At 43.9% G+C, this 72,089-nt stretch overlaps 1 protein-coding gene across 1 annotated transcript; it reads left to right on the top strand.

Moving 5' to 3' along the window:
- Positions 1-36,174: 36,174 nt before the first annotated feature.
- Positions 36,175-37,419, top strand: LOC130273554 (piggyBac transposable element-derived protein 4-like). The gene has a single exon (XM_056520603.1). It carries the CDS (start codon positions 36,175-36,177, stop codon positions 37,417-37,419), a length of 1,245 nt encoding a protein of 414 aa, XP_056376578.1.
- The last annotated feature ends 34,670 nt before the right edge of the window (positions 37,420-72,089 follow it).

Here is a 72,089-nt window from a genome sequence, read left to right as displayed (position 1 = left end):
TTCTTTCATCCTTCAAGACGTCCAATCTGGCCGTTGATTTTTTGTGCGATGCTTCCACCCAGCATCTTAAATTGGCCTCCAAGTCTATGGCCCTGGCTTCCGCTGGACGACGTCCTCTATGGTTAAAACCTTGGAAGGTTGACAACTCTTCCAAGAACACCTTATGTGCTATGCCTTACGAACCCGGCATTCTTTTCGGAGCTGAGCTGGACCGCATTATGGAGGGACTTTCTGACAAGAAAGGCAAGTCCCTTCCTTATTCCTCCTTTCGTGGTCGAGGCCGGCGTTTGGGGGCGGATCAGCCCCCCAGCCTAAGCCTCAGAGAGAATGGGGTAATCAACGCCGGGGCGGAAAACGCTCCCGTGGCTCCAAAGACAACAGAAAGCTCTGACTGTGGGCTTCTACGAAGCTCTGGGTTCCTTGCCGAGGTGACCTTTCCAGTTTCCCATCCTGCCCCCCAGATTCCAGTTGGTGGTCGTCTTCACCACTTTTCAAGCGCCTGGTCCCTCCACATTCAGGATCCTTGGGTCCTGAGATTAATCTCGGATGGTTATTCGATAGACCTCCAATCAATTCCCCCATCCAATTATGTGGAGACGAGTTTTTTCACCAATCAAACAGGGGGCGCTAGAAACCTACATTCTGGAATACATCCAGAAGAATGCCTTAGAGGAAGTTCCTCTTTCAGAGCGGGGGTCAGGAATTTATTCTCCAGTCTTCCTAGTTCCCAAGGTAACAGGAGACTGGCGGATGATTATAGATCTGAGATATCTCAATCAGTATGTGAAGCACAAACGCTTTCGTATGGAAACTATTCAATCTGTGGTCAACCTCATCTCGCCAGGGGATTACCTGGCTACTCTGGATCTAAAGGATGCTTACCTTCATATTCCTATTCATCCGGTATCCAGAAAGTATCTAAGGATCGCAGTTCAGGTAGGGGAAGTTCTAAAACACCTCCAGTTTGTAGCCCTCCCGTTTGGAATTTCTTCGGCCCCACACACATTTACCAAAGTGGTGGTAGCGGTAGTCGCTGCTCTAAGGCTCCAGGGGCTCAGCATCGTTCCCTACCTAGACGATTGGCTCCTCAGAGCTCCTTCTTCTGCGATCCTGTCCCAACATCTGCAACTAGCAGTATCCTTCCTTCACCAGTTAGGGTGGATAGTCAATTGGGCCAAATCCAATTTCCTCCCAACTACCTCAGTGAGGTTTCTCGGCTTCATAGTCGACTCAATCTCCATAACACTCTACCTCTCTCCCGAGAGGAAATCTCGGGTGCAGGAATCGGCCCTTTTTCTCTCTGTACAACGGAGAGTTTCCATTCGCACTCTCATGCGGATGTTGGGACTTATGTCCGCTACCGTGGATGCGGTTCCTTGGGCTCTCTGGCATCTACGCCCTCTTCAATCAGAGGTGCTCGCCACTTGGAATCTCAGGCCCTCGGGCCTAAACAAGTGCCACTCCCTGTCTTATCGAGTCAGGTCCTCTCTCAGATGGTGGTCTCACCTCGAGGACGGCAAGTCAATGATCCAACCCCCTTGGATCATACTTACTACCGACGCGTCCCTTGTAGGTTGGGGAGCGCATCTCTTGGATCTGTTAGTGCGGGGATCTTGGTCTCCTCAGGAGAGAGGGTTAACCTCCAATCTCCTCGAGATTCGAGCCATCAGATTAGCACTCCTCCACTTTGCTTCTCTTCTTCAAGGGAAAGCAGTAAAGATCCAATCCGACAGCATGACGGCTGTATTGTACATCAACAAGCAGGGAGGCACTCGATCACAAAGCCTCCTCAGAGAGGTGGGTCTGATCTTGGATTGGGCAGAGAGGAACCTAACCCACCTGTCGGCAGTTCACATTCGGGGATCTCTCAATGTGATCGCCGACCGCCTGAGCAGAGGACTTTCAACTGGAGAATGGTCTCTCCATCCAGAGATGTTCAAACAAATAATACTCAGGTGGGGCATGCCAGAAATAGATCTTATGGCAACAAGGTTCAACACCAAAGTGGTGAGATTTTGTTCCCTGTACAGGGAAGACAACCCAGTAGCAATCGATGCTCTCTCAATCCCATGGAGGTTCAGGCTGGCCTACATCTTCCCTCCAATTTCCTTGATCCCAAGGGTATTGATGAAAATCAGGCAGGACCAAGCCTCTGTCATAGCCATAATTCCATTTTGGCCCAAGAGAGCTTGGTTTACCCAACTCTTGCAAATGAGTCGGGGACAATTCTGGAGGCTTCCCCCAGAGCAAGCACTAGTGTCGGGGGACACTCACAGCTGCTCAAATCTTCAAATGTTCAACCTGACAGCCTGGAGGTTGACCAGTCCCTTCCACATCTAGAAGGGCTTTCTAGTGCGGTCTTGAATACCCTCTCGCATTCCAGAGCGGAGTCCACTAACAGAGCCTATAAAAGAATTTGGACAACTTTTCAGTCTTGGTGCTCCAAGAAACAACTACTTGGACAGAATCCAGCTGTTGCCACAATCCTCAACTTTCTCCAGGAGGGATTAGACAAGAATCTATCTCCTTCCACACTCAGAGTGCAGGTATCAGCCATCTCTGCCTTTCTCAATAAACCATTGTCTCAAGACCCACTAGTCAAAATATTCTTGAGGGGATCCTCAAGGTTAAAACCTACAATTATACAACCTGTCCCAGCATGGGACTTATCGATGGTGCTCAAGGGGTTAGCATCTCCCCCCTTTGAGCCCTTGGAGGAGGTGGACATGAAGTTTGTTACCATTAAAATAACTTTTTTACTGGCAATCACTTCAGCCAAAAGGATTGGGGAACTTCAAGCGCTCTCGGCACTTGAACCATATACTAAATTTTTGCCGGATCGAGTGTTACTCAGATTCATGCCATCCTTTATACCTAAGGTTCCATCATTCCAAAATATAAATCAAGTTATATCCCTGCCAGTATTTTCTCCTCCTCCATCCTCCAATGAAGAGAGTTCTCTTCATTGCCTAGATATCTCGAGATGTCTCCAGATCTATATAAGAAGATCTTTGGAGTTTCGGAAGGATGAAAATCTGCTAATTCTCTTTTCAGGACCCAAAAGAGGTCTTAAAGCTTCAAAGCCCTCCATCAGTAGACGGGTAAAAGATGCCATTCGTATTGCCATGGTATCCCAAGGTAAGGAGCCTCCTGAGTTTGTAAAAGCTCATTCCACAAGGTCTGTATCTACCTCCTTTGCGGAAAGGAGTCTTGTTCCCTTGGAACATATATGCAAAGCTGCTTCCTGGAGTTCACTCTCCACATTTATCACCCACTACAGACTTGACAGTAGATTGGCCGATTTTTCCTCATTTGGACGGACAGTATTATCTGCCGTCAGGCATGAGAGGCCTCCCTCATAGGGTTTCTGCTTGCCATTTCCCCATCTGTGCTACTGGTTAGGACGTAAGGGAATCGTTAATTTCTAACGATAATTTGTTTTCCCTTAGTCCTAACAGTAGCACAACTTTCCCTCCCTAGTTAAGTTATTTTCTTCTATTATTTACCTTTAGTTCTTCTTGTTACTACACAATGAGGCAGAGGATGACCCTCTTACTTATACAGGGGGTTGTGGGTGTGTCTTACTGATTGTTTAATTAGGTTCAATAAAACTTCCATCTGTCCTACCAGTTCGCGGGGGGTGGAATACCCCATCTGTGCTACTGTTAGGACTAAGGGAAAACAAATTATCGTTAGAAATTAACGATTTCATACAGCCCCCATGCAGAAAAATAAGAAAGTTATTTGGGGTCAGAATTTCCCCACACAAATAATATTTTTTTTTGTTGCGCCATACATTTTATAGTAAAATGAAAGGTGTTATTACAAAGTATAATTGGCCCCGCAAAAAACAATTCCTCGTATGGGTCTGTAGGGGGTAAAAAAAAGTAATGCCTCTTAGAATGTGACGATGAAAAAACTAAAATGTTAAAATTAACCTGTTAAGGACGTAGGGCATACCTGTACACCCTACGCCCATTCCCGGTGTTTAAAACGGGGTCACACCATGACCCCGCATCACACCGTGTCGGTCCCGGCTGCTATTCATAGCCGGGAGCCTGGGCTAACAGCGCGCGGCACTGATCGTTGTGCCGCGGGCTATTAACCCTTCAGAAGCGGCGATCAAAGTTGACCGCTGCGTCTGAAAGTGAAAGTAAACGCTTCCCAGCAACTAAGTCGTGCTGATCGGGACATCACGATAAAATCGGGATGTTCCGATCAGCTAGGAAGTGAGCGGAGACCCCCTTACCTTGCTCCATCGTGTCCGATCTGGGTTTGACTGCTCTAAGCCTGAGCTACAGCACTGCAAAAAAAAAGTTAAAAAAAAAGTTAACAAAGGCCATTTAACCCCTTCCCTAATAAAAGTTTGAATCACCCCCCTTTTTCCATAAAAAAAAAAAAAACTGTGTAAATAAAAATAAACATATGTGGTATCGCCGTGTGTGGAAATGTCCGAACTCTAAAAATATATTGTTATTTAAATTGCACGGTCAATGGCGTATGCGCAAAGAAATTCCGAAGTCCAAAATAGCGTAATTTTGGTCACTTTTTATATCATGAAAATGAATAAAAAGCGATCAAAAAGTCAGATCAATACAAAAATTGTACCGATAAAAATGAGTCCTCATACCGGCCCGTACAACTCTATTAGGCCAAATAGCACATGTAGAGGTATTAAACCACAAAAAACAAAATAACCCTAGGGGGTTAAAGAAATAACCTCTAAATCATATGTGCTTCAAATACGCTAAAACTTAACTTTTAATGTTCTCATATAAATTAAACAGAAAAGGTGAGATACACACGTTTAAAATGACAGTCCACTAATGTCATTTAGATGTCTAGGAATCAGTGCTTTGGGCCATACCGGCCTGTACGCGGAAAAATAAAAAAGTTATAGGGGTTAGAAGATGAGAATTTTTAACATATACATTTTCCTGTATGTAGTTATGATTTTTTCCGAAGTACAAGAATAGCAAACCTATATAAGTAGGGTATCATTTTAACCGTATGGACCTACAGAATAAAGATAATGTGTTATTTTTACCGAAAAATGCACTGCGTAGAAACGGAAGCCCCCAAAATTTACAAAATGAAATTTTTTCTTCAATTTTGTCACACAATTAATTTTTTTTTCTGTTTCGCCGTGGATTTTTGGGTAAAATGACTAATGTCACTGCAAAGAAGAATGGGTGGCGCAAAAAATAAGCCATCATATGGAATTTTATGTGCAAAATTGAAAGCGTTATGATTTTTAGAAGGTAATAAGGAAAAAATGAAAATGCAAAAACGGAAAAACCCTTCGTCCTTAAGGGGTTAAATTATCTTTGTCCTTAAGTAGTTAAATGCAAGTTTATTTTTCAATATTTCATTATTGTATGTGGGTGGGGCATCTATATGGGTGTGGCTTACATATGGGTGGGCGCACATGGGCCCCATGATCATCTTTTGCCTGGGGGCACCATGAGTTGTCAGTCCACCCCTGACTCACCCCTAAATTTACCACTACTCCAATGTCTCTGTGCTATGTCAAAGAATACTAAAGTTATGATGGCTTTTAGGTGGAATGTGGAAATAGAAAAAATTAAATAACAATCATGGTTTTTAAGAGGTTACTGCTTTATACTTGCAAAAACACTTTAAAAATACTTTGTTTTTGTGTCACCCTATTCTGAGAGCTATAGATTTTTATTTTCCTATCAAAAGAGTTGTGTGGGTTTTGTGGACTAGGCTGTAGTGTTTAGTGGTATTTTTATGGGGTATACATTACTTTTTAATCACCTTGTATTTAGTTTTAATATGGGAGAACGATGAACAAAATATTTTTTATTTCATTTTACGGCACTAGGGTTAAATAAGGTTCATGGTAGGGTTCCTATGGTTGCAATAATACTATTTTACTATAATACAGTGACCCCCTGACCTACGATGGCCCCGACATACGACCATTTCAAGATAGGATGGCCTCTCAGAGGCCATCGCATGTTGAAGGCAGCATCAACATGCGATGCTTTTGTATGTCGGGGCCATCACATAACCTGCTATCCGGCAGCGCAGACTGTTTCAGCTGCCACCGGATAGCCGTTTACGGTGCCCTGTGTGGTCCGCTGACTATCACTCACCTGTCCTCGGAGCTCCGGCGTGTCCTCTCCAGGATCCCTGCATCATCGTCGGCGCTCTCCTCCAACGTCATCACATCGCTGCGCATGCCGTTCCGTCATCCAATAGGAGTGGCATGCGTAATGACGTGATGGTGGCGACGGAGAGCGAGGATGCCGGGGAAGCAGAGGCCTTGCTGGAGCGTCGGGGACACCCCGGGGATGCGCGACAGTGATGGACGGCGACATCCAGGGTAGTGGTGACGAGCGGGGACGGTCCGGAGCGGCGGGGACAGGTGAGTACAACCTTTAATACCAGTGGTCTTCAACCTGCGGACCTACAGATGTTGCAAAACTACAAGTCCCAGCATGCCCAGACAGCCGTTGGCTGTCCGGGCATGCTTGGTGTTGTAGTTTTGCAACATCTGGAGGTCCGCAGGTTGTAGACCACTGTCCTATACTTTGCATGGATCCCTCAACATACGATGGTTTCAACAAACGCTGGTCCATTTGGAACGGATTACCATCGTATGTTGAGGGACCACTGTACTATTTTCAGATGTGTACATTTGCACAGTTTTTTTTATTTTTGTTATGAATTCAAGTTTCTTATGGTACAAATTCAACACATTATCGCAACATTCAAGCATAACCCTGACAGGCTGCAAATCCCAACACAACCACTGGGTGGCTACATATAGGCACAACTCCCAACAAGGAATCATCAAATCGTGATATATCTATTTATGACCTGGTCATCTCATGCCACTCATTTTGGGTGAGCCAAGGGCAAAGGGCAGTTATAGCATTCTGTAATTCTCTTTTCTTTTTCATTTTATAATATTTATATGTATACTTGGCACGGATTTGTTGCGTTTCTAAAAAGTACTGGGTGTCACTCTACAGCACCTGTTCTGCTAGAAGGTAAATGGGGCAGGCAGGAATAACCCTTTTAGCTCAAGGAAGCTTAGTAACTGCCACTAGAATATGGCATCAGAAGTTCAAAGCTGTGAGGATAAATAGGGCAAACCCCCTTTTTTAGGGGGATTTTTATAGTCCTTCACTTTCTGCATATTTCTTTTTATTTAGTTTTTTTTTTATTAGACTATATTTCTTAGTATTGTACATATACCCTTTGGATTTAACTTCCATTGTGAACTTTTATTACCATTAATAATATTTACTTTGTGGACTTGCATTGTTATTTATTAACATCATGAATTATTTTGGCATGAATCACTAACCCCTATTTATAGGATTTATATGTGGATCTGATTGCTAACAGATACAGAGAATCCTCTGAACCTATACCGAATGATTGAATAATAACAATACTTTATTTATATAGCACCAATAACTTCTGCAGCACTTTACAATTCCAAGGATACAAATAAAGACAAACATAAGACATATTATAATATTACACAATACATATTTAAACAAGAGGAATGAAGGCCCTGCTCACAAGAGCTTACAGTCTATGAATGCTGTAATGAACTGGAAAGATTATAAAATTTAAAGTGTACCTGTCGTCAACAAAAACTTTTTATATAATTGTAGATACCATTATATGTATATTTGTAATATATTTAAAATTTTTATTAACTTTCAGGTATTAAAGTACCCGTGAAAAAACACAAAACAACAATTATAATTAAATCATTTCTATAGCACTATATCTTGGTCACCCCAGAGAGAGAAGAGAAACTACTGTTCATTCTTCTGCTAATGAGTTCTCTCGAAAAATTGAGATGACCACTATACATTTAATCCTAACCCCCCATCCCCCAGCATGTAGAAAAAAGAAAGTAAAGAAGAAAAGGGAAGGCTAAGAAAAAAAGAAAAAAAAAACACAAGTCTCTCTCTCTATCTCTCCAGTAGCCTATATTCCAAATGTTCACTGTAAAAGTAGCCTAGAAAACTCTGGTGCTTCCGTGAAAGCTCGCTACCTACTCCAAATTTGGTCTGTGCTACTGCTATACCTTCCTGGGCTCTCATGATCTGAGCAAGTTCAGAAAACCATTCAATAAGAGAAGGAGCCTCTTCTCTTCTCCAATGCCTTGGTACTACTTGTGTGGCAGCTGCCAGACAAAATCTCAGAATTCCTCCCTTGAATGTTCCTATTGGGTTTTTAATCCACGTCAAAAAGGTGACTTGATGTGTATTTTGTACATTATCCCCTGCATACCTTGAGTAGATTCCAAATACTTTGTCCCAGAAAACAGGTATCTTTGAGCAGCTCCACCAAATATGGAGGAGGGTTCCCTCTTCCGGTTTTCAACTCCAGCATCGATCTGTCAACTCTGGGAAGGCTTTATGCAGTAATGCAAGACATTTATACCATCTAGAGATAATCTTATAATTATTTTCCTTCACCATAGCTGAACAAGACATTTAATATGAGAGAGTGCAAATTATTTCCCCGTCCTCCTCATTTAGGAGCAGCCCCAGGTCTTCCTCCCATCTCCTGAAAAATTCCGCCCTGCCGGGATTGCTTGCATTGAGCAGTAATTGATAAACTTTCGAGACAATCTTAGAACGTGTATTTGCGTCCAGGCACAGCTTATCCATGGCCATAAGGGGTTGTTTATTTTGATGTCTTAAAGTTAAGGCTAAGAAATTTTTGATCTGAGCATGCTCTAAACAGGAAAATTTAGGATTTTCAAAAACTTCTGTCTAGCTATTTAGGGCTATAATCTCCCCCTGTACTACCAGGTCTCGTACTCTCCTCATCTCAATACCCAGGCAATGAAGCTCAGCCGGGTACAAATGCCAGGTTATCAAATAGTGGTGTCATGCCGCCTGGTCTCTGTGTTATTTCAAGCATGTCTAACCATCTGTCCATGACCCGAAGAATATGGTCTAATAAAAGTGGTAATTTAGAGAGGGACTGTCTGTCTTTCTTAGTCACCCAGGGGATTGCTTTTAAAGGGGTACTCCGGCGCTAAGACATCTACCATGAAGCGGCAGTTGTCACATCAATGTTGGATTGGATTTGGCAGGATGACTCGATAAAATGGGGATCTACAACAACTTTTGGGTCCCCAATTAGCTTAAAGTGGTACTCTGGCGCTAAGCCATCTTATCCCCTATGCAAAGGATAGGGGATAAGATACCGCCGCTGGGGACCCACATGATCTGTCACGCAGCACCCCATTACCATCAGCCCCCGGAACATGTTCGCTCCGGGTCTGATGACTGCCGATCATGGGGCCGGAGTATTGTGATGTCACGGCTCCGCCCCCACATTGCATTGATAGGGCAGAGCGTGACGTCACATGGGGCAGAGCCATGATGTCACAATGCTCCGGCCCCGTTATTGGCAGTCATCAGACCTGGAGCGAACATGCTCCGCGGGCTGATGGTAACGGGGTGCTGCGTGAAAGATCACATGGGTCCCCAGTGGCGGGACCCCGCCATCATGCATCTTATCCCCTATCCTTTGGAGTACCCCTTTAAGCTAATTGGGGACCCAAAAGTTGTTATGGATACCCATTTTATCGAGTCATCCTGCCAAATTAAATCCAACATTGATGTGACAACTGCTGCTTCATGGTAGACCTTCTGGTCTGCCAAATCCACCCCCCCCCCCCCTGTTCTTTTTTTTTTTTTTTTGTAAGAGTTTTAATCCTAATCCTTGATTTACCACTCTCCCATATATACCATGCTAGTTCTCTTTGAATCGTCTTGAAAAAGTTGTTGGGTGTCTGTACTGGGATTGTCTGGAAAATATATAAGCACTTGGGTAGCAGAGCAGATTTTTATTATGTCCATCCTGCCATACCAGGAAACAAATTTGTTCCGATATGCCCTTAAATTCTTGAGCAACCTGTTCCATAGCAGAATATAATTCAATACAAACAGGCTGTCCAGTTGGTATGGAATCTGCACACCCAAGTAGGTTATACTGTCCTCTCTCCATGTAAACGGGAAGTTAGTTTTTATATTCTCCAATTCTGCCCCTGGGAAGGAGATATGAAGGCCTTTTAGGTTAGCTTTAAAATGGCTTAACCTCCCGAAGAGTTCCATCTCCTTTATAATAGATGGAAGTGTCACTCTCGGGGAGGTTATGTATAAAAGCAGATCATCTGCATATAAAACTAGTTTATGATGTGCGTGGGCGAATATAGAGCCATTACTCTTTTCACAAATGCGGGGCCCAGTCCGATCTACGTTGGGGAAGCATGCATGAATTGCCAACGCACCCTATTGAAGGCCTTTTCTGTGTCTACAGCAAGCACACATGTTAGTATATTAGCCTGCTTAGCATAGTCAATCACAGAGATGATTTGTAAGGTGTTATACCTAACCTCCCTTCCCGGGACGAAACCTACCTGATCTTAGTCGATCCCTTGAGATACAACCTTGCTTAGCCTTCCCGTGAGGAGTTTAGAATAGATTTTTATATCACAATTAAAAAGTGAAATTGATCTATAATTACTACATACCGAGCAGTCTTTCCCTGGCTTTGGTACAACTACCACTGTGGCTTCCAAGGACTGTTTAGGGAATGGACAATTCAGTGACACGCTATTGAATACTTCAGTCATAAATGGAAGCAGTCGATCCTTAAAGGGTACCTCTCATCAAATAAACTTTTGATACATTTTAGATGAATGAATGTTGAATAACTTTCCAATAGCATGTTAATGAAAAATATGCTTCTTTCTATTGTATTTTTCCCGATCAGTCCTGTCAGCAAGCATTTCTGACTCATGCTGGAGTCCTAAACACTAAGAGCTGCCAGCCTGCTATGTTCACAGCCAAACAGGCTGTGAACAAAGCAGGCTGGCAGCTCTGAGTGTTCTCCTTTGTGAACAAAGCAGACTGGCAACTCGTAGTGTTTAGGACTCCAGCATGAGTCTGAAATGCTTGCTGCCAGGACTGGTAGGGAGACCCCTAGTGGTCATTTCTTCAAAGTGGAAAATTAAATAGAAAGAAGCATATTTTTCAATAACATGCAATTGTAAAGTTATTCTGTATACATTAATCTATAATATATCAAAAGTTTTTCTTGATGAGAGGTACCCTTTAAAAATCTTATAAAAGGTTGTGGTAAACCCATCTGGGCACGGGTATATTTGTAATATACATTGGTTAAAAATTGTGTATATTTTTGGGTGAAAAAGGCTGTCCCTGCAGCTATTGTCTGTGTGTCTCTATGAGGAGTCCAAATAAAGGAACTGAGGACAGGATAAGCAGGGCTCTATGCAGACTCCTGGCTTGTCAATCATCCTGATGTATGAGCCAGCAGCATGTTATAGAGCCTCAGTACACACCGTCCTGATTTTTCTTAGTGTACAGAGCCCTGCTTGTCCTACCCTCACTTCCTGTATTTGGACTTCTCATAGAGACACATATGCAATAGCTGCAGGGACAAAAATATACACATTTTTTAACCAATGTATAATACAAATATACATATAATGGTATTATCTACATTATATAAATAGTTTTTGTTGATGACAGGTGCACTTTAACAAGATCGTGACAGATACTCTTTAACCTGTGACAAGCTAAAGTTAGTTCTGTGAAGTTAACATTGGCCTTTGAGAAGCTGAAGTTGACTATTATGAAGTACTGGAGAAATCATACTGTTTGTTAAAACGAAATAGTTACGATTAAGTTGAAATTCGTGCAATTCTACAAAATATTCCAGAACTGGGCTTGGATTAGGTATTTTGGTGCCGATAAGGAAAACATTCCCTCCCCATAGGCAATCGGAATCTGATTCCCACCAGTGGCATTGCTAGGCTATATAGACGCTATAAATTCTTTTGGTCACTCACCAAAAAAACTCACATATATAGGTATGTATATATCTCAAAGACAACATAACTATAGGACAATTTTCTATGTCAGATATTACCTCTAAATAATAGTCTGCAGGCTAGTTTTAGCAGCATGGACTTCTTTCTGAATATGCCTCACTTGCTCTGACACTGACAGCCACGATCACATCTGGTCAGTAGTGGGGACCTATGATAATAAGAGTTGCAAACTTTGGGAAGAAGTGTCACTGTACTGGAAATTTCATTGCACTCTCACACAACCCTTGTTGCATCCTAGATGTTACCTAACTTGCGTACCTCTTGATCCAGAATTACCAAGAATGAATTGTTCCTTTCATTGTAAATTGCAACAATGAAATGTAACGTGTCTTCTTTGTGTGAAAGATTGAAGTAAAGTCATCTGCTTTACCAACAGCTTTCTTCATTAAAGAGGAACTCTCGACCACATCCTACAATAAGGTTGTTTATACCCTCAGCCTCTCGTGGTCTCTCTCCCCTTGTTTTATCTTTTGCTGGACTTTACAGAGAATCTGTTTGTCCTAATACCTGAAAGGATTTAGAGCTCAGCCGTTCTCCGACAGACATCCTATTCGATGATGAACATCCTCTGGACTTACAGAAGAATGGGAAATCTGCATTGATTCTACAAACAAGATGGGACTCAAATCTTTTTCCAAAAAAGCAGCCCGGTTGAGATGATGGAAACAGCCAGAAAAATTTGGAGACACTGCCGAAGATATAAAGGAACACACCTTCCTTCTGTAAAAATGTAAATGCCTGCCCTCCCTTACCAAGTAGAACAAAAAGCCAATTTTCTGAATAGTTTCCTGAGTATAGGCTGTCATACCATACAGCTTATAGCCTGTAGAGAGCTGGAGGGCACATTTTGAATCTCTGCAGTAAGAAAGTTGCTTCTTTTTGCTTTAACCATTTTGGGCTCTTTTAATCATTCATAAGATATATATATATATATATATATATATATATATATATATATATACTTAGCTTAGTAACTTAGCATTCAGTTGAATGACATCTCTATTTTAAAGTCATGTTTAGCTATTTTCTGGAAACTTTAATTAGGCAGAAGTATAAGGTAATATTCACACACAGCAGATTTACTGCAGACCTATCCGTGACTGTCCTATTCATCTAAATGAAGCATGCTTAGGAATGGAACAGAATTTATGCCACAAATCTGCCATATATGTACCCTAAAATATTAGCCTATCTTCAAATTAGTCTACAATTTTAAACTAATTCCCTAAATACACTGTGGGGGAGATTACTCAAAATCTGTCCAGAGAAAAGTTGAAGATGTTCAAAAAAGATCAAAAATGAAAGAAGCCATCTGATTGGGCAACTCGGCAACTTTTACTCTGGACAGGATTTGATAAATCTCCCTCAGTATGTACTAAATTGTTCTTTCTGTAACAAGTAGCATTAAAGGTGTTGGTAATTTTAACCCCTCTAGGACAAAGGGTGTACAGGTACGCCTTTGCATTGGCAATTAATCGGCCATCCATCGGCCGGTGATCGGAACTTGATGCCTGCTGAAATCGTTCAGCAGGCATCCCGTGGCAATGCCTAGGGGGGTCCTGAGACCTCCTCCCATCAATTCTGACCAGCGAATCGTGACAATTTCAGGTAATTCAGGTTTCAGTTGACCCAAAGACCCAGAAGAGGAGGGTGATCGGTGGTGTACTACCTCCATAGGTGGGAGGTTGCAGCCGTCAGTGGAAGGGTTAATGCCCCCCTTCCTCTGCTCTGAAAGCCATTCGGCAAGTCGGCAAGCAGTGCAATCCTTGCCCATCTGGGCACTGTGCATGCCATCCAGATCATGGATTGCTTTATAATAGGTAGGGAAAGGTAGGTGTTAAAAGAAAGGTGAAAAAAAGTTTTTATTTTGGCAGCTGACCCCACAGTAGCTGTCCGAGGGTTTGCAGCACCTTTAGCTGTGTGACCCAGGGTCCATTAGGGTGCTGCGGTCCGCCCCCCAAATTTTTTTGGGGAGCAGAACTTTTTTGTCTGCTAACGGTGATCTAAAGCACACACAGAAGCCCTCCCGCCCTACGAGATGAGGAAGTATTGGGGTCTTGTGCTGGACATGGGCATGACAAGGGGAAGTTTTGAGCCCATACGTAAATGCTTGCATTATGCTGATAATGCAGCATGTGTACCCCCCCCCCAAGGTGATCCTGTGTATTACCACCTGTAAAAAATAAGGCCGGTCATTGATCACTTTGGGGCCAAATTTGTGGAGGCCTATGCACCCCAGAGGGAGGTCTCTGTTGATGAGTCTCTCATCAGCTTTAAAGGAAGACTTATCTTTCACCAATATATTCCCACTAAGCGGGCGAGGTATGGCGTGAAACTCTATAAACTCTGTAAAGTTTAGAGTGAACGAGGAAAGGGATTCCTGGATTGCACCCCAGAATGTCCAGGCACCCCCAGAATTGGGGCAGGCACAATTTTTACTTTTGGCAAAGCTCTGGGTCATCATTCTGAGAACATCATTGGCATATCAGTAGGAAAATTGCAATTCTCATTTTTCCCCAAACTACACTTCATCCATTCCTAGAAAATAGATTTAGGGAACACCCGTCCATTCCAAATGTCCACTTCCCCCCTATACACCTTCTCCAGGGGTGTACTTTCTGAAATGGGGTCACATGTGGGTGTTTTTTAATTTTCCCTTTTAATGTATGTAACCCTCAGCTACTCCAGGGGTGTACTTTCTGTAATGGGGTCACATGTGGGTGTTTTTTAATTCTCCTGTGAATGTATGTAACCGTCAGCTACTGATAGGTCAGTAAGAAGCATAGACCTCAAATCCGAACTGAGTTTACTCTCATGAACCTCATCATATTTCCAGGCAACAATTTGGGGTCACATGTTGGTTATTCCCAGAATGATGAGCATAGGGGCAGAGCATAGGTGAAAATTGCAATTTTCATTCTTCACAAACTACACTTCATCCATCCTGAAAAATATTTAGGAAACACCCATGCATTCAAAATGTCCACTTCATCCCTATACACATTCTTCAGGGGGTGCAATGTCTGTAATGGGGTCACAATGGGTGTTTCTTTTTTATTTTCCTCTGAATGTATGTATCCATCAGCTACTGATATGCCACAGGCCACTTTACCCCTTGTTACATTCAGGGCCGGCCTATGTGTGCGAGCTGTGCGGCCGCATAGGGCGCCATAGCAACAGGGGGCGCTGGGCGGCCGGCGGTCGACACAGCTCGCAGTGTAACAGGCCAGCCGAAGATGGGGAGAAGCGAGCTGCAGGCTGCATCTGCTTTGAAGGAGGAAGCATGGTCCGGAGCGTGGAGGAGGAGCTTTGGGGGCACGGGCAGCATCCAAGTGCTTCACAGAGAGCCGCGGAAGGATCCCTGTGTGCAGTGTGAAGGCGTTGGCCTATGCTCTACAAGCTGATTCCAGGGAGTGGCGCCGCAGCCTTCAAAAGTAAGTACCTGGCTGTTCTAAATAACTGTTTTATTTTGTGCTTTTTTAATTAATTAATTTTTTAAACAGGGCATAGGATATGTGAAGGGGGGCAGGGTCTGTCTAATTATGGAATAAAAAAAGAGGGTCTGATTAATGGGGACAGAGAAGTGTACTGGTGAAGGGGGGTGGGGGGGTCTGAGTATGATTAAGGGGGACTGGTGTAGGGGGGAGGGTCTGATTAAGGGGTGAAGGGGGGAGATGATCTGATTATGACTGACAGGGGACTGAGTAATAAGAACATGGGACTGGTGAGTGGGGGTCTGAGTCTGCTTAATGGGGACTGGTGAATGGGGAGGACCTGATTAAGGGGGTCTGCATCTGATTAAGGGGGGCAGGGGACTGGTGAAGGGGGACATGGGACTGATTAAAGGGGCAGGGGACAGATTAAGGGGGACAGGGGACTGATTAAGGGGGACATGTGACTGATTAAGGGGGACAGGGGACTGATTAAGGGGGGCAGGGGACTGATTAAGGGGACAGGGGACAGATTAAGGGGGACATTGGACTGATTAAGGGGCAGGGGACTGATTAAGGGGGACAGGGGACTTATTAAAGGGACAGGGGACTGATTAAGGGGGACAGGGGACTGGTGAAGGAGGGCAGGGGACTGATTAAGGGGAGGCAAGTGTTTTATTGAACGGGTGGCCAAGGGTTTTGGTGATGGGAATGAAGGTGGCATATTGTGTGCTTCAAATTGTCTAGAGGGTGCCAAACAAAAACATTGGTTGAAGAAATGTGGGAGAGTCTATGCATGCTTAGTGTTGTAAAATAGTTAGATATAGTGTTCTGACAACATAGATCTTGTTTCTACAATACATAAACTTATGTATAACTTATGTATACATTGATATACATGATTGTTACCAGTCAATCCAGTTATTACTGTACTTGTTTGCAATTGCACTTAAATTATCTGTAATAAAAAAAATATATATTTGTTACAAAGATTTGATTTTTTTCCTCTTTGTGTATATTTATGGGGTAATGGGGGGGGGGGGGGGGGCACCACAAGGCTAGCTCGCACAGGGCGCCTGAACACTTAAGGCCGGCCCTGGTTTCATTCCTTGAGGGGTGTTGTTTCTAAAATGCTGGCACATGTGGGGGGTTCCGCTCAGGGACGGCCTTATGTGTTCTGGTGCCCTGTGCGAGCTAACCTTGTGCGCCCCTCCCCCCCCATTACCCCATAAACATGCACAAAGAGGGAAAAAAATCTTTGTAACAAATATTTTTTTTTATTACAGATAATTTAAGTGCTAGTGCAAACAAGTACAATAATAAATAACTGGATTGACTGGTAACAATCATGTATATCAATGTATACATAAGTTATACAAAAGTTTATGTATTGTAGAAACAAGAGCTATGTTGTCAGAACACTATATCTAGCTATTTTACAACACTAAGCATGCATGGACTCTCCCACATTTCTTCAACCAATGTTTTTGTTTGGCACCCTCTAGACAATTTGAAGCACACAATATGCCACCTTCATTCCCATCACCAAAACCCTTGGCCACCCGTTCAATAAAACACTTGCCTCCCCTTTATCAGTCCCCGGCCCCCCTTAATCAGTCCCCTGCCCCCTTAATCAGTCCCCTGCTCTCAGTAATCAGTCCAATGTCCCCCTTAATCAGTCCTCTGTCCCCTTAATCAGTCCTCTGTCCCCCTTAATCAGTCCCCTGCCCCCTTAATCAGTCCCATGTCCCCCTTAATCAGTCCCCTGCCCCCTTAATCAGTCCCACGGTGCATGTTCTCCTATTACCCCTTGTGAAAATGAAAAATTTAGGCTTAACACCAGCATTTTAGGAAAAAAATTTTTTTTTCATTATTATGTTCCACTTAAACTAAAGGTTCATCAAGTACCTGTCGGGTGTTAAGGCTCCCTATACCCATATATGTTGCATTCCTTGAGGGGTGTAGTTTCCCAAATAGTGTGCCATGTGTTTGATTTTTTATTTAGATTTTTTTGCTGTTCTGGCACCATGGGGGGCTGCCTAAATGCGACATGTCCCCAAAAACAATTTAAGTAAAATTCATATTCCAAAAGCCAAATTTAGCTCCTTCTCTTTTGAGCATTCTAGTGCACCCAAAGGGCACTTCATGTCCACATAAGAGGTATTTCCATACTCAGAAGAAATGGGGTTACAATTTTTTTTCTCCTATTTTTTTGCTGTTCTGACACCATGGGGGCTTCCTAAATGCGACATGCCGCAAAAAAAATCACTCTCCAAAAGCTCAGTGTCGTTCCTTAGCTTCTGAGCCCTCTAGTGCAGTGTTTCTCTAGCACGGTCCTCAAGTACCCCCAACAGGTTGTGTTTTCAGGATTTCCTTAGTCTTTCACAGGTTATATAATCATTAGAGATGAGCGAACTTTTCAAAAATTCTATTCGGCTGATTCGCCAAATTTTCCGAAAAAGTTTGTTTTGATCCGAATTTTTTAACGGCGAATCTATATTAAAAAAGTCTATTTCTATCCTACATACAGCCTCTATAGGGGTATAGAACACTTTGCTGTGTTCTAAAACGCATATGGAGTGTGCTGGGGTAGTGAAATAATACTGTTATTCAGAATACCATGCAGATTACTGGCATTGCTTTTAGAATCACTGCCGCACAGCAGCACAATGACAGAGCCTGGTGGTGGCATCAGTGTCAGGAGACCATATAGTGACTGAATGACATAGCGTGGAGGTGTTGGCAGCATGAGGAGAGCATTTAGTGGCTGAATGGCACAGTGTGGAGGTGTTAGCAGCATGAGGTGACCATATAGTGGCTACATGACACAGCTTGGATGAGGCTGAAGCATGAGGATACCATATAGTGCCTGAATGACACAGAATGGAGGTGTTGGCAGCATGAGGAGACCATATAGTGGCTAAATGACACAGCGGGAAGGTGTTGGCAGCATGAGGACACCATATAGTGGCTGAATGACACAGCTTGGATGAGGCTGAAGCATGAGGACACCATATAGTGGCTGAATGACACAGCACGGACATGTTGTCAGCATGAAGAGACCATATAGTGGCTGAATGACACAGCATGGAGGTGTTGGCAGCATGAGGAGACCATATAGTGGATGAATGGCACAGCCCAGAGTTGCCAGCAGCATGAGTAGGCACTAGGCCTTCACATTCCCTAAGATTAAAAGATGAATTAAGAAATTTAAACCGAAGATTTTGGATAGCGGGTGCTACCTATGAGAAAATTCAAAATTCCCAGACCCAGGTCCCACAGCGGCATCAGTAACCCATATATTGCCTGAATGACACAGCCTGGAGTTGGCTGATGCACGAGTACACACCAGGGCTTCACAATCCCCCCCAAAAAACAACACAATTTTAGAATTTTTTTTAAAATATTTTGGATAGCGGGTGCTACCTATGAAAAAACTTGAAATTCCCAGACCCAGGCCCAGCAGCGCAATCATTTTTTTATTTGAAAATTAAAACAAACTTTGAGTGTCCCGGACCCCATCGTGTGGGTACGAAGGACCAAATCCAACAAGCCCCCACAGCAACATCAGTAAAGCATATATTGCCTGAATGACACAGCCTGGAGTTGGCTGATTCACGAGTACACAGCAGGGCTTCAATATTCCCCCCCAAAAACACCACAATTTTAGAATTTTTTTTAAAAGATTTTGGATAGCGGGTGCTACTTATGAGAAAATTTGAAATTCCCAGACCCAGGCCCCACAGCGGCATCAGTAAACCATAAATTGCCTGAATGACACAGCCTGGAGTTGGCTGATGCACAAGTACAAAGCAGGGCTTCACAATCCCCCCCCCCAAAAAAAAAACACCACAATTTTAGAAATTTTTGAAAAGGATTTTGGATAGCGTGTGCTACCTATGAGAAAATTTGAAATACCCAGACCCAGGCCCAGCAGCGTCATAATTTTTTTATTTGAAATTTAAAACAAACTTTCAGTGTCCCGGACCCTAGCGTGTGGGTACGAAGGACCAAATCCAACAAGCCCCCACAGGGCTCATGTGGCCGTGAGATGTAAACTGCCCTGACCGGCCATTGTTTCCAAGACTTTTCGCCAAGGCAAACCATGTGAAGAACAGCGTGACACCGCCATGCCCTGCACACATGGTATGCTGAAGAGCCACAGACTTGTCCGGGCAGTGGAGGCTTAAGACACAGTGGAGGATGTGGAGGCAGAGTAGCACATTGTCACAGGACCAACGGGCTGACAGAGTGTAGTAGGAAGCAGCATTGAGTACACACCAGGGCTTCAGAATCCCAAAGAAAAAACAACCATTTAAAAAAAAAATTTAAGAATATTTAGGAAAGCGGGTGCTACCTATATATTGCCTGAATGGTACAGCCTTGAGTTGGCTGATGCATGAGTACACACCAGGGCTTCACAATCCCCCTTAAAAAACACAACAATTGTAGAAATTTATGAAGAAGACTTTTGGATAGTGGGTGCTACCTATATAAACATACAAACATTTTTGACGAAAAATGTTAACGAAAATTTAGGACAGCGAGTGCTCTCTATATATTACCAGAACGACGCAGCCTGGAGTTGGCTGCAGCATGAGGAGACCATTGAAATGTGTGATTTTTTTACTTGAAATTTAAATCAAAATTTGTGTCCCGGACCCCGCCGTGTGGGTACAAAGGACCTAATCTCACAAGCACCCACAGGGCTCATGTGGCCGTAAGATGTAGGCGCAACGTCTCCATAGCCCTGACTGGCCATTTTTGTTTTTTGTACCTTTGTTTAAGAATAAGTGCATATCCAAGAGTCCAGAAGACTCTATAATGCAGGACGGTGGACCAACAAAAGACATTCTTGTATAAAATAATTTTTTATAAAATAAAGAAGCAGAGTTCATCCCCCTGCGTATTTTCTTTTTAAATTTTACTTAAAAAATCACACGCAACAAGCGTTCCATGGTGTAATGGTTATTATTGTGGAAAATTCAAGTTTTTTACTGTGATAATTATCAGAAAATTGGAAAAAACACTACCCAAGAGTGTTTAAGATCCCCATAAATTGCACCATAAATGTTGAAATTTTAATTAAGCATGGATGTAAGCATTTTAAAAATCCTAAAATTAAAGGCCCAAGCCCAGAAGCATCATGAAGTCAAGTAGTTCCTGAAAGAAACAGGAGCAGTCAGGAGTAGGCATCAGCAGTACCCAAGAGGCTTTAATAACCCCTTACATTGCACGATCACTCGCGAGATTGAGCAATAACAGGTGTGTTATGCCCTCAGATGTCCGGGGCTGCATGCGCGCTACACTGAACGGACCAGCGTGCGTCTATCTTTCACCGACAGGTGCGGGTAACCCACTGAACCCCGTTCACAATAGGGATTGCAATTATTTGCCAGGAAAGAAGAATCACAACTAAGTGTGGGTCATAAGCTCGGGTTCATTAAGTCCCTGCCCTTTGTACACTCCGCATGTCTCTACTACCGATTGGATGGTTTAGTGAGGTCCTCGGATCGGCCCCGGCGGGGTAGGAGAATTTAAAGGTCATTGTTGAAATTTGCATTAAGCATGTATTAACTACTGCTAAACTTCCAAAAATGCAAGGCTCAAGGCCTGAGGCATCAGGGAGGCAATTATTTCCTGAAAGACACAGAATGAGTCAGGAGCAGTCATTCGCAGTACCCAAGAGGGTATCATAATAAACCCCTTACATTTAAAGATCAATGTTGAAATTTGCATTAAGCATGAATTTAGCTACTGCTAAACATCCAAAAATTGAAGGCCCAAGGACTGAGGCATCAGGGAGGCAAGTAGTTCCTGAAAGACACAGGATGAGCCAGGAGCAGGCAATGGCAGTACCAAAGAGGGTTTTATAACCGTAATTGATAACCCAAGAGGGTTTCATAATCAACTATAATTGGGAAATGTTGGTGTAGCAGCATGGTCTATCGAGGCATCTGGCATTGGTGGCTGGAATTCCTGGCTGATCCATCCCTGATTAATCTTCACAAACATCAGTCTCTCCATATTTTTAGTGGATAGACGAGTTTGCCTCGGGGTGACTATGGCCCCGGCCGCACTAAACACCCACTCTGATGGCACACTACTGGCCGGGCAGGACAGCTTTTCCAGGGCAAACTCTGCTAGTTGAGGGCATAAATCAAGTTTGGCTGCCCAGAGGTCCAGCGGATCTTCAATGGTTGTTGGCATGGCCATGTCAAGGTATGCCACCACCTGCTGGTTCAGGTCCTGCTCCATGTCTACCTGCTGCTGATGAGTTGCTTCACTATGCGCGTGAAGAAAGCTACTCATCAGCGACTGTAGACTCAGGCTGCTGCTGATTGAGCTGGTACTGCTCCTGCCACCCCTCCCCTCCCCAGCATCCATGGCAGTGGAAGATGAGCGCAGAGTGCCCCCCGAGTCAGACATGCGAATGGATGGACCATGTGGCTGATAGGCATCAGCCAACTGACTACGTAGAATCTCTCTGTAGTAGGTCAGTTTGTCCTCCCTCTCAGTAGGTGTAAAAAAGGCCCCCATTTTGGGATGGTAGCGAGGGTCTAATAAGGTGGAGATCCAGAAGTCACCCCGCTGACGAATTTTGACAATTCGGGGTTCTCTACGCAAGCAACTGAGCATGCATCGTGCCATTTGCGCCAGTGATTCAGAGGGACTACCTGCCTCCATCTCCACTGCATACTGCCACTGTGTGTCTGGGTCCTCTGTCTCACCTTCCTCATAACCCTCCAGCTCCTCTGGCTGCTCCTGCTCCTCCTCTCCTGTCCGATGACTAGAAACACCGACCATCTCATCCAACCTAAACTGTGCTCCGCTCTGCCCCTCATCATCCTCCTCCTCCAGTTCAGCCCCCACAGAACTCATGTAGCCCTGAGATGTAGGCGCAACGTCTCCATTGCCGTGACCAGCCATGGTTTCAATAATTTGTTGTAGGAAATGCAGGAGTGGAATTACGTAGTTCATGGTGTAATCCAGGCGACTAAAAATAATGTGGCTTTCTCAAAGAGCCTCAGCAAACGGCAGGTGTCTCGTATGAGCTGCCACTGGTTCACATTGAAGTTACACAGGGGAGTACTCCTATCTGCTTGGATCATCAAGAAATCAGTGATGGCTTTTCTTTGTTCGTATAGTCTGTCCAACATATGGAGGGTGGAATTCCAACGTGTGGCAACGTCACAAATAAGACTATGTTGTGGGATACAGTTCTGACGCTGCAGCTCAAAGAAGTTGTGCTTGGCGGTGTACGAGTGGCTGAAGTGCATGCACAGTTTCCTTGCCATTTTCCTTGCCATTTTGTTTTGCAAATGGGGTGAAGACTTGAGAAAGTTATTGACAACCAGATTCAACACGTTTGCCATGCAGGGCGCATGTTTAACACTGCCTTTAGCAGTGCGGACACAATGTTCTTCCCGTTGTCGGTCACCATGGTTCCCATTTCCAGATTTCGTAGAGTAAGACATACTCGGAATTCTTTCTGAGTGAACTTTAGCAGTTCCTCCCCTGTGTGACTCCGTTCGCCAAGGCAAACCATGTGAAGTACAGCTTGACACCGCCGTGCCCTACACACATGGTACGATGAAGGGCCAACGAGATTTGGATGTGCGGTGGAGGCCGAGGACACGGTGGAGGATGAGGAGGCGGCGTCGCACACTGTAACAGGACCAACTGCCTGGGAGCAAGAGCGTGGAGGAGGAATCGGTGTGACCTGTCCAAGTTCCTGTTGTGGCTGTGCAGGAACCACATTTACCCAGTGGGCCGTAAAAGAGAAGTAATGTCCCTGCTCGTAGTTACAGCTCCACACGTCGGCGCTGCTGTGCACTTTTGAACACACTGACAGGCTCAAGGACTGGCCCACCTTCTCTTGTACAAACTTATGCAGGGCTGGTACTGCCTTCTTCGCAAAGAAATGACGGCTTGGGACTCTCCACCTCGGCTCGGCACAAGCCATCAATTCTCTGAAAGGTGCAGAGTCCACCACTTGAAAAGGGAGGGACTGTAACACCAGCAACTTGGACAGGAGCACATTCAACTTCTGCGCTGTTGGATGAGTGGGTGCATACTGTTGTCTCTTGGACATGGCTTCCCCAATGGATTGTTGGCGGAATGGCTGACTAAAAGCAGGAGAAGCAGGAGCAACAGAAGGAGGGTTTGACACACAGCTCCCTTCGGCTGAGGTGGTGGAGCCTTTGCTGGATGAAGGAGGGAGCAGATGGCCACTGGATGATGCAGCAGGCTGGACCACTACATTGGAGCCACAGTTCTCTCAGGCTGCTTTATGGTGGCAAAGCATGTGTTGACGCAGGGCCGTGGTGCCGACATTGGGACCCTGGCCACGCTTCACCTTCTGCTGACAGATCTTGCATGTGGCTACGTTAACCTCCTCTGGATGCCTCATGAAAAACTTCCACACCGCCGAGTAGCTGATTTTCCCACCGACGGTCCTCACTAATTGACTGCTACTGGCGCCATCTCCAGGAACCCCTGTTCCACTACCTCCCAGAAAGGTAGGCTGCCACGAAGCAGGTGGTCTCCCCTGAATTTCAACTACTGCCACCACGCTGACTGCCAACCGTGCTACCGCCTTGCTGCCTCAAGGGCAACCTGCCACTCTCTTCTCCTGATGATGATGAAGCCCCTTCTGCACCCGGCTCCTAATCGGCTTCATCATCATCAACAGTTGTGTGCACGTCACTGATGTCCTCCTCAGGTTCCCCAACAGTGTCTGCTTCAGGACCCTGAACCCTTGCAACACCGCCACCCATGTCACTCTCTGCATCACTACTTGGCCGCCTAGCGGAGCAGGCGGCGCATGTCTCCTCCCCTTCTTGGCTGTCCAGTAGCTGCTGACTGTCCTCTATTAGATCGTCCTCAGTAAATAGTGGAGCTGAACACACAGCATAAGATACTTCTTTAGGAGAGGGAACAGCATAGGACAAAGGCAATGGGAGGACAGGGACTGCTCCCAGGCCATGCCAACTGAGGGTTGTGTCTGAGGAACCCACCGACTGTTGACTGTGGGTGTCAGATGTCACTTGTTATGATGTGGATGAGTGTGTTAACCAATTGACGACAGCAGATGGGTTGCTGGTGGAGACACGGCCGCTGGCTCATATCGGGAGCTCTGGCCTCTCGCTGCGACTCCTCCTGCCACTCGCCCCAAGTCTGCTGCCAACTCTGCCTGAAGTATTTAGGCCTCTGCCACTCCTCTGTGCACGTCCTGGCACTTCTCTGCCTGAAATACTTATTGCGTTTATGAGGGTATTACAATACGCTACACTACTCTTTAAACAGTATTTGTCTACAACATCAGCAGGTGATTACTTACGGCTGTCCTTTCACAGTAGTTAGGCCCTTGATAGATTAACAGGTACTAAATGGTACAATACTTGGATGTACCTATGCAGTACGCACTGATGAGGGCAGTAATATGCCTAACTATACGCAGAAAAAACTCTGTATTTTTGTAAAACACCAGCGGGGGAATGCTATTGTTTGGACTTTGACAGTATGGAGAACCTTGACAGCTTAACAGGTACTAAATGGTACAATACTTGGATGTACATATGCGATATGCACTGATGAGGGCAGTAATATGCATAACTATACGCAGAAAAAGCTCTGTATTTTTGTAAAACACCAGCCGGTGAATGCTATTGTTTGGATTTTGACAGTATGGAGCACCTTGACAGCTTAACAGGTATTAAATGGTACAATACTTGGGTGTACGTATGCGGTATGCACTGATGAGGGCAGTAATATGCATAACTATATGCAGAAAAAAATCAGTATTTTTGTAAAACACCAGCCGGTGAATACTATTGTTTGGACTTTGACGGTTTGGAGCACCTTGACAGCTTAACAGGTACTAAATGGTACAATACTTGGATGTACCTATGCGGTATGCACTGATGAGGGCAGTAATATGCCTAACTATACGCAGAAAAAACGCTGTATTTTTGTAAAACACCAGCCCGTGAATGCTATTGTTTGGACTTTGACGATATGGAGCACCTTGACAGCTTAACAGGTACTAAATGGTACAATATTTGGATGTACATATGCGGTATGCACTGATGAGGGCAGTAATATGCATAACTATACGCAGAAAAAGCTCTGTATTTTTGTAAAACACCAGCCGGGGAATGCTATTGTTTGGACTTTGACGGTATGGAGCACCTTGACAGCTTAACAGGTATTAAATGGTACAATACTTTGGTGTACGTATGCGGTATGCACTGATGAGGGCAGTAATATGCGTAACCATACGCAGAAAAAACTCTGTATTTTTGTAAAACACCAGCCGGTGAATACTATTGTTTGGACTTTGACGGTTTGGAGCACCTTGACAGCTTAACAGGTACTAAATGGTACAATACTTGGATGTACCTATGCGGTATGCACTGATGAGGGCAGTAATATGCCTAACTATACGCAGAAAAAACGCTGTATTTTTGTGAAACACCAGCCCGTGAATGCTATTGTTTGGACTTTGACGGTATGGAGCACCTTGACAGCTTAACAGGTACTAAATGGTACAATATTTGGATGTACATATGCGGTATGCACTGATGAGGGCAGTAATATGCATAACTATACGCAGAAAAAGCTCTGTATTTTTGTAAAACACCAGCCGGGGAATGCTATTGTTTGGACTTTGACGGTATGGAGCACCTTGACAGCTTAACAGGTATTAAATGGTACAATACTTTGGTGTACGTATGCGGTATGCACTGATGAGGGCAGTAATATGCGTAACCATACGCAGAAAAAACTCTGTATTTTTGTAAAACACCAGCCGGTGAATACTATTGTGTGGACTTTGACGGTCTGAAGCATCTTGACAGCTTAACAGGTACTAAATGGTACAATACTTGGATGTACCTATGGGGTATGCACTGATGAGGGCAGTAATATGCGTAACTATACGCAGAAAAAACTCTGTATTTTTGTAAAACACCAGCCGGTGAATACTATTGTTTGAACTTTGACAGTCTGGAGCATCTTGACAGCTTAACAGGTACTTAATGGTACAATACTTGGATGTACGTATGCGGTATGCACTAATGAAGGCAGTAATATGCACAACTATATGCAGAAAAAACTCTATTAAAAAAAAAAAAACAGCCGGTGAATACTATTGTTTGGACTTGCACAGTATGTAGCCCCTTGACAGATTAACATGTATAAAATGGTACAAATGCACTACAGTCCACTGAACAATCACATATTTTGGAACAGCAGCAGGACCCAACAGTACAGCACCACAAAAAAAAAAAAAAAAAAAAAAAAAAAAAGAATTCCAGGAATTAAACCCTAAATTGCACTCTGTCACAGAATTCTGAGAAGCAGAAGATTTGTGGAGCAAAAAAAAAAAAACTCACGGGCTGAAAAATTAGGCGATAAGATGCTTCAGAAAGTTCAGGCAGCTTGGAGATCTGTATGAGGCAGCTGACAGCCATCTGTCCCTATCTGCTGCAATGCTCAATAACATGAATAGGAGGTTTAGCTATCAATGATCCTTCTCAGTGTGAAAGGCAAAGCATTCTGCACTCCTGTCTTTACCTAATGCTGATGTGACTAGCAGTTGCAGTGTAACGCTGTGGTATTAGCTATTCACACACACGCAGTCCCGTCCTCTCTATCTGAGTGCATAGATGAAATGAAGAGAGGCAAGATGGCCGCCGATAATATAGGGGCTGTGACATCACACTGGTCAATGAACACTGATAGGCTGCATCTCACATGTGATTAAGGGTCAGCCCGCCTACCTTCATTCTCGCCGCTGTTTCCCGCCCTCCCATATTCCCCTGCCCCATGTACACACATGTGGATCTGCCATCTTAGGTCTCCAATAGCCTGGAACACTGTAAAATGGAGTTTAATTAAGCGATTCGCGCGAAGAATCGCGGCGATATTCGTATTCGTTGCAAATCAAATTTTTCATGAAATTCGTAACGAATTCGGGTTCGTCAACTTCGATTCGCTCATCTCTAATAATCATGGTCAGTAAATCAGGCATCACCACAGTTATATCACCTGTGAAAGACTAAGGAAATCCTGAAAACATGACCTGTTGGGGGTACTTGAGGACCGCGCTTGAGAAACACTGCTCTTGTGCACCCACAGAACACTTTACATCCATATATGGGATTTTTCTTCAATCAAGAGAAATTGGGTTACAAATTTTGGGATTCACTTGGAAGACCCTCACATTCTCTTCAAAACTGAACTGGTCCCTGAAAAATTCTGATTTAGAAATTTTCATAAAAAACACGAAAATAGCTTCTAAACTTTGAAGCCATCTAATGTTTTCAAACAGTAAAAGCATGTCAACTTTATGATGCAAACATAAAGTAGAAATATTGTGTATGCGAATCAATATATTATTTATTTGTATTGTCCATTTTCCTTACAAGCAGAGAGTTTTAGGGTGCGTTCACATGCTAGTAGTTAGCAGCCGGTTTCCCGCTGTGGGAAACCCACTGTGAGTTACGCGACAATTCATTTGAATGGGTCCACGGACAGTCCACAAATCTGACACTATTGCGGACTGTCTGTGGACCGATTTAAATCAATGGTAGCATAACTTGATTCCCGCAGTGGGAAAAATGGAATTGGAATTTTTCACAAAGAAATGATGCAAGTATCAATGAAAATTTACCTCTAACATAAAGAAGAATATGTCAAGAAAAAATATTCTCAGAATCAGTATAAGTAAAAGCATCTCAGAGGTATTAATGCAGAAAGTGACAAAGGTCAGAGTTGAAAATAATTGATCTGGTCCTTAACCCCTTAACGACTGGTTCCCGCGATATGAAGGGCCGTCGCGCTGCGACCCTGCATCACATCGCGTCGGTCCTGGCGCTCATCAACGGCCGGGACCCGCGGCTAATACCACACATCGTCGATCGCGGCAATGTGCGGTATTAACCCTTTAGAAGCGGCGGTCAAAGCTGACTGCCGCTTCTAAAGTGAAAGTGAAAGTATCCCAGCTAGTCAGTCGGGCTGTTTGGGACCGCCGGGGTGAAATTGCGGCATCCCGAACAGCTTGCAGGGCACCGGGAGGGCCTTTACCTGCCTCTTCGGTGCCCGATCGACGAATGACTGCTCCGTGCCTGAGATCCAGGCAGGAGCAGTCAAGCGCCGATAACGCTGATCACAGGCGTGTTAATACACGCCAGTGATCAGCATAGGAGATCAGTCCCTATGGGACCTATAACACTGCAAAAAAAAAAAGTAAAAAAAAGTGTTAATAAAGGTCATTTAACCCCTTCCCTAATAAAAGTTTGAATCACCCCCCTTTTCCCATAAAAAAAAATAAAACAGTGTAAATAAAAATAAAAATAAGCATATGTGGTATCGCCGCGTGTGTAAATGTCCGAACTATAAAAAATATATTGTTAATTAAACTGCACAGTAAATGGCATACGCGCAAAAAAATTCCAAAGTCCAAAAAAGCGTACTTTGGTCACTTTTTATACCATTAAAAAAAGGAATAAAAAGTGATCAAAAAGTCTGATCAAAACAAAAATTGTACCGATAAAAATTTCAGATCACGGCGCAAAAAATGAGTCCTCATACCGCCCTGTATGTGGAAAAATAAAAAAGTTATAGGGGTCAGAAGAGGACATTTTTAAACGTATAAATTTTCTGTTATGATTTTTTCCAGAAGTACGACAAAATCAAACCTATATAAGTAGGGTATCATTTTAACCGTATGGACCTACAGAATAATGATAAGGTGTCATTTTTACCGAAATATGCACTGCGTAGAAACTGAAGACCCCAAAATTAACAAAATGGCGTTTTTTCTTCGATTTTGTCGCACAATGATTTTCTTTTCCGTTTCGTCGTGAATTTTTGGGTAAAATGACTGATGTCACTGCAAAGTAGAATTGTTGATGCAAAAAATAAGCCATAATATGGATTTTTAGGTGGAAAATTGAAAGGGTTATGATTTTTAAAAGGTAAGGAGGAAAAAACAAAAGTGCAAAAACGGAAAAACCTTAAGGGGTTAAAGGGGTACTCCGCCCCTGGACATCTTATCCCCTATCCAAAGCATAGGGGATAAGATGTCTAAATGGGGGGGGGAAGTCCAGCCGCTGGGACCCCCTGACATCTCCCTGCAGCACCTGGCGTTCATTTAGAATGCCGGCTGTGGCACCGGAGGCTTGTAACATCACGGTCATGCCCCTCGTGATGTCACGGGCACACCCCCTTAACGCAAGTCTATGGGAGGGGGCAAGGCGGCCATCACCCCCCCCCCCCCCCATAGACTGGCATTTAAGGGGAGGGCGTGACATCACAAGGGGGTGTGGTCTTGATGTCAGCGCCGCATTGTTAGTCTTCAGGCACGGAGCGAGGTTCGCTCCGTGCACCAGATAACTGCGGTGCCGCAGCAGGGATCGCAAGGGTTCCAGCAGTGGGACCCCCACGATCAGACATCTTATCCCCTATCCTTTGGATAAGGGATAAGATGTCTAGGGGTGGAGTACCCCTTTAAGGTCAAAATGGGCTTGGTCCTTAAGGGGTTAACGTGGCATCATAACTTAATTATGATGCTACAAAAGTCCTGACAAAGAAATGAAGAAAAAAATGAAATGCCATTATCTCTTTGCATGTTAGGTGTTAAATGAATTATCCAGGATTAAAAAGAAATTACTGATTTCTTTAAAAAAAAACAGCATCTGTCCTCAGGTTTTGTGTGATATTGCAGCTCAGCTCTTTTGACGTGAATGGAGCAAAGTTGTAATCCCAGACACAACCTGAAGACAGGGGTGCTGCTCTTTTTACAAACTACAGCTATTTTTTTTTTTTATATTCCTGGATAACCCCTTCAATATATGAAATGCAATCAAGTGAGTACATACAAGTTGGGCCATGTGGGGGCAGTGTACCTATAACTTTTAGAAACACAGTGGTAGGACTCTAATTTGAATTTATGGGCAGAGTGTTTTAGGGTGATTAAAAATGCTTTCTACTCTTACATGAAAGACTTCTAGTAAGTTCCCTTTAAGAGAAATGTTACTGCATTTGGTTATGTATATAGATTAGCACATTTTTCTAAGATTTGGGTTAGCAGGTTCATCTAATTTTGTCATAAAATTTTGTTCTGAGTGAATATGTTGAAACTGTACCTTGGACTTAGCAATAGCCCTAAAACATGTGTATAATATTGCCCAAGAGCTCTAGAGGGTTTGGAAGAACGGAACCTAGGAGGAACGCTCTAAGTGCATGTGCTTTTCTATGACTTTCTAGTCTGCTTTCAGGAGTAGAGATAGGAGAGATGTGTTCTACTCTTTTCTGGTGTTAGCCAGACTCTGACTACACTGAAGTGGTTTTTAGGCCCAGCCGTCTGGAAAGAAGGCTTAGACAGTTAGAAAAGGGTTTCCTCAGCCAAGTGACAATTTCCATAGCATCACTTTGAAGAGCTAAGAATGGGTCTAGGAACCAAGTGACCACCCAACCAAGCTACTGTACATTTCTTCACAAAACCTGCAGGTTTGGGCATTGAAGTTCAAAGAAGGTATATATTTTTGGGATGACTGTCAGTCGTCCAGTTTCATAATAGAGATCACGTACAGTAGAGATTATCTCACGGTAAACCCTGCCCCAGCTACATTGTCTCATTGCATTCAAGAAAGACTGTGTGGAACAGTTATTATATTGAGTAAAGACAGATCTATAAATCACTATTCCAGTTTTTTTCTTATTGTTGGCATCATAACATGAAGGGCACCATAAAATACCATTGGGCTGAGCAGTAAACAGGGCCCTGAGGGGGCCAACACAATCTATGCAGCCCCCCTTCACTACACCAGCCACAGAGCATGAGACAATCTTGTGGAAGCCCTCCTGCCACAGTGACCACAACCATAAACAGTGTAGGAACACAGCCTTCCACAGAAATTCTCTACCCAGTGCCCTCTCAGCTCCCACAGATATGGTATCTGCAACAGTACCCACCCCTATGAAGAGAACTATAAATGACAATATAGTTGGAGATCTATGGCATTACTGAAAAAAGAAGTAAGTGCACTCCAAGCAGAACAATAACTTGCCTGCATCTATAGCGGTGGTGGACAAAATGGCCCAACATCACCTTCAGCCACAGCCTTAATATTACTCGTACTCTTATTTTTAGCTAAATTTTTCTACATTTTATTAGGTATGATTCATGTCTGATCATTTTCTTGGAGAAAACAGCTACATGAATCTGTCTTCCACTGGGAGCTATACATCACACAAAAGAGCCACCTGCAACCCCCAGAGCCCCCAGATAGGCAATAGAGATATTGAGGAAGCAGGTCATTGTGTAACATAGGAGGACTGAGCAAGAACTGAACACAAATGAGTATTTATGATGTTAATTGATACAAAAAGGAGGATCACAGTGTATAAAGTATACAAAATAGCCCATGCATTGCTTATAGAGATGAGCTAATCAAATCTGACAAATCGAATTAGTTAAAACTTTCATGAAAATTTTGATTCGCAACGAATGTGAATATAGGCGCGATTCTATCGCGTAAATACGTTTTTTAAGCGTACCATGGTACATTTTTGTGCCCACATAAGTGCATACCACATACCTACATCTAAGAAGTTTACTATTTTGTACCAGTTAATCTGTCAAAGGCCTAGATACTGTGAAAGGACAGGCAAAAGTATTCACCAGCTGGTGTTGTACTCAAATACTTTTTTAAGCATACTGTAGTGCATTTTCTGCCCTCATAAGTACATACCACATACCTATATCTAATTAGTGTACTATTTTGTACCTGATAATCTGTCAAGGGCCTAGATACTATGAAAGGACAGCCAAAAGTACACACCTGCTGCTGTTCTAGAAAAATACTGTTTTAAGCGTAGTGAAGCGTAGTGAAGCGTAGTGAAGCGTATTGTACTCCCCTCATATACGCACTAAGTATGTCAGGCAGAGAAGTTCCAGGACTTGCACAGATGAGTGTCAGAGGCCTAAATTCATCAGGAAGAGGTCGCAGCAAACTAGGGGCGAGTGGGAGCAAGAGTCGCAGCGAGAGGCCTGAGCTCTCGGTATCAGCAAGCGGTCGTATCTCGACCAGCAACCCATCTGCCGTCATTGATTAGTTAACACAGTCATCCACTTCATCACAAGTGACATCTGGTACCCCCAGTCAACAGTCGGTGGGTTCCTCAGACACAACCCTGAGTTGGCATCCCATTGCCTCTGTCCTATGCTGTTCCCTCCCCTAAATAAGTATCTTATGCTGTGGGTTCAGCTCCACTATTCAGTGAGGATGATCTAATAGAGGACAGTTAGCAGCTACTGCCCAGTCAAGAAGTGGAGGAGACATCTGCTGCTTCCTCCACTAGGCGGTCAAGTTGTGATGAGGAGAGTGATGTGGGAGGCAGTGTTGCCAGCGTTCAGGGTCCTGAAGCAGACACTGTTGAGGAACCTGAGGAGAACATCAGTGACGTGCAGACACTTGTTGATGATGATAAAGCCGATCACAATTGGGAGATGGGTGCAGAAGGGGCTTCATCATCATCAGGAGAAGAGAGTTGCAGGTTGCCCGTGAGGCAGCAGCTGAGCCAGCAAGGTGGTAGCATGGTTGGAAGTCAGCATGGTGGCAGAAGTGAAAATTCTGGAGTCAAACGTGCACGGGGGGAGACCACCTGCTTCGTGGCAGCCTACCTTCCTGGGAGGTAGTGGAACAGGGGTTCCTGGAGACTGCGGCAGTAGCAGTCAATTAGTGCGGACTGTTGGTGGGAAAATCAGCTACTCGGCGGAGTGGCAGTTTTTCATCAAGCATCCGGGGGAGGTTAACATAGCCACATGCAAGATGTGTCTGCAGAAGGTGAAGCGTGGCCAGGGTCCCATCATCAACATATGCTGCACCACCAGAAAGCAGCCTGGGAGAACCGTGGCTCCCATGTAGTGGTCCAGTCTGCTGCATCACCCAGCCAAAGGGAGCTGTGTGTCTTACCTTCCTTCTGTCGCTCCAGATGCTCCTGCTACTCCTACTTTTAGTCAGTCATTCTGCCAACAATCCATCGGTGAAGCCATGTCCAAGAGACAACAGTATGCGCCTACTCATCCAACTGCGCAGAAGCTGAATGTCCTCCTGAAGTTGCTGGTTCTGCAGTCCCTCCCTTTTCAAGTAGTGGACTCTACACCTTTCAGAGAACTGATGGCTTCTGCCGAGCCAAGGTGGAGAGTGCCAAGTCATAATTTCCTTGCGAAGAAGGCAGTACCAGCCCTGCACAATTTTGTAGGAGAGAAGGTGGGCCAGCCCTTTGGCCTGTTGGTGTGTATCAAAGTGCATGGCAGCACCGACATCTGGAGCTGTGACAATGGTCAGGGATAATACATGTCCTTTACGGCTCACTGCATGAATGTGATTCCGACACAGTCACAACATCAACTTGGACAGATCACTCAGCTTCCTCCTCCATGCTTTCAGGCCGATGGTCCTGTGACGGTGATCGACTCCACCTCCTCATCCTCCACTGTGTCCTCAGCCTCCACTGCACAGACAAGTCTCAGTGCCCCTTTAGTATACCATGTGTGCAGGGCACGGCGTTCTTCACATGGTTTGCCTTGGAGAACCGAGTCACACGGGGAGGAACTGCTAAAAGTAATTCATAAAGAAATTGGAACATGGCTTACTCCCCAAAAACTGGAAATGGGAACATCTTGTCTGCGCTGCGACAAGAAAGGCTGAGCCATTTGCCCTGTATGGCACATGTGTTCAATCTGGTTGCAAAGAGGTTCCAGAAGTGTTTCCCCCATTTGCAAGACATCCTAACAATGGGAAGGAAACTTTGCATGCACTTCAGCCACTTGTACACCGCAAAGCACACCCTCCTTGAGCTGCAGCATCAGGACGGTATCCCCCAACATAGTCTGATTTGCAACATTGCCACACGTTGGAATTCCACCCTCATATGTTGGACCGACTATATGAACAGAGAAAATCCATCACCGATTTCTTGATGGGGGGTATAGGGGGGCTCAGGCCCTTTAACCCCTTCCCGACCTATGACATACAGGTACGTCATGACTGGGAAGGTGTTCCCGACCTATGACATACCTGTACGTCATGAGGATACCCGCCGCTATTTGCGGCACCGCTCCGGTCCCGGTAAGATGGTGGCTATCACTGATAGCCAGCCACCTAACCTCGGAACCCAGGGAGGTTTCGTCCCCCCCCCCCCCCCTCACCACGATCGCTGCCATCAGCTAGTCAAATCTGACAAGCTGATGGCAGCATTTCGCGCGGAAAATCCCGTTACCCTGCCCGGTAACAGGGATCATCGTGGTGTTAGGTGCTATAAATCACAGCACCTATCACCACCGATGTTTACATTACAAATTTCTGTTGCGGTCTGGCTGCGATTGGCTGGACTGGAGGGACCGCACCAATCGCAGCCAAACCACCTAATGTAAATACTAAACACCGCTCTGATCAGCTTCATTCTGTGTCCCCTTGTTGAGCAGAGCGGTGTTATCTTAATTATAACGTGAAAAAAGTGTCCTTCAGTGTGCTCCAGTATCCCTCCAGTAGCCCCCAGTGTCCTACCGGAGTCCCCCGTCCTGCCTGTGGAGCTCCGGCAGCTTGCTCTCCTTCCTGTGTTCTTCCGTGTAGTGAAGAACATAAAAAATAAAAAAAAGTCCAGCGTTTGCTGTTTAGCTGTTATAACAGCTCCCCCTACAGGTCAAAGTCTGCAACTACAGTCTCCCTGTAGTGCAGCTTCAGATTTTTTTTTTCTGTAAAAAAAAAAGTAAAAAAAAAATATATATATATATAAATAAATAAAAAGTTGTTAAGTTGGTAGGAGTTTAGGTTCCTGTGGATAGGCAGGTTGTTAGGGTGGCGGACGTCTAGGTTAGGCGCATAGGAGTCGGCGTCCGTTTTTTTTTTCCCCTCATAAATCCATCTTAGTAGTTAGGAGTTTAGGTTCCTGTGGATAGGCAGGTTGTTAGGGTGGCGGACGTCTAGGTTAGGCGCATAGGAGTCGGCGTCCGTTTTTTCTTCTTCATAAATTCATCTTAGTTTATTAGTTTAGGTTCCAGTTATAGGCAGTTAGGGTGACAACATTTAGTCTACATGATAGGAATTGGCGTCCGTTTAAAAATAAATAAATAAATTAGTTTAGCTTGGGTTCTTATTTTAGGTAGGGCATTAGGGACATTTAGCAAAAAATGCTCTTATATTTTTCACATCCCCCACACGTGTTAAATCCCCACATACACCCCTACCTGACATACCCCCCACACGTGTAAAAAAGCATTACATAACCCCCATCCCAAATTTGAAAACCCACCCTATATAATGTCCCGACCAACCCGGTCAGCGCAAAGGGTGTTTACAGTGGCAGAGGCGTACAACATTATTGCCTCTGATACGGAGACGGACTATGATTCAGAAGAGGAATACGTCCCATTCCTATTGCCGTCCTCCTCCTCATCCTCCTCCAGTAGTGATGAGGAACCAAGACAAAGGCGCCGCAGGACACTGCCTGAGCCTGCACCACAACCAAGTGAACCTGTTTGGACCCCAGTCCCTGAAAGTTATGAGGCCCAGGTTCCTGATTTTGTGGCCAACTCAGGTATCCAATTCAATACTGATGGCCTTACTGAAATAGATTATTTCAAACATTTTTTTTTCGGATGAATTGGTCAACTTGATTGTAGAACAGACCAATTTATATGCGCAACAATTTTTGGCCCAGAATACCACGTCATCATTTTCGAACTGGACCCCCGTCACTTCTAACGAAATTCTGAAGTTTTGGGGCCTTGTATTCCATATGGGCATAGTGAAAAAGCCGGAAACTAGGCAGTATTGGAGTGCGGACATGCTGTACCACACCCCACTGTACAGCAACACTATGCTCCGCAAAAGATTTGAGGCAATCCTTAAATTCCTCCACTATAATGACAATGCCCAATGCCCACCCCCAAATGACCCCTCTTTTGATCGCCTCTATAAACTTCGGCCAATACTAGACCATTTTGCTGCCAAGTTTTCAGAGGCATACATCCCAGAAAAGAATATTTGTGTGGATGAATCCCTAGTCCACTTCAAAGGCCGGCTGAAATTCCGTCAGTACCTGCCCAATAAAAGGGCGAGGTACGGAATTAAATTATATAAGCTTTGCGAAAGCATCTCGGGTTACACTCTTAAATTTAGAGTTTACGAAGGAAAAGACAGCGTTACTGAGCCCCCCGAATGCCCCCCCTCTCTTGCAGTAAGTGGTAAAATTGTCTGGGACATGGTGTACCCACTTTTGGACAAAGGGTATCACCTTTACATGGACAATTTTTACTCTAGCCTGCCTCTCTTTCAGTGCCTTGCTGCCAGGGCTACTGTCGCCTGTGGCACTATTCAAAAGAACCAGCGAGGCTTCCCCAAGACACATATTGCACAACCACTGCCAAGAGGCGAGAGCAGGGCACTTTGCAGCAATAACATCTTGCTGCTAAAATACAAAGACAAGAGAGATGTCCTTATCTTGACATCTATCCATGGCAGTGGCTCCACCACTGTCCCAGTACGAGGCACAAGTTCCACCATCTCCAAGCCAGATTGCATTCTGGATTATAACAAAAACATGGGAGGAGTGGACTTATCCGACCAAGTCCTAAAACCGTACAGTGCCATGAGAAAAACGAAGGTCTGGTATAAAAAGCTTGTGGTGCACATTGTGCAGATGGCACTGTACAACGCATACGTGCTCTCATGTAATGCAGGTGGGACAGGGACATTTCTTGAGTTTCAAGAAACTGTTATTAAGGCCCTCATTTCTGGAGACCGAGAGGAGGAGAGCCCCAGTACTTCATCAGCAGCGTACAACCGTATTGTACCTGGCCAACATTGTCCCAATGTTATCCCCCCTACCGGAAAAAAGGGAAGGAGACAGAAGAGATATAGAGTCTGCTACCAAAAAGGCATCAGAAAGGAAACCACTTACTACTGTGAAACTTGCCCCGATAACCCTGGCCTGTGCATCAAAGATTGTTTCAAAGAGTTTCACAAATCCCAAAATTACTAAATTTATCTTTTATTAACCCTAATATCCCCTTTTTATGCCCATTCTCTGCAGTTTCTATATGTCCCCACATCTAAAATCCAACCTCAATTTGGCACCCATAACCCATTCCGTAATCATTTTAATTTTACCCCAAAACCATTCCAGCATAATCTGCGGTACAGTGTGCCGTATGTTTTCATTATACCCCAAAACCATTCCAGCAAAATCTGCAGTACTGTATGCCGCAAATTTTAGTTTTTCCACTGTACTGGTACCACAGTGGGAATGCAGCTGGTGTGAGAAAATATATTCTGCAAAATCCTCATCCAAAATGCAAAAAAGGTGCTGCATTCCTTTTGTGCCTTGCTGTGTGCCCAAAAAGCAGTTTATGACCCCATATGGGGTACCGCTACGTTCAGGAGAAGTTGGGTAATAAAATTTGAGGTGCTATTATTCTCGTGTTCCTTGTGAAAATTTAAAAAATTGGGTAACCCCAGCATTTTAGTGTAAAAAAATCAAATTTTTCAATTTATGGCTCACTTTTCAAAAAACCTGTGAGGTGTAAATACTCACTGTAACACTGTTACGTTCCATGAGGGGTCTAGTTTCCAAAATGGTATGCCATGTGTTTTTTTTTTTTTTTTGCTGTCCTGGCACCATAGGGGCTTCCTAAATGCGGCATGCCCCCAGAGCAAAATTTGCTTCCAAAAAGCCAAATGTGACTCCTTCTCTTCTGAGACCTGTAGTGCACCAGCAGAGCACTTTTCACCCCCATATGGGGTGTTTTCTGAATCGGGAGAAATTAAGCTTCAAATTTTTTTTTTTTCTGCTTTAACCCTTTGTAAAAATGTTAAATTTTTGGGAAACCAAGCATTTTAGGTAAAAATATATATATATTTTTTTACATATGCAAAAGTCGTGAAACCCCTGTGGGGTATTAAGGTTCACTTTACCCCTTGATACGTTCCCCGAGGGGTCTAGTTTCCAAAATGGTATGCCATGTGGTTATTTTTGCTGTCCTGGCACCATAGGGGCTTCCTAAATTCAGCATGCCCCCAGAGCAAAATTTGCTTCCAAAAAGCCAAATGTGACTCCTTCTCTTCTGAGACCTGTAGTGCACCAGCAGAGCACTTTTCACCCCCATATGGGGTGTTTTCTGAATCGGGAGAAATTAAGCTTCAAATTTTTTTTTTTTCTGCTTTAACCCTTTGTAAAAATGTTAAATTTTTGGGAAACCAAGCATTTTAGGTAAAAATATATATATATTTTTTTACATATGCAAAAGTCGTGAAACCCCTGTGGGGTATTAAGGTTCACTTTACCCCTTGATACGTTCCCCGAGGGGTCTAGTTTCCAAAATGGTATGCCATGTGGTTATTTTTGCTGTCCTGGCACCATAGGGGCTTCCTAAATTCAGCATGCCCCCAGAGCAAAATTTGCTTCCAAAAAGCCAAATGTGACTCCTTCTCTTCTGAGACCTGTAGTGCGCCAGCAGAGCACTTTTCACCCCCATATGGGGTGTTTTCTGAATCTGGAGAAATTGGGCTTCAAATTTTGGGGGGTATTTTCTGCTTTAACCTTTTGTAAAAATGTAAAATTTTTGGGAAACCAAGCATTTTAGGTAAAAATATATATATATTTTTTACATATGCAAAAGTCGTGAAACCCCTGTGGGGTATTAAGGTTCACTTTACCCCTTGATACGTTCCCCGAGGGGTCTAGTTTCCAAAATGGTATGCCATTTGTTTTTTTTTTTGCTGTCCTGGCACCATAGGGGCTTCCTAAATGCAGCATGCCCCCAGAGCAAAATTTGCTTCCAAAAAGCCAAATGTGACTCCTTCTCTTCTGAGACCTGTAGTGCACCAGTAGAACACTTTTCACCCCCATATGGGGTGTTTTCTGAATCGGGAGAAATTAAGCTTCAATTTTTTTTTTTCTGCTTTAACCCTTTGTAAAAATGTTAAATTTTTGGGAAACCAAGCATTTTAGGTAAAAATATATATATATTTTTTTACATATGCAAAAGTCGTGAAACCCCTGTGGGGTATTAAGGTTCACTTTACCCCTTGATACGTTCCCCGAGGGGTCTAGTTTCCAAAATGGTATGCCATGTGGTTATTTTTGCTGTCCTGGCACCATAGGGGCTTCCTAAATTCAGCATGCCCCCAGAGCAAAATTTGCTTCCAAAAAGTCAAATGTGACTCCTTCTCTTCTGAGACCTGTAGTGCGCCAGCAGAGCACTTTTCACCCCCATATGGGGTGTTTTCTGAATCTGGAGAAATTGGGCTTCAAATTTTGGGGGGTATTTTCTGCTTTAACCTTTTGTAAAAATGAAAAATTTTTGGGAAACCAAGCATTTTAGGTAAAAATATATATATATATATTTTTTACATATGCAAAAGTCGTGAAACCCCTGTGGGGTATTAAGGTTCACTTTACCCCTTGATACGTTCCCCGAGGGGTCTAGTTTCCAAAATGGTATGCCATGTGTTTTTTTTTTGCTGTCCTGGCACCATAGGGGCTTCCTAAATGCAGCATGCCCCCAGAGCAAAATTTGCTTCCAAAAAGCCAAATGTGACTCCTTCTCTTCTGAGACCTGTAGTGCACCAGTAGAACACTTTTCACCCCCATATGAGGTGTTTTCTGAATCGGGAGAAATTGGGCTTCAAATTTTGGGGGGTATTTTCTGCTTTAACCCTTTGTAAAAATGTGAAATTTTTGGGAAACCAAGCATTTTAGGTAAAAATATATATATTTTTTTTACATATGCAAAAGTCGTGAAACACCTGTGGGGTATTAAGGATCACTTTATCCCATGTTACGTTCCTCAAGGGGTCTAGTTTCCAAAATGGTATGCCATGTGTTTTTTTTGCTGTTCTGGCACCATAGGGGTTTCCTAAAGGTGACATGCCCCCCAAAAACCATTTCAGAAAAATGTTCTCTCCAAAATCCCCTTGTCGCTCCTTCCCTTCTGAGCCCTCTACTGCGCCCGCCGAACACATTACATAGGCATATGAGGTATGTGCTTACTCAAGAGAAACTGGGCTACAAAAACAAGTAAAAATGTTCTCCTTTTACCCCTTGCAAAAATTCAAAAAATGGGTCTACAAGAACAAGCGAGTGTAAAAAATGAAGATTTTGAAATCTCTCCTTCACTTTGCTGCTATTCCTGTGAAACACCTAAAAGGTTAAAACACTTACTGAATGTAATTTTGAATACTTTGGGGGGTGCAGTTTTTATAATGGGGTCATTTATGGGGTATTTCTAATATGAAGACCCTTCAAATCCACTTCAAAACTGAACTGGTCCCTGAAAAATAGCGAGTTTGAAAATATTGTGAAAAATTGGAAAATTGCTGCTGAACTTTGAAGCCCTCTGGTGTCTTCCAAAAGTAAAAACTTGTCAATTTTATGATGCAAACATAAAGTAGACATATTGTATATGTGAACTAAAAAAAAATTCATTTTGAATATCCATTTTCCTTACAAGCAGAGAGCTTCAAAGTTTCATTAAATTTTGGGATTTTTCACCAAGAAAGAATGCAAGTTACCACAAAAATTTACCACCATGTTAAAGTAGAATATGTCACGAAAAAACAATCTCGGAATCAGAATGATAACTAAAAGCATTCCAGAGTTATTAATGTTTAAAGTGACAGTGGTCAGATGTTCAAAAAATGGCCGGGTCATAAGGTGTAAAATGGGCTGGGTCATGAAGGGGTTAAGGAGGCCACATTATTATTCAGTCGTCAGGATTACAGGATGAACAACGTAATCCCACTGCTTCATTTACTACAACACATGTTGAAAACGATGGCTGGTCAGTGCAATGGAGACCTGGCGCCTACATCTCACGGCCACATAAGCCCTGTGGAGGAGGAACTGGGGGAGGAGGGGGAGGTGCACAGTGGAGCACAGTTTATGTTTCATGAGATGGGTGGTTTTTCTAGTCATCTGACAGGAGAGGAGGAGCAGGAACAGCCAGAGGAGCTAGAGGGTTATGAGGAAGGCGAGACAAAGGACCCAGACACACCATGGCAGTATGCAGTGGAGATGGAGGCAGGGAGTCCCTCCGAGTCACTTGCACAAATGGCACGATGCATGCTCAGTTGCCTGCGTAGTGAAAGCGGAATTGTTACCATTCGGCAGCGGGATGTCTTCTGGCTCTCCACTTTATTGTACCCTCACACCAAATGGGGTCCTTTTTTACACCTACTGAGAGGGAGGACCAACTGACCTACTACAGAGACATCCTACGTAGTTAGTTGGCCGATGCCAACTTTGTATCGGCCAACCTCTCGCAGGTCTGACTCGGGGGGGGGGGGGCCCTCTGCGCTCACCTTCCACTGTCATGGTTGCTTGGGAGATGTGTGTTGGCAGGAGCAGTACCAGCTCCATCAGCAGCAGCCTGAGTCTACAGTCGCTGATGAGTACCTTTCTTCACCCGCATAGTGAAGCAACTCATCAGCAGCAGGTACACCTGGAGTAGGACCTGAACCAGCAGGTGGTGGCATACCTTGACATGACCCTGCGAACACACCTTGAAGATCCACTTCTGCCAACTGGCTTTGCCATTCAGCCACTATATGTTCTACTCATGCTGCCGCAATCTCCAGGCTGTGCCATTCAGCCACTATGTGCTCTACTCATTCTGCCGCCAACTCCAGACTGTGCCAATTAGCCACTATATGTTATACTCATGCTGCCGCCAATTCCAGGCTTTGCCATTCCGTCACTATATGGTATACTGATGCTGCTGGGCCTTGACATTACCTAAAATTTCTTATGGCAGCACTAGCTACCATAAATCTTTAAAATTCATCTTAATCTTAGGGATTGTGAGGCCCTGTGTCATTCAGCCACTATATGGTTTACTAATTCTGCTGGGCCTGGGAAGTTACCAACACATTTTTATGGTGGCACTAGCTACTAGATAGGAGCGAATCGAAGTTGACGAACCCAAATTCGTTACGAATTTCATGAAAAATTTGATTTGCAATGAATACGAATATCGCCGCGATTCTATCGCGCGAATCGCTTCATTAAACTCCATTTTACAGCGTTCCAGGCTATTGGGGACCTAAGATGGTGGATCCACATGTAAGTACATGGGGCAGGGGATTATGAGAGGGCGGGTAAAGCGGCGGGAATGAAGGTAGGCGGGCTGACCCTGAATCACATGTGACATGCAGCCTATCAGTGTTCACTGACCCCTGTGATGTCACAGCCCCTATATAATCGGCGGCCATCTTGCCTCTCTTCATTTAATCTATGCACTCAGATGGAGAGGACGGGACTGCGTGTGTGTGAATAGCTCATACCACAGCGTTACACTGCAACTGCTACTCACATCAGCATTAGGGAAAGGCAGGAGTGCAGAGTGCTGTGCTGTTACACTGAGAAGGATCATTGATTGCTAAACCTCCTATTCACGTTATTGAGCATTGCAGCAGAGAAGGGCAGATAGCTGTCAGCTGCCTCGTACAGATCTCCAAGCTGCCTGAACTTTCTGAAGCATCTTATCTCCTCATTGTTCAGCCCAATTGAGTTTATTTTAATTGCTCCACAAAACTTCTGCTGCTCAGAATTGTGTGACAGAGTGCAATTTAGGGTTGGCTGCTGGGGAGGGGAGGGGAGGGGTGGGAGGAGCAGTACCAGCTCAATCAGCAGCAGCCTGAGTCTACAGTCGCTGATGAGTAGCTTTCTTCACCCACATAGTGAAGCAACTCATCAGCAACAGGTAGACATGGAGCAGGACCTGAACCAGCAGGTGGTGGCATACCTTGACATGGCCATGCCAACAACCATTGAAGATGAGCTAAAGTTCTGGGCAGCCAAACTTGATTTGTGGCCGCAACTAGCAGAGTTTTCCCTGGAAAAGCTGTCCTGCCCGGCCAGTAGTGTGCCATCAGAGCGGGTGTTTAGTGCGGCCGGGGCCATAGTCACCCCAAGGCGAACTCGTCTGGCCACTATAAATGTGGAGAGACTGATGTTTGTCAAGATGAATCAGGGATGGATCAGCCAGGATTTCCAGCCACCAATGACAGATGGGTCTGAGTAGATTGACCATGCTCCTACAACAAAATTTCCTATATAATGGTTGGTTATGAAAGCCTCTGGGGCAAACCTTGGCATTGTACGGCCCGCTTGCCACATATAGCCCTTTGATTGGCTCTGACCGGCCCGCGCTGATTGTGGGACAACTATGCTGCCTAATCTGGGGGACAACTATGCTCCTAATCTGGGGGACAACTATGCTCCTAATCTGGGGGACAACTATGCTCCTAATCTGGGGGACAACTATGCTTCTAATCTGGGGGACATCTATGCTGCCTAATCTGGGGGACAATTATGCTCCTAATCTGGGGGACAATTATGATCCTAATCTGGGGGACATCTATGCTGCCTAATCTGGGGGACAATTATGCTCCTAATCTGGGGGACATCTATGCTGCCTAATCTGGGGGACATCTATGCTCCTAATCTGAGGGACAACTATGCTCCTAATATGGGGGAAACTGATGCTTCTGGCCTTGGGCCTATACTTTTTTGAAGTTTAGCAGTAGCTAAATACATGCTTAATGCAAATGTAACAATGATCGTTAAATTCTCGACGCTCTGCCAGGGCCTTCTCCTACCCCGCCTGGGCCGATCCGAGGACCTCACTAACCAATCCAATCGATTGTAGCGACGGGCGGTGTGTACAAAGGGCAGGGACTTAATCAATGCGAGTTTATGACTTACTGGTAATTCCTCGTTTTAAGGGTGAATAATTGCAATCCCAGATCCCTATCACGAACTGGTTTCATTGTGTAACACGCACCTGTCCTTGAAAGATAGAGACACGCTAATCCGTTCAGTGGAGCGCTAGTGCGGCCCAGGACATCTGAGGCCATACCACACAATTGATCGGGCAAGGTAATGGGTTATTAAAGCCTCTTGGGTACTGCTTAGGCCTACTCCTGACTGTTCCTGGTGCAATGTATGGGGTAATTAAACACTCTTGGGTAGTGTTATTGTTAAATTTACTGATAATTTTATCAGTAATAAAATTGAAATTTGCAGAATAATAACTGTTACACAACGGAACGCTTGTTGCGTGTGATTTTTTAATGAAAATAAATTTTAAAAAAATCTGGAGAGGGATTAACTCTGCTTTATCATTTTTGGCGAAAAAAATCCTTTGGTCATCTGATCTTTTGGAGACAGATGTGCTTACACACATATGTAATATTTTTTTTAAAATAATTTCAAACATTGTGTGGTTTATTATTTTTGAGAAGAAAGTCTTTGGGTGGTCCACCGTCCTGCATCATAGAGTCTTCTGAAATGTTGGATATGCGCTTGTTCTTACACAAAGGAATACATTTTTTTTTTATTGTATACAATTTTGTTGATTTTTGGGTGGATTGTGAAGCCCTGTGTGTATTGGTGCATCAGCCAACTCCAGGCTGTGTCCTTTAGGCAATATATGGGTTCCTGATGCCGCAGAGGTGGTGCCTGGGTCTGGGAATTTAAAATTTTTGGATAGCGGGTGCTACCTATGAGAAATCTTTGTCAACTATTTCTCATTTTGCGTTGTTTTTTGGGGGGGATTTTGAAGCCCTGGTGTGTAGTGTACTCGTGCATCAGCCAACTCCACGCTGTGCCATTCAGCCACTATATGGTGTCCTCATGCTGCCAACACCTCAACGCTGTGCCATTCAGTTGATGGTTGACAACATTTATTTGCATTCCCTTAACGTTGTTACTAAGACCTGGGGTAATGGTTTTCTGCTGTGAAATCTGGATGGTCTTGGTAATGTTTATGGATGGGGACCATTGAGCCATGGCAGAGTTCATAGTGATGGCCAGTGCGCTCCTCTTCAGGCTGATATTTTCCCGAGCGTCCATCAATTTTGGCGGTTTTACTGCAAAACCCACCTGCTGCTTTTTAGAATTCAACATCTCTCGGGCATCTTGCACTTTACCCTTTATTCTGAAACGTGCATCTTTGGCGACCTTTTTCTCGGGGGCATCCTTCATGCCTAGCTTCAGACGGGCATCTGTCCCACCAATCTTCTGACGGGCATCAAACGTTCTCTGGAAACTTTTTTGCAGGGATGCACGTTTCAGAATAAAGGGTAACGTGCAAGATGCCATTGCAAGCCATCTTGTCCTGGTATGGTATAGTAAGTTTTATCTTCGAGGATGTCCTACATTTGGGGAAACAGGGTAATAAATTTGAAATTTCCAGAAGGATAACCATTACACAACGGAACGCTTGTTGCGTGTGATTTATTACGTAAAATTTTACAAAAAAAATACAAAGAGGGATTAATTCTCCTTCTTCATCCTTTTTGGTGAAAATTATGATTTTTGGTGGTCCACCGTCCTTAATTTTGGGACCTCATCACCTCGTTCATTTGAGATTGTTTTTATCAAAACAAATTTAAAAATCTTTGTTAAAAAATTATCATTATGTTGTTCTTGGGGGGGGGGGGGTTGTGAAGCCTTGGTGTGTACTCTTTAATCAGCCAACTCCAGGCTGTGTCCTTCATGCAATACATGGGTTACTGATGCCGGTCTGTGAATTTCAAAATTTGGGATAGCGGGTGCAACCTATGAGAAATCTTTGTCAAACATTTCTCAAGGTCTTGTTTTTTGGGGGGGGATTGTGAAGCCCTGGTGTGTACTGGTGCATCAGCCAACTCCAGGCTGTGTCCTTGAGCCAATATATGGGTTACTGATGCCACTGTGGTGGGGCCTGGGTCTGTGAATTTCAATTTTTTTTGGGATAGCGGGTGCTACCTATGAGAAATCTTGCTCATACATTTCTAATTGTGTTGTTTTTTGGTGGGGATTGTGAATCCCCGGTGTGTACTCTTGCATCAGCCAACTCCAGGCTGTGTCATTCAGGCAACATATGGGTTACTGATGCCGCAGGGGTGGGGCCGGTTCTGGAAATTTCAAATTTTTGGATAGCAGGTGCTACCAATGAGAAATCTTGGACAAAAATTTCTCATTGTGTTCTTTTTGGAGGGGGGATTGTGAAGCCCTGGTGTGTACTGGTGCATCAGCCAACTCCAGGCTGTGTCCTTCAGGCAAGATATGGGTTACTGATGCCGCAGAGGTGGGGCCTGGGTCTGGGAATTTCAAATTTTTGGATAGCGGGTGCTACCTATGAGAAATCTTTGTCAAAAACTTCTCATATTGTGTTGTTTGGGGGGGGGGGGGGGGTTGTGAAGCCCTGGTGTGTAGTGTACTAGTGCATCAGCCAACTCCACGCTGTGTCATTCAGCCACTATATGATGTCCTCATGCTGCCAACACATCCACACTGTGCCATTCAGCCACTATATGGTATCCTCATGCTGCCAACACCTCCACGCTGTGTCATTCTGCCACTATATGGTGTCCTCATGCTGCCAACACCTCCACGCAGTGCCCTTCCCCCACTTTATAGTGTCCTCATGCTGCCAACACCTCCTCGCTGTGCCATTCAGCCACTATATGGTGTCCTCATGCTGCCAACACCTCCACGCTGTGCCATTCAGCCACTATATGGTCTCCTCATGCTGCCAATACCTCCACGCTGTGTCATTCTGCCACTATATGGTGTCCTCATGCTGCCAACACCTCCACGCTATGTCATTCAGTCACTATATGGTCTCCTGACACTGATGCCACCACCAGGCTCTGTCATTGTGCTGCTGTGCGGCAGTGATTCTAAGAGTGATGCCGGTAATCTGCATGCTATTCTGAATAAAAATATTATTTCACTACCCCAGCACACTCCATATGCTTTTTAGGACACAGCAAAGTGTTCTATACCCCTATAGAGGCTGTATGTAGGCTAGAAATGGCCTTATTTAATATCAATTCGCCGCGAACAAATTCGGATCGAAACAAACTTTTTCAGAAAATTCGGCGATTCGGCCGAATAGAATTTTTGAAAAGTTCGCTCTTCTCTACTAGCTACCAAAAATCTTCAATTTAAATTTTAAAATTCATCTTTTAATCATAGGTATTGTGAGGCCCTATGCTCTCCTCATGCTGCCATGAGCTGCAGGCTGTGTCATTCAGCCACTACTTGGTTTACTGATGCTGCTGGGCCTGGGAAGTTACCTACAAATTTTTATGGTAGCTGTAGCTACTATAAATCTTCAATTTAAGTTTCAAAATTTATCTTTTAATCTTAGGGTTTGTGAAGCCCTATTGTCTCCTCATCTGCCGCCAACTCCAGGTTGTGCCATTCATTCACTACATGTTCTACTCATGCTGCCGTGAGCTGCAGGCTGTGTCATTCAGCCCCTATATGGTTTACTGAAGCTGCTGGGCCTGGGACATTTCCTAAATATATTTATGGTAGCACTAGCTACCATAAATCTTCAATTTAAAGTTTAAAATTAATCTTTTAATCTTACGGATTGTGAGGCCCTATGGTCTCTTCATGCTACCGCGAGCTGCATGCTGTGTCATTCAGCCACTATATGGTCTCCTCTTGCTGCCACCTATTCCAGGATGTGTCATTCTGCCAGATCATGGTCTCCTATGCGTGTTAGGACAAAGCAAAGTGTTATACAACCCTATTCAGCTTCTCTGTAGACCAGAAATAGCCGTTTTTAATAGTGATTCGCCACGAATAAATTTGGACCGAACCAAATTTTCAACCAAGATTCGGTGAATAGCCTGAATCGAATTTTTCTAAAATTCGCTCATCTCTAATTGCTTACATTATATAATGAACAATGTGGGACTGTATTGCCTTTCAAGTAAGCAAGACCACCTATCCAATGGAATCATAAAAGTAAGAATCCTCATAGCTAAGTGTATGCTAAGTGTATGTTATTTTTTCCATTTACTATATCTTTTTAACTTTTTTGTCTGTATTTTGTATTGTGCTCATCTTAATCAGGTATAAATCGTTCCATTACAACATATATATATAATCTTTCTTTGACATTTTATTATTTGGGTCTATTACTGGATCAAAAATCATATTATAATAATTTTTCTAGCAGAGAGGAGAGACTGAAAATGTTCGTAGAATTTACATTTTAGTTAACTTTCCTTAACATAGATACTTTTTTTACTATGAAAAACTCAAGAGATTAATTTAGTTGATCCTTTATCACTCAGAATGGTCAGCATAACCTGAATTTAAAATGAAAAAGCTTAAGATAAGTGTGGCTAGCTACAAATAATGATAGGGTTTTCTTGACCCACAAATTGGGAATGAAACCAAAAGGTTTTACTTTCAACATACTAAATTTCAAATCCTTAGAGATCCAATTACTGGAAAGTATTGCAAAACTTGAGATATGATTTAACCCTTGAATAGCCCTCAATATATTGTAAGAAAAAAAAAACAACAACCGCCGAGCAATTTTTCTATATTCCATACTGAGCAGATGAAGTACAACTGAATATATTTAATAATGTCTATTAGGCCTTAATCACACAGTGGAGGCATACGTGATGTGAATCTCTTTGCTTCCTGAGGCGATCTCTAAAAAGCCTGTCCCCCTTTCTCACGCAGACACAACCGGAACAGTGGGTTGTCTGTTTGCCCATACAACCATGCCAAGAAGCAGAATAGGCTTCTGGAATCATGTGGTTGCCTTAAGAGGTTGCCCACCCATTCTCCTGGTTGTGTCTTTCCCTATACATTTTATGGTCTCAAATCTCACTGGAGGTTGGCTTAAATTAAACAAAGAAACCAATGCAGCAAAAAAGTACAAACAGTCCATGCACTTAAACTACTGTAAATAGCACACTTTTTTTTATTTAGGCTGCTCAAGACTAGATGTTTGTACCACCCATGCTGTGCTCTGACCTTACATTCACAATCCAACACTAAATACTAAGGCACTGACCTACATCTAATTTTATAATAAATCATGTTTATTAAGTTATAATTATTTTTTAAGCTGGTTTTGAATTAGACATAACTATAATTAGACATAACTTTCATCTGCTGCCTCTTGCTTCCAGCAAGTTAAATGAAGCCATGCTTCCACAACAACTATTCCCAGCTCACTAATATAAAAAACAGATAAGGACATGCCACGCAAAGGAGAAGTGTTACATTTTGGGCTGCTTGTAGGTTTGAATGCTTGCTCTGTCTCCAAAAAAAGCGAAGCCAATGGGACTGTACTAGTACTTTTATAAGAGTCCTTGGCTGCTTCTTTGCTTAAATGTTCTTTGTTTCAGAAGACAATTATTATTTGTCAGGAATAGTTAAAGGGGTACTCCACCCCTAGACATCTTATCCCCTATCCAGAAGGATAGGGGATAAGATGTCTGATCGTGGGGGCCCCCCCCCCCCGCAATCTCGGCAGCGACACCCCAGACATCTGGTGCACAGAGCAAACTTCGCTCTGTGCCGGATGACTGGTGATGTGGGACAGAAGCTTGTGACGTCACAGTCACACCCCGCTCAAGACATCACGGCCACGCCCCCTCAATGCAAGTCTATGAGATGGGGCGTGAAACCCTTCCTCCATTAACTTCTTATTCTGATTCAGAGGCATGGGAACAAGTGGCATGGTAAAAAAATTTGAATACATTTTACCATTTCTTCACTTGACTTTGGTAAGATAATGGAGTCTATACATGACTTTAGTTAGACAAATTGTAAGAATTGACCTAATGAAACTACATCTAGGTGTAACATAGGCAGTCTGCTCCCACCAAATTACTGCACCTCCTTGAACATACTGCCAGGGTGGTTACCATTTGTCCATGCAGCCTAACCAATGCCATCTCTCCCTACCAAGCTTTTCCTGCTGCTGCCACTGCTGTTGTTTCTATCTTTGCCTGGAGGGTGTTCCCCAGTTAAGTCTTACCAATCACCAGGGACATGCACACATAGACTCAAAAGAGGGCTTGAGCCCTTGCCCTTTTAATGCACCTGCCCTATAATGCCCTAATTGTTTGGGACCTCCATGCGTTGATGCTTGTCTCATTCAGCTGACATGATTGCCAACAGTCCCTTACCCCAGGGCATGATCAGCTGACAGTCCCTTACCTCAGGAACTGTGTTGTGTTAACATATGTAAAGGTTTTTACAAACATTTTTTTTATTACAAGTGCCCCTTTTTTCTACTTGAGCCTTTGCCCCTCAAATTATCTATGCATGTCCCTGCCAGCTGGGTCGGCCCTAACATGGGTCCCAGGTGGCACTTTTCAGGGGCACTTAGTTGCCCCCTTTTTTTTGTGCCACCTAGGTCCATGGTTGGGCTGGCCCTGCCGCTTCCACTTTAGACAGTGAGTCTAAGGCCGGCCGGCCGGCCCGGGTCTGACAAGGGACGTCGCGCAAGACCCGCGCAGGAGGACGTCAGTGACGTCACTCGTCAGGCTGTCGCCGGAGAGGAGAAGCGCTGCATAGGCCATGTGAGTGTGTCCGTGTTTGTGTCTATGTGTTTGTGTTTGTCTGTGTGTGTCTGTGTGTCTGTGTGTTTCTAGTGGGGGGGCCAAACTATGCTACCTATTGAGGGGAACCTATGCTACCTGTTGTGGGAACCTATGCTACCTATTGTGGAGAACCTATGCTACCTATTGTGGGGAACCTGTGCTACCTAATATGGGGAAACTATGCTACCTAATGTGGGAAACCTATGCTACCTAATGTGGGGAACCTATGCTACCTATTGTGGGGAAACAATGCTACCTATTGTGGGAAAACTATGCTACCTAATATGGTGAAACTGCTACCTAATGCGGGGAAATTATGCTACCTAATGTGGGGAACCTATGCTACCTAATGTGGGGAAACTGCTACCTAATGTGGTGAAACTATGCTACCTAATGTCTGGAAACTATGCTGCCTATCTAATGTGGGGAAACTATGCTGCCTATTTAATGTGGGGAAACTATGCTACCTATCTAATGTGGGGAAACTATGCTGCATATGTAATGTGTGGAACTATGCTGCCTTGAATAGGCAGCACAATGTCTTGGGCTGGCCCTGCCTGCCAATCACCACGAAGCACCACCTATATAAAAAAACATTTTCACCCTCAACAAGCTGCCTGAGCAATAAGGTTCTACAACATTCTAGCAGAAATGTTCTTCATGTCTGATTTTGTTACAGTGTCTTACCTCAGCTTGCTCACTTGACTCCATTACTGCTTGCTCCCTAACAATATTCCAAATCACCTGTGTATGACTTTAGTCTTCTTTGACTATAAACCTGTGCTGCCTGCCTTGACAAACCTGCCCAGTGTCTGACAATGCCCATAAGCTGCCAGCCACAAAACTCAGCATGCATCCAGACTTCTCTCTGTTTGTCCCCTCTGTGCCTCGCACCATGGTCTCTAGGCTGGCTGGGCCACCACCTATACCAGTACCACTCTCAGAAGTAGCACACTGGTAGTGACCTGCAGCAAAGACAAAATACTTAAACAAATGGTTAAATGGTAAAAACCAGTTGGCTATTTAGAGTGGACTACAGTTAAACCAATTATGTTGCAGACCCACTGCCCATTACACAAAAACTAAACTTTAGAAAAGCATAAGGTAGGAAAAGAGACAAATCTGTAATAAGTTTAGGCTGGGTTGGACTGGCCCACCAGAATAACAGACTGTGGGTGCTAGCTCCGATACAAGCCTAGGACCCATTATCTAGCAAAAGTTGATCCAATTAGGAGTAAATCACATGCCACTGGGATCTTTTTCTCATTGAAGCGTAAGCCTGTTAGACATACTGATGATATATGTCCTATGTGTAAAATGATAGCAACAAAGATTATGTGAAATTAAAAGTGGACATGTTCTGTAAAGAAGAGGAGGGGCCCTTAAATCTTCTTCTCTGTTAGGCCTAAGGAACCCCTATTCCGACACAGGGTACATTTAGACAATAACGAGTTAAATCTTGATGTTAACTATGCAAGCACTGTTTGGCTAATTTGGGGTCATGTGGGTGGTTTCTATCACTGATACAAGCATGGGACCCAATTATCTAGCAAAAGGAGTGAATAGGAGTAAACCACTTTCCACTAGGATCTTTTTCTTATTGAAGGGTTTACAAATAACCTATTAGACACAATGATGATATGTGCTATGTGTAAAATGATAGCAACACATTGTACAGGTCGAAGGGTGACAATAACCAGTTAAATCTTGACTTTAAATAAACAACTATGTTTTTCTAATCCTGTAAAAACCCTTTAATATAAGAGCAAGGCAGATACTGTTTTTCAATTCCTTTGAAAACGTAGTTGGCAGAATACTGGTGTTTTTATGACTATTGTGTACTGCATGTGGAGCATAGTATACTCTATGAGGTTAAATTACTCCAAAAAATGGAGGTGTAAATATATCTTGACACAATGATCTTGTTGATAATAGGCATGGTTATGGACTAACATTATTAGGTACTGTGGCCAATTTCATTCAGCAATATTGAGTAACAAAAAAGCTAATGAGCATTTATGTGATTTGTAAATTCCTTATAGAGACAAATATAACTGGCGTCCATAAATGCAATACACAGGCGAAAAATTGACTATCGCTGTAAGTGGTTGAAAGAGCAGTTTGTTTTCTCTGTTTTATCTGTAATTATCCATCTATTTCTCAGATTCATATAATTTCATCTACTTGATTCCCTCTTGACCTTGTGCCTGTAACTGAATCCTGACATATGGCATGTGGCCCAGAAATATGAGGAAAATTGCTTATATTAACGGCAAGCTGTATTTAGCTGAGCAGCATTGATTCAATGTTAGGACTAAACTAAAAGTTGCGCTGCTTTCCCATGTATTCTCTATTCTGCTCAAATCCCTTGTCATTAAAACAGATGTTTGGATTATCATTCTGTAAACTATGTCAGAATTTCAATCTCTAGTATCTGTTCATTATTCTCTGAGGGTGATATTACAAATGTTCTCATGCTCAGTTAATGCTTATAGTGTTGTTTTTTTCCCACAAATGTTCCAATACCATATTATCGCTAATAAGGTTAAACAAAGCATAGGCTTCACTCCGGCTACTCTTGGAGCAGATAAACACATAGTAAATATTTCTTAGCTTCAAAGGTACACAGGAAAAAAAAATACAACAGGACATGACCATCTGTAGACATTATTGTTCTGGGCCCTCACATGTGGATGGCCCAGCTCACCAAGGTGACATCTGTCTAGTGCAGTATTTTACATATCTCACCAGTCAGCATTATACATGCAGTGCTGATTATTTCTTACAATAAGAAATATTTCAGAAAATACCCTGTTTCTTAAGTGATAACGATTTAGTGAAAAACTAGTAAAAAAAAAAATGTATATGTTCTTTGCTTATATTCTTGCATGTAATAATTTAAAGGGGCACTCCGATACTGAACAACTTATTCCCTATATACAGGATAGGGAATGAGTGTGTGATCATGTGGGGTTTAACTGCTGGAACCTCCTGCAATCTCCCAGGGTAGCCCAACATACCTTTTTTTTTTTCCGTAAATAGTTTTTTATTGAGATTTTTAACACACAATAGTAACATAGCACTTACATCAACCAAGCTTGAAGACAAGCAACATTAATGCAATGTACATATATCATGGTTTCGTATACGGTAAATCAACCAAGCAGAACCAAAAAATAAAACCAAATCTCAGTGACATCACGGTTGCATCTATGGATGGATAGAGGAACAGGTCAATTCAAATAATATGTAAATAAACTGGATTATCATACTCCAAGGAAAGTAGTGAACTGTTTCATGTAACCTAAGATGGGCATCGCCCTCGAAGTGATCAGGCCTTGAGTAATAGTCATATAATAATTTTTTCCCGAAAAGGATCTATTATATATCTATACAATAAGGGGAAATAATCCATTTATTCCACCTCTTTTGAAAATTGGCAAAAGTGCCAGAACCCAGGGCTAATATTTTCTCAAATGAATATGTGGTATTAATTTAGGCAATGATGCTATCTATAGTCGGCACTGTGGCAGTTTTCCAATAACTCGCCAAAGCTATTTTGGCAATGACACACATAATGCAATATAAATCTCTGGAGGTTTTGTTCATAGAAGAGAGGTCTAAGAACAGTAATGTAGATTTAGGTGACCAAGGAATACCATTTCCCAATACGGATGTAAGCACCGAGAAATACTTCTCCCAAAAGGGTCTAATAAGCGGGCAGTCCCATAGTATGTGACGCAACGTCCCCCTCGCTCCACAAGTCCTCCAACATAAGCAGGAGGTCTCCGGATATATCAATGCCAGTCTATCTGGGGTAAACTACCATCGTGAAATCGTTTTCATGGCCGATTCTATATGAGAGGCACATGACAATGCTTCATGTAGATGCTTAAAAGCTTTCTCCCATATGGGGAGGGGGACTGTGATACCAAGATCTTTCTCCCATAAACGTAGTGGATAGGGCTTGGAGGCACTCTGAGAAGCCATAAGGGCGGCATAGAAAGGCTTAAGGCCTTTGTTAGTAGAAGTTAGAAGGCAAAAAGCGGAGCCATCCAAGTCACCTGGGGCAGGAGTGAGATGGTGTATGAAGTGTCTGACTCGTAGATATTTGTAGAAATCCTTGTTGGGGATGTTATATTTAGTAACAAGATCTGAAAAGGGCAGTAATGCACTATCATCCTTTAGATGTTTAATATGAGTAATACCTCTCTCAGACCACGTAGATAAGTCTAAATCAGGGATCTGGGCTTGAAGGAAAGAAAGCGGTAATGCATTAGAGCTCAGACCAATAGGCGCTAGCATGTGAGAGATAAAATAAGACCAAGCAGCAAAGGATGCCTTCACTATTGGGTTGGATAGACTTGGAGGTGTGACGGACCAGAAGGGAGCGTACAAGACATCCCTGAGGGAGAATGGAGTTACACTAAAAGCTTCAAAGTCTAGCCAAGGAACTGTTCTCGGACTGCACCACCAAAGCTTGATATTTTTTATTGATATAAATTAAAGTTGATATGTAATAAAACTGAAGGTTGGGCAAGCCCAAGCCTCCCACTAATTTGGTTCTAGATAGTATGCTAGATGCCAGCCTGGGTTTCCTTCCTGCCCTAACGAAAGAAGAGAGGATTCTCTGCGCCCTAGAAAAGAAAGAGGAGGGAAGAGAAATAGGTAAAGTGCGGAAAAGGTAGAGAAATTTAGGAAGTAAGAACATTTTAAGTGTGGCAACTCTCCCGATCCACGAGATCTCCGATTTAGTGAGGTGTTCTACATCATTTGATATGGACAACAGTAGCCTGTCATAATTGTCAGTGTATATCAATTTAACGGGGTAGGACAACTGGACGCCTAGATATTGTAAGCTGGTGGGACGCCAATCAAATGTAAACATAGATTTAAGAGAGGATAGAAGGTGAGGAGGGAGATTTATGGGGAGGGCCTGGGTCTTAGCACTATTAAGTTGGTAGTAGGAGAGTGTTCCGTACTGTCCTATGATGTCCAGTACAGCCGGGATCGATTGTAAAGGGTTGGTTAGTGACAGAATTACATCATCCGCATAAAGTGATATGGAATGCTTGGTGGGTCCGATAGTAACTCCCGACACACAAAGGTCGGTTCTGATGGAGGTCGCCAGGGGCTCCATAGATAGAATATATAGTAATGGAGAGAGGGGACATCCTTGACGGGAGCCATTAGAAATAGAAAAAGGAGCGGATAAGCACCCATTAGCCAGTACCCTGGCCATAGGGGTGGAATAAAGGGACGCAAGCGCTGACACTATGGCACCCGAGAACGCCATTGCCTCTAGGACCGAGAAGGCGAACGACCACCGGAGGCGGTCGAACGCCTTCTCCGCGTCCAGGGCCAGGATGACCGCCGGTGTGGATGTGCATTCCAAATGGTGGAAAACATGAAGGAGTCGTCTAGTATTATCGGAGCCCTGCCGTCCTGCCACAAATCCAGATTGGTCTATATGAACCAACGAAGGTAAGACCACGGCGAGTCTACACGCCAAGAGCTTTGCAAAAATTTTAATGTCCTGATTGAGTAACGAAATTGGACGAAAGTTTTGGGGCCTGTCAGGCTCCTTACCAGGTTTAGGCAAGGTAGTTATAGTAGCCTGCAAGTTCTCCTGCGGAAATGCTCCAGTGACAGTGGCCGTCCGGCAGAACCCCAACAAATGGGGTGCTAATAGTTCGCTGAAGGCCTTATAATAAGAGGCAGCAAACCCATCAGGTCCTGTCGCCTTGCCCCTCGGGAGTGAGTTAATTACTTTAATTATCTCCGGCAACGTAATGTCTCGATTTAAGTCGGACAATTGTGTGTGGGATAGGGTGGGGAGATTAAGTCTCCGCAGATAGGATTGGATAGAGGAGGCTATATCTGGGGATGAAGGGATGGAGTCTTTCAAATTATATAGGTGGGAATAGAAGGCTCCAAAGCCATTGGCAATGTCCAAGGGGGTATATAATTTAGCATTAGTGGTTGGATGGAAAAGAAATGGAATGCGTGATTTCGCCTGTCGACGCCTGAGGCGGTTTGCTTGTAGTTTGCTGGCTTTATTATTCTGGGAATAATAAAGTGCTTGAAGTTTTCTATGTGTCTTCTCGTATGATGATAGTAGCAAGCAACGTACATCCCTTCTCAGGGAGTGCACTACTGCAGCATTAGCATCTGTAGGACATAGTTGATTAGTGAGTTCTGCTTGCTTTAATTTGGTAAGTGCTGCTTTAATGGCTTGTTCTTTACGTCTTTTTAATATAGAGCTATACTTGATGCAGGAACCCCTTATTACCGCCTTGTGGCAGTTCCATAGAAGTATGGGATCATTCACAGAGTCCGCATTATTTGCGAAATATTACGTGATGTCTCGTCTTAAACAGTCCCCAAATTGTGGGTGTGACCAAAGATATGGGTTACCGCGCCAAGCATAGGAAGGAGGGGAGACCGTGCCATCCCGCAATGTCAAAACAATAGCAGCATGGTCCGACCATTTGATAGGTTAAATATTGGTGGCCCTGACCTTAGTTGTTAGAGTCCTATCCACTAGAAATAGATCAATGCGTGAATAAGTATTATGTACACCCGATAAAAATGTGTACTCCCGCTCTGAGGTATTTTGTATACGCCATATATCATAGAGGTCAGTAGAGGAGAGAAAGGAAGAAAAAGAAGTAAGAGAGAGACGAGAAGGAGATGTGGTGTCCATCCCACCGTCAGGGACAGTATTAAAGTCGCCACAGAGAATTAAGGATACCCAGGCTGGGTGTCCAACCGCTTTCATTAATCTCTTCAAAAAAGTAATTTGTCCCTTATTCGGGGCATATAGGGAAACTATAGAAAAACGTGTGGCATTAATGGTGCAGTGGAGAATAACATACCTTCCCATCCGGTCCGCCACTACCTCATGGAGGGAAAATGCTGCAGTATTCTTTATCGCTATCAAAACGCCTCTGGACTTGGAGCTGTAGGTAGAATGATAAATGTTAGTGAATGCAGGGTGGTGAAGGTGCGGTATATCCTTAGTTAATAAATGCGTCTCCTATACACACAAGACATCACTCTTTAGCTCAAGAGCTTCCTTCCATAAATGTGATCTTTTACACGGCGTGTTCAAGCCGTTCACATTAAGACTAGTAAATGTTATAGACATAATACTAAAGTAAATATCAACAGATGAAATGGTAAGTTGTTATGGATATCAGAGTGGCAAGACACACCTCCCAGCCAGCGTGCGCCTGCCAAGCTTCCTAGGAGTATAGCTAGTAGACCTTGCATGTAAGACATTTCACTGTGAGAGAAACAAAGAACAACAAAACAGAGGAACACAAACAAAAGCATACAGGACACTAGATAGGATGGCATGCCGAAGCACGGACCATCCAACTCCAGGTGGGGGTGAAAGTCCATGCCTGAACCAGGCACCGTAGACAAGAAAAATCTCCGCCCGCTGTATCATTGAGAAAACGGAAAGTTCACCAGGTGAGTCAGACAGTAGACCAGTCCCCCTCCACTGCCCTGGGGCGAGAGTCCTTTGGCTGACGTGATGGGTAGATCAAAGAGATATTCCAATTCTTCAAGAGCTCCTCACCCTCTGCAAGATTGCGTACAACATGCATAGATCCATCACGCTTGATCAGTAAACGTACTGGAAATCCCCATCGGTAAATCACTTTGGAAGCTCTAAGGGCAGAGGTGACAGGAAGCAGAGATCTGCGTGCTTGTAGGGTGGCCGCAGATAGGTCCGCATACACTGCAATTCTGTGATAAGGAGCTGGCAGGCCATTATTGCGACAAGCATATTCCATGATTTGCTCCTTTACATGGAAAAAATGAACACGGGCTAACACGTCCCTAGGGAGAGAGTCCTCCAGGTGTTTTGGTCTTGGGACCCTGTGGGCCCTATCCACAATCAGTTCCTGCGGGGGTCAATCAGGCAAAGTCGCTTGAATCAGAGATTTGACATAGTCCGGAATGTCTGCTGGGGTCACCGCCTCTGGAATGCCTTGCAATTTAATATTGTTGCGGCGACTGCGGTCCTCTAGGTCTGCAACTTTGAGCTTAAGGGAGGACACTTCATCTTCTAAATCTTCTCTGAGGTCAATTAGAGCGTTGTGGGAGGAAACAAACTCTCCAAATTTTTACTCTATATGGTCAGCCCTGTCCCCTAATGCTTGAACCGAGGTCTGGATGGGGTTAACCATTTTGTTGAATTCTTGCAGGAATGAGGAACGTAATAACAACAACATGTCCCTCAAAGTTGTGTCAGTTAGGGCTTTATCAGTAACATGAGCAGTGGCCAGGGGGTCTCCATAGTCAGTGTCCCCAGGGAGAGAAGCGCCCCATGCACCCATCTCATGTTGCAAGGAGGGTAGGGAAACAGCCGGCATCACTTTCTCCAGAGAGCAGGAGGGAGACATGCTTTTAGTCGGAGAGGGTGGAAGAGACGGGGACCTCCCTTCTCCCCCAACATCCCCCGTCCCCGAACACGCACCTCTCAGTTGCGGGTAGTCTCTCTCCAATGTCGGCGAGCAAGCAGCCAGAATGGAGGTGAGTAAAGCAGGATCCAAAGTCGACCTCCTCGGTGGGATCGGAGGGGATGCAGGGCTGTGCTCCGGAGGCCGTGGTGAGCGCGCTGTGAGAGAGGCAGCAGGGCAGCCAGCGCCATCTTGGTCCGGGGAACAAACTGAAATTTTTCCAGAGTGCCCGTCCTCAGCGGCTTTCTTCTCCTCGCCGGCATCTCAGCTGAAGTTTAGGGAGCTGCAGAGTCAATTTGCTGGTGAAAATAAGCGGTATATTAGTCGCTATGGCGGGTTATTCACGGAGCTCCCTTAAGACCAGACCATGCGCCTCGGCAGCCAGGCCACGCCCCCCCAACATACCTTTTAAACTAGCAGCAAGATCACATGTCCCCAGGTTAGTCATTATGTGACATGCAGCTCCCAGGCCAATCAGTAGACAACATAGGGGTGGGTTTAAGAAGCTCATAAAACCCTATACACAGCATTGCGGCTGCCATCTTGGAGAAAAATCTGAGAGAAATAGCATAGAGGAACTACTGATCCCATAAAGCCTTCACAAATCCAATAGAACGGAAGCTAAGCAAAGCATTGAACAGTGGACTGACGTCACTCACCTATCACCTGTATTGCTGTGTCCAATTGGTGTACTACCTGTGTTTAACATAAGTGTGCATTAAAAGTATGTATAGTGAATGTGGAATATGCATTTTAGGCCAAGTTATGTGTGTTTCCTGGATTTAATCAAACATAATGGGCAGGGGGTGATATTCAAAGAATTTGCTTAACCCCTACAGGACCCATGACGTACCAATACGTCATGAGTCCGCTCCCATTCTATAACGCAGGGAGTTTCCTATGAGAAACCACTGATCAATGTAAAAGATCAGTGTATGCAGTGTTATTGCCCCCTATGGGAGCTATAACACTGCAAAATAAAAGTGAAAAAAAAAAGTGAATAAAGATCATTTAACCCCTTCCCTAATAAAAGTTTGAATCACCCCCCTTTTCCCATTAAAAAAAAAACAGTGTAAATAAATATAAAAATAAACATATGTTGTATTGCCGCGTGCGTAAATGTCCGAATTATAAAAATATATCATTAAAGGACAACTGCAGTGGTAAACCTTTATATATGCCCGTGCCCGGGCCTCAAAAATAAACATATACATACCTTCCTACGAGCCCCCGTTGGTCCGAGACAGGCCTCACGGTCCGGCAGTGCTGACGTCATTCCACTTTCTGGGGACGGGGACGCCGCAGAGCCGTCGGCGTATCACCGGCCGTAGCGATGTCCTGCCCCGGCCTGTGATAGGCTGAGCCCACTGTCATGTAAGGAGTTCTGGCCGGCTTCTTACATGAAAGTGGGCTCAGCCTATCACCAACCAGGGCGAGACATCGCTACGGTCGGTGATACGCCGACGGATCTGCGGCATCCCTGTCCCCAGGAAGTGGAATGACGTCAGCACTGCCGGACCGTGAGGTCTTTGCCGGACCAATGGGGGCTCTTAGGAAGGTATGTATAAGTTTATTTTGTTTATTTTTGAGGCCCGGGCACGGGCATATATTAATGTTTACCACTGCAGTTGTCCTTTAATTAAACCACACGGTCAATAGTGTTGCTCGCGAATATTCGCAATTCGAATATTATTCGCGAATATCGCATATTCGCGAATTCGCGAATTTCGCGAATATAGCGCTATATATTCGTAATTACGAATATTCGTTTTTTTTTATTTTTTATTTTTTTTTTTTCTTCACAGTACACATCACAGTGATCATCCCTCTCTGCTTCCAGCTTGTGTGGTGTAAAGAAGGCTGTAATACTACTGTGTGAGACTGGCGTGCGAAAATTCGCATATGCGAAAATTAGCATATGCTAATTTTCGCATATGCGAATTTCCACATATGTTAATTTTCGCATGCGCGTATTTTCGCATACGCGAAAGTAAAACGAGGATATAACGAATATGCGAATATTCGCGAATATATGACGAATATTCGTCCATATATTCGCGAATATTCGCGAATTCGAATATGGCCTATGCCGCTCAACACTAACGGTCAATGGCGTACGCGCAAAAAATTCAAAAGTCCAAAATTCTCAATAAGTCCTATGAATACAAAAATGGTACCACTAAAAACTTCAGATCACGGTGTTGTGCCCTCATACTGGCCCATACGTGGAAAAAGAAAAATGTTATAGGGGTCAGAAGATGACAATTTTAAACGTATATATTTTCCTGCATGTAGTTATGATTTTTTCCAGAAGTATGACAAAATCAAACCTATATAAGTGGGATATCATTTTAATTGTATGGACCTACAGAATAAAGAGAAGGTGTCATTTTTACCAAAAAATTTAGTGTGTAGAAACGGGAGCCCCCAAAATTTACAAAATGGTGTTTTTTTTTTTCAATTTTGTCTCACAATGATTTTTTTTTCTGTTTCGCCGTAGATTTTTGGGTACAATTACTGATTTCATTACAAAGATGAATTGGTGGCACAAAAAATATGCCATCATTGGGATTTTTAGGTGCAAAATTCAGAGTTATGATTTTTTTAATGTAAGGAGGAAAAAACTAAAATGCAACAATGGAAAAACCCTGGGTCCTTAAGGGGTTAAAATGTGCGGCACACAATTAGCGTTAGTGTGGTTAAGGGGAGTGGTTAAGCTTTTTACGCTATTAGCTCCCTATTTTTTTTTAAGGTTTAGCACAAGCTTCTGGTGCACAAATTGTCCCTGTTAAAGGGGTTCTCCGGTGCTTATACATCTTATCCCCTATCCAAAGGATAGGGGATAAGATGCCTGATCTTGCACGCGGCACCCCGTTTGTAATCAGTCCCCAGAGCGTGTTCGCTCAGGGTCTGATTACTGGCGACCACCGGGCTGGCGGCGTGTGACGTTATGCTCCGCCCATCAATGCAAGCCTACGGGAGGGGGCGTGATAGCTGTCACGCCCCCACCCGTAGGCTTGCATTGAGGGGCGGAGCGTGACGTCACACGCCGCTGGCCCGGTGGTCGCCTGTAATCAGACCCGGAGCGAACACGCTCCGGGGACTGATTACAAACGGGGTGCCGCGTGCAAGATCCCGGGGGTCCCCAGCGGCGGGACTCCTGCGATCAGGCATCTTATCCACTATCCTTTGGATAGGGGATAAGATGTATAAGCACCGGAGAACCCCTTTAATATCATGTATACCTGGTATTAAATTATGTACTATTTGCCCCAAATTTTCAAAAGACTTTTGAGGTGTAGTTAACACTTTTGAGTCACAAAATAAAGAGCTCTAATAGCACAAGTCTTTAAATATTCCCCCAATATGTTTTTACCTGCGTTTAACATAAATATGCATTAAAAGCGTTTATAGTGAATGTGGAATGTGAATTTTAGGCCAAGGTTCCTGTATTTTGTGGATTTAATCAGACATATAGTGTTTCTACCTATGTTTAACATAAATGCACATTATAAGCATTGATAGTGAATGTGGCTTACCCATTTTTTTGTATTTACAATATTTAATCGGACATATAGGGCTTCTACCTCTGGTTATCATTAATATGCATTTAAAGCACTGAAAGTAAAAGTTGACTGGCAGGTTGTCCACCACATGACAACTTGGCGAGTGGCAAGCAAATCACCCCAAAAACAGAACAATACCCTTCAATTATTTTTCAATAAAAAAATATCTCTTAAAGAAATGGTTGGCTGGGGAAAGGTTAGGCTGGGTTTACATATGTCCGGCGTCCGGCACAGATTCCCTCCATATGTCCGACTTCCACTAGAGGGAAATTGATGCTAAAACTTATCCCATTCATTTCAATCGGACAGTTCACAATCATCCAGGGTCTCAATTTTGCTGGATTGTTGGACATGCCGATGGGCACCAGAAAGGGGAACGCAGCTTGCTTGAAAGAATGGATGCCGGATGCCATACAAATGATGTCATCAGTTGTGGCATCAGTTGTGTCTGATCTATGCGGAGTTCACCTATGCCAGATGCTGGGCATATGTGAACCCAGCCTTAGAGGAAAGAGAACCCTTGTAATGTCCTCTTCCAGTAAGCTTGTTGGTGGCAGTAGCAGCTCTGTGGTCATCACAGGTGCCTGATAGCAGCAGCAGCCAGGTGCCTGGTGGTGGTGGTAGTAGTAGTAGTAGTAGTAGTTGTAGTAGTAGTAGTCATAAGGAAAAGTTGGCACTGTCTTCCAGGAATTGTGTAGCTTTGAAGGATAATAAGGTCCTTGTGGACTGGTTGACTTGTTCTCGTTCATCTCAGGAGGAGGAAGAGTCCTACAATTTGACGTTGAGCCAGGTCTAAGTAGCTTCCTCATCATCTACAGCTACATAGCATAGAGGAAACGTCCATCCTATACAGTCTGTTGCCTCATCTCCCCCTCCCCCCTCACTAGTGCTAAGTAGAAGTATAGCATTAGCCACAAGGAGGAGTTCTGTGAGAAAAGTCATCATTTGGAGTGTGTTGCAGAAGTAGTGAAGGTGGAAGCTGTGGCAAAGCATAGCACTTGCGAAACTGGTGGCAGTAGGCATGGTGGATATGCTGAGCAAGACCATGATCAGACATCAGAAGTTCATGCTAAAAAGGAGTGGCAGAGAGGATAAGAAGAAGTTTGATAATGACAATGTAGTGTTGGACAGAATGTGGGAACCAGTTGAGAAGGATGAGACATGTTCAGAGCAGGATGGTATTTGTACTGTCAAGGAAGAAGAGCATGGCCAAGGTAAGGCCAGAACACCTGTCAAGCGTACCAGATGTAGTAGGCCTGCTGGTCTTATCAGCACAGGTGATGTTGATGGCGGTGTACCTGTCCTGTATTCTTCCCAGTGGAAATTCTTTTCTACTTTACTTGAAGCAGAAAAACCCATGTCTGCAATATAGTAAGCCATGGCCAGGGTACGAGTATAGGAACCACAGAAAAAGAGCAATATCTCATAAAAGCACACTATCTTTATTGAACATGTAAAAAATACACACAATAATAAAAATACAATAGTATACACAAATGGCAAAGCAGATAAGCAAACAGAAATACAGAGGGGGCATCTCATACAAATAGTTAAGGAGTAGTGAAAGGTCACAAATGAGTCAAGTAGGTAGAGATGTACATATCACTGCATGCTAATAAAGTAAAGTACATAGGAGACTGGATAACATACACTACTACCAATATGGATGCATAGACCAATTGATAGCATATATTAAAGCTGTGCACTCTGCCGCAAGATTCCTCACCTCCTGCCTGTGACTCATTTGTGACCTCTAACTATTTGTATGAGATGCCTCCTCTATTTTTTTGTTTGTTTTTCTGCTTTGCCATTTGTGTATACTATTGTATTTTTATTATTGTGTGTATTTTTTACAGGTTCAATAAAGATAGTGTGATTTTTTTGATATATTGCTCTTTTCTGTGGCCTTATTTTTGGCGTTGAACTTATGTGGTATGCCCAACCAAGGTAGCGCATACTAAGTCACCATTATTTTGTTAAAAGCCATTACTGCTTTGCACAATTATGTAACAGAGAGGATGCGCCACTCCATGCAGTTTTTTCTATGTAGCATAGTGCATGCCATGGTAGATACTTGGTGTAGTAGCTATTCCAGGGCCAATACATGTCTGGATCAACATCATGCAGAAGGAGGCTTCACCGCATTGAGACCAAGAAATAGCAGTGACACCTTCAAGTTTGCACCGATCTGGTCTAACTTCTGACATCTGCCGCCTATCCTCCTCCTCATCCAAGTCCATCTCCATGAACATCTTGTTTCCCCCTCAGCAGGAAGAGTGTAGCTTATCCCCCTTCTTCTCCCTCCTTTTATCTGTGCAAAGTCAAGCGATGCCATGCTGAATTACATCAACTAAGGCTGGGCAAGAAAAGTCACGCAGTGAAGGGCTTGCTGCCCTGTTTGCAGCAGGAAGCTTTACACTGTTTTTCTGGTTTTAGTTAGAGATGAACGAATCAAAGCTGACGAACCTGAATTCGTTACGAATTTCAGGAAATATTCGATTTGCAACAAATACGAATATCACCGCGATTCTATTGCGCGAATTGCTTAATTAAACTCCATTTACTGCGGTGCATGCTCCAGAGCATCTAAAATGGCGTATCCACATGTCAGTACATGGGGCAAGGGATGCTGGGAAGGTGGGAAGGGAAGTGATGATACAGCCCAATAAAATCGGCAGCCATCTTGCGGCCAGTCACTCCATTACAATATACTGCAGAAGGATCATAGGACCCAGAACCTGTGTGTGTGTTACAGCAGAGAAAGCGCAGCCCAGCGGTGTTTAACATCCTCCTAGTCACATCAGTGTTCTTGTGGATGGAGAGCATTGTTTTTTTTCACTGAAAATAATTTTTACTGCAGCTGCAGACATTAACCTCCCAGTCACTTTCTTTCGGCATAGTATTACAGAGAGGGGCATAGAGCTGTGTGTGGCCTCATAAATTTCAACAAATTACATCAACTTCATAAAACTTAGCAGAGGAGGCAGGAATCATTTTTCAGCGCAATTCAGTGTCTTTGTTCCACAACAAATCATCTGCTGGTTATACTAGTCTGTAGACGGTATAATACACAGCAGTCCATTCCTAATAGTCTTTGACACTGTTGAGGAACCTGAGAAGGACATCAGTGACTTGCATACAATTATTGATGATGATGAAGCTGATCGCAATTGGGAGCCGGGTGCAGAAGTGGGAAGCTGCAGGTTGCCCGTGAGGCAGTAGCTGAGGCGGTAGCATGGTTGGCAGTCATCGTGGTGGCAGAAGTGGAAATTCTGCAGCCAAACGTGCCCGGGGGAGACAACCTGCTTTGCGGCAGCCTACCTTCCCGGGAGGTAGTGGAACAGGGGTTCCTGGAGACCGCAGCTGTAGCAGTCAATTAGTTTTGATGGGAAAATCAGCTACGCGGCAGTGTGGCAGTTTTTCATCAAGCATCTGGAGGAGGTTCACATAGCCACATGCAAGATATGTCGGCAGAAGGTGAAGTGTGGCCAGAGTCCCAATGTTGGCACCACAGCCCTGCGTCAACATATTCTTCGCCACCATATAGCGGCCTTGGAGAACCATGGCTCCGATGTAGTGGTCTAGCCTGCTGATTCACCCAGTGGAGCTGTAACTATGGTCAGGAACAATACATGTCCTTTACGGCTCCCTGGGTGAATGTGGTCCCTGCACAGCCACAACCCCAAAGTGTGCGACTCCGCCTTCTCATCCTCCACCGTGTCCTCAGACTCCACTGCACAGGAGAGGAGGACAGGAGCAGCCAGAGGAGCTAGAGGGTTATGAGGAAGGCGAGACAGAGGACCCAGACACACAGTGTCAGCATGCAGTGGAGAAAGAGGCAGGGAGTCCCTCCGAGTCACTTGCACAAATGGCACTATGCATGCTCACCTGCTTGCGTAGTGACAGCTGAATTGTCACCATTCGGCAGCGGGATGACTTCTGGATCTCCACCTAATTGGACACTCACTACCGCCACAAAATAGGGGCCTTTTTTACACCCACTGAGAGGGAGGACAAAATGACCCACTACAGAGGCATCCTATGTAGTCTGTTGGCCGATGCCTATCGGCGCCATTGTCCATCCTCTCACAGGTCTGAATCATGGGGCCTCATGCGCTCACCTTCCACTGCCATGGCTGCTTGGGAGGGGTGGGATGGCAGGAGCAGTAGGGAAGGGAAGTAGACGGGATGACCTGAATCACATGCAGGATCAGAAGCCAGTCACCCCTGTGATGATACAGCCCAATATAATCGGCAGCCATATTGCGGCCAGTCACTCCATTACAATATACTGCAGAAGGAGCATAGGAGGCAGAACCTGTGTGTGTGTTACAGCAGAGAAAGCGCAGCCCAGCAGAGTTTAACATCCTCCTAGTCACATCAGCGCTCTTGTGGATGGAGAGCATTGTTTTTTTTCACTGAAAATGATTTTTACTGCAGCTGCAGACATTAACCTCCCAGTCACTTTCTTTCAGCATAGTATTACAGAGAGGGGCATAGAGCTGTGTGTTGCCTCATACATTTCAACAAGCTACATCAATCTCCACCTTATTGGACACTCGCTACCGCCACAAAATAGAGGCCTTCTTTACACCCACTGAGAGGGAGGACAAAATGACCTACTACAGAGGCATCCTATGTAGTCAGTTGGCCGATGCCTATCGGCGCCATCATCCATCCTCTCACAGGTCTGAATCGTGGGGCCCCATGCACTCACCTTCCACTGCCATGGCTGCTTGGGAGGGGTGGGATGGCAGAAGCAGTACCAGCTCTATCAGCAGCAGCCTGAGGCTGATGAGTAGCTTTCTTCACCCCCATAGTGAAGCAACTCATCAGCAGCAGCTAGGCCTGAAGCAGGACCTGAACCAGCAGGTGGTGGCATACCTTGACATGCTCATGCCAACACACCTTGAAGATCCGCTGGACTTCTGGGCAGCCAAACGTGATTTGTGGCCACAACTAGCAAAGTTTTCCCTGGAAAAGCTGTCCTGCCCGGCCAGTAGTGTGCCATCAGAGTGGGTGTTAAGTGCGGCAGGGGCCATAGTCACCCCAAGGAGAACTCGTCTGTCCACGAAAAATGTGGAGAGACTGACCTTTGTGAAGATGAATCAGGCATGGATCAGCCAGGATTTCCAACCACCAATGCCTGATGCATGAGAGTACATTGACCATGGTGCCAAACCAACACTTCACAAATATGGATAGTGCCAAACATATTTAAAGCGCTGCTCCCCAGTTACAAACATTCCTATGCATCAGACCTTTTTTCACCCACCTTCGTCACCGGGTACTGGTATTGCCACCCACCGCACCACTCTGTCATCGGGTCACTTTCAGGACTCCTGATGCTGCTGCTGCCACCTCCAGGCTGTCTCATTCAGCTACGATATGGTCTTTTCTCCTGCTTCAGCCAACTCCAGGCTGTCTCATTCAGCCACTGTATGGTCTCCTCATGCTTCAGCCACCTCCAGGCTGTGCCATTCATCCAATATATGGCTTACTGATGCTTCAGCCAGCTCCAGTCTGTGTCATTCAGCAACTACATGGTTAAGTGATGCTGTTGGGCCTAGGACATTACCTATATATGTTTATGGTAGCACTAGGTACCATACATCTTCAATGGAAATGTCAAAATTCATCTTTTATGCTTAGAGATTGTGAGGCCCTATAGTCTCTTCATCTGATGCCAACTCCAGGCTGTGCCATTCAGACACTATATGGTCTCCTACTAATGCAAACTCCAGGCTCTGTCATTGTGCTGCCATGTGACATGTGACTCCTTGTTAGATTAGGTCCTTTGTACCTAAACGCTGGGGCCTGAGACACTAAAACTTGGGAGTTAAGAGTTCAATTTCAAAACCCTCAATTTCAGTTTAAAAATCTTAAAGTTAAATTTAAAAATCATAAATTTCAATGGTCTCCTCATGCTGCTGCCAACCCCTGGCTGTGCCTTTTACAGACTATATGGTCGCCTTTCCACTGACTACTATTACTATTGGGTTTGTCATCAACCTTGTTCAAAAAAATCTTTTTGGAGCAACTATCATTTATTCATGTATCATGTGTAGGGCAGGGTGAGGGCTTAGGGGTTCATTACCCATTCCCCAGTGATGTTGCCAGGCTTTTGTTAGCGCCTTTTTAATTGTTTATTGACGTTTGTGTCTCCTTTTTTTATGTGGTTTCTCAATCAAGCTTTTTTTGTTATATATATTTGTTTTTGGTGTGCACTACATGCAGTCTACTTTTCCTTTCATAAAAATGTTGTTATGGTAGCACTAGCTACCCAAAATCTTTGGTTTAAATTTCAGAATTCATCTTTTAATCTTAGGGATTGTGAAGTCCTAGTGTCTACTCATGCTGTTGCCAACTCCAGGCTGTGCCATTCAGACACTATATTGTCTCCTCATGCTTCAGCCAACTACAGGCTGTGTCATTCAGCCAATATATGGTTTACTGATGCTGCTGGGCCTTTTTTGGGCCTAAAACATTTTTCATGGTAGCACTAGCTACCATAAATTTTAAATTTAAATTTCAAAATTCATATTTTAATCTTAGGGATTGTGAAGACCTATTGTCTTCTCATGCTGTTGCCAACTCTAGACTGTGTTGTTCATCCACTATATGGTCTCCTCATGCTGCCAACACCTCCACACTGTGTCATTCAGCCACTATATGGTCTCCTCATGCTCCCTACACCTCCACGCTGTGTCATTCAGCCACTATATGGTCTCCTCATGCTGCCAACACCTCCACTCTGTGTCATTCAGCCACTATATGGTCTCCTCATACTGATGCCACCTCAAGGCTCTGTCATTGTGCCGCTCTGCGGCAGTGATCCTAAAAGCGATGCCTGTAATCTGCATGTCATACTGAGAAACAGTATTATTTCACTACCCCAGCACACTCCATATGCGTTTTATAACACAGCAAAGTGTTCTACACTCCTATTTAGCCGTTCTCCTGTTTTAAACAGTGCGGACCACTTCATCTCTACTGGACTTAGCTTAGGCCAAATTCAGGAAGCAGAGTCTAAGGGATTTTGCATGGTTCACATTAAAGCATACCTGTCAGAACCCACAAAAAAAAAAATAAAAAAAATTAAAGAATAAATATGCTACTCAGTACTTAATCCTGACCATGTACATCTAGTTTGTATGCCTATATTTATTATAAAATCACTCTTTTCATTAGCTCACAGTGTTAGAAATCCTCTAAAGGGAGTGGGGTGTCCCTCCCTTGTGGTGGTAGGAGTTGATTGGTGTGTCTGCTCATGCAGCCTTGTCCATGGGTGATCTTTTGTCCATGACCCATAGACAAGCCTAATGCTGCTGCAGGACTGGTTGGTGTTCCAGTAGGTATGGGGACCCCAAGTGGTGGTATTTTCAGGGGCCATTTTCTTTATAAAATATCAAAATAAATGTAAACAACCATATTGCAAAAGGTCTTTAATTTCCATTAGTAACAACATGTAAAAATGTTTTAAATGTGACAGTGCCCATTTAACCTCTATAAGGTTATGCTGTTAGTAATAATTGGTGCATAGATAGGCTGAGATCTTTAGATTATAATACAAATATAGTTGGCAGGAATGGAGACAGACAAAGGGTCTACTATAGGGTGGTAAGGAGCATCCAATAATAAGAACATGCTCCCTATCCCAACTGCATCAAACCTGTATGCTATCTTTTAATTGTCCTGCACATTGACATAATAATCCTGTTGTGTCTTCTAAGTCTTTGCACATGTGACCCTGCCTACAGAAAATGACCAGAGCAGACCATCTCTTTTTTTACTCCTGATATTTATTTCCGATATAAGCCAAAAACAAGATGTGAAGAGAGCCTACCACTATCTATCCCAAAGAGTAGTGTGTGTCCTAGTTGTATTTGTTCCCATAATGATAGAGTGTATTCTTATTTTTTACAGTCTATTAAAATGTATTCTCTAATTTAAGGGGCCCCTGACCAATGAGCAGAAGGAAGGAGCTGCTCTGCTTCAGAGAACTCTACATGTCTATCATTTTTTCTACAGGTACAGTGACAAACATATGTTTATGGCAGATCAGTCCCATTGCCGATCTATATGGGTCTAGTGATTTGCACCCAATAATCAAATATTTATAGGGTATCCTTAGGATTGGTCAACAATATTTAAAGGGGTACTCTGCTGAAAACATCTTATCCCCTATCCTTTGTATAGGGGATAAGATGTTAGATAGCGGAGGTCATACCACTGGGGACCCCTGCGATCTCCGGGCCGGCAGCAGTGGTGTCCAGAACACGGAAGCTTGCAGTTTCCACATTTTGATGTAACACCATGCCCCCTCTATTCATGTCTATGTGAGGGGACATGATGGCTAGTACATGGAGGGGGAGTGGCAGCTGGCATCGGGCAGGGAGCCGAGTTTGCTCCATGCACTGAATGACAGGGGTGCCTCAGCGGAGATCGCTGGGGTCCCCCTATCTAACATCTAATCCCTTACCTTTTGGATAGGGGATGAGATATTTTCAGCGGTGTACCCCTTTAAGTCAAAGAGAATCCCCTTTAAATTATTCATTTTAAACTAAATAACATACAAGCAATAAAACCATAATTCCATAATCTAATTTACAGTTAAACCCCAGTTTTCCCCTGTAGTATCCCTATCAATGCGTCTGGGAATTTTGGATACCAGAGAAATAACAGTGGCAATAGCTTGGGAAATGATGAATGTCTTTTTGCTGAAAGCTGTACTAAACGTCCTTGAGTTTAATCAAAACTATTTGTTTTTAGTCAGCTTTGCTGTTGTCTCTTTTACTCTTGTCCACTGATAGCTTGACATTAATGACATCATAAATCAAATGAAGTGGCGGCTTGGGCTTGGTCGCATTTCAAGTGTTTGTTGAGATGTCTTGGTCTATCAGGGCAGCTTTCATGAGGATAGATATCATTTCGGTTTGTACAATGGCTTGCTGTAAGAAAGAAAAAAGGCATGTCTGTATTTAAATGATGTGATTTTCACTTGGTAAAACATTTTTCTTAATTTTTTTTGTTGGGTTTTTTACACATTTCAAAAATAAAATAAAATCTAACCATGAACACAGTTTATTAGTTCTGGCACTGGGGAGTACTGTCCACAAAAGCAAATGTCTACAACTATATGGAAGACAGAAAATATCCATTAATTTAGCAACTAATGGTCCAAAATTCCGATCTAAAACAGTGGTATCAAATGATCTAAAACAGTGGTATCAAACTGTGACCCTTCAGATGTT

This window comes from Hyla sarda, chromosome 1 (assembly GCF_029499605.1).
Source record: "Hyla sarda isolate aHylSar1 chromosome 1, aHylSar1.hap1, whole genome shotgun sequence".
Lineage (NCBI taxonomy): Eukaryota > Metazoa > Chordata > Amphibia > Anura > Hylidae > Hyla > Hyla sarda.
The sequence above is the reverse complement of the archived record's forward strand: the minus strand, read 5'-3'. Positions and strand labels throughout refer to the sequence as shown.

Coding starts and splice junctions, on each gene's coding strand:
- LOC130273554 (XM_056520603.1), top strand. CDS start 36,175: ATGGGCATAGTGAAAAAGCCGGAAACTAGGCAGTATTGGAGTGCGGAC.